Raw genomic sequence first — 61,874 nt, forward strand, 5'->3', positions numbered from 1 at the left:
AAGAATGGTATCTCAGCTCGATTTTCAAGTGCTGATTGAATGGATTACAATCCACCGTACTTCATTTGGACTACGATTGGGGGATTATGTATCTTTTGAACTTATGCGACTGAACTCAGAATGAAATTCTAAGCTGCCTACGTACCTTTGTGAAGAGGATCAAGTCATACCGTAGTTCAGAATGGGCGATTTTTTTTATGTCCTAACTTTTGCCTAGGCCGCCTCTTTTGAGGTTTTTAACCTAGCAGACTCTTTTTTTTTGTGGTGGGTCGTACACAATTTAGACTCATGCGAGCCAGGAGTGTAGGAACCTGCAGTTTAGGCTCAGGCATCAAGGAGTGTTACAATTTCAAGGATAATACTTCTTTAAAAACTTTCCATTTATAGGGCCGATTCTCATGCCATCTGTATCAACCAGCTTGTAATCCCCACTTGAATAAGCTTCTTGCACGACATATGGCCCATTCCATTTTGAAGTGAACTTCCCTACAAGTTTATGGGAAGTAATAATGGGTCTTCTTATGGCAAGGACTTGATCTCCTACTTGAAAGGATCTTAGGCGGACTCTTTTATTGAAGGTGCGAGACAATCGAGCTTGATAACATTCAAGGCTCTGTTGAGCTTACAACCTTTTCTCATCAAGAGCCTCGAACTCTGCTAATCAAAGTCAAGCATTTTCTTCAACCGTGATGCCTTCTTGAATAGCTAATCGTAATGAAGGTATTTAACGCTCGAGTGGCAAGATGGCTTCAACTCCATAAACGAGTGCATAAGGGGTTGCTTGTGTTGGCGTGCAGTGAGTTGTCCTATATGCCCATAAAGCTTCTTCCATACGGCCATTCCAATCTCGTTTGGATTTGGAGATGACTTTCTTTAACAAGTTGCATAGAGTTTTGTTGAATGCCTCAGCTAGACCATTGGCGACAGTATTGTACATCGAAGAGTTACGTTGCTTGAAGCCAAAGAGATCACAAATCTTGTTCATCAACCTATTATCGAATGGCTTTCCATTATCCGTTATTATGTAACGAGAAATGCCAAAGTGATAGATTATGTTTACTCGGATGAAACTTGCAACATTTTTCTTCTTTACCTCCTTAAGAGTAACAGCTTCAGCCCATTTTGAGTAGTCAGTTGCAGCCAAGATGTACAAGTGCCCACCAGAGGACTTTGGCAGTGGTCCAACAACATCCAATCCCCAAGCATCAAACTGTCAGGATGCCACAGTCGGGTGCAACACTTCAAGAGGTTGATGAATAAAATTTGCATGGAATTGACAAGCCTTGCATCTTCGAGCGTAGTCCAAGCAATCTTTTACCATCATTGGCCAATAATATCCCATCATTTTTATATGAAAGTGGAGCTTTGGTCCAGACTGGTGTGACCCACATACCCCACAATGTGCCTCTTGCAAAGCTTGGAGTGCTTCTTCTTCCCCTAAGCATCGCAAGAGTACTCCCTCGAATGACCTTCTGTATAGAGTATCTTTGTAGTAAAGGAAGCGAGGTGCACGACAACGAATTTCAGTCCTTCTCCTCGAATTTTCTGGAAGTATCCCATAGCACAAGTAGTCGATAATGGGTTGTCGCCATTCTTCTTTCTCAACTTCAGAAACAGTGACAAGATGCTTGAGTTCATTTTCTTCACCTTCAGCCTCATTTGGCGGCGGTGCTACCCATTTTTGGCAAACAGTAACTTGCGCTTGATTAGGCAGGGTTAACGACGAAGCTAGGGTAGCTAAAGCATCAGTCTTCTTATTTTCTTTCCTTGGCACATGCTGAATAGTCACATCACTTAGCCACCCCATTAATTTTTTAGCGTAATCATGATATGGGCGTAGTTCAGGCTTCTTGACCTCGTAACTACCTAGAAGCTGATTGACCACTAACTGAGAATCACCAAAGACTTACAATTGCAACCGCTTTATTTTGACAGCCATTTCAAGCCCAAGTATTAGTGCTTGATACTCAACAATGTTGTTAGAGCAGAGTTGCGTCAACGTAAAAGAGTAGGGCAGAACTTCACCTTGAGAAGTGACAAATACTACACCAGCACCAGCTCCTACACGATGCGCATCACCATCAAAGTACATCTTCCATGGAGGTTGAACTTCAACGACCATTGCGTCCTCATCAAGTAGTTCGTCAGTTAGCTCCCAGTCATCAGGTATCGGATGATCTGCCAAGAAGTTTGCCAATGCTTGTCCTTTTACAGCCTTTTGAGGGATGTACAAAATCTTGAATTGTTGAAATTGGAGGTACCATCTCGCTAGTCGATCACTAAGAACAAGTTTTGACATCACGAACTTGATGGGATTTGCTTTAGAAACAAGACGAACAACATGAGCTTAAAAGTAGTACTTCAACTTTTGAATTGAGAAGACTAGCGTCAAACATAACTTTTCAATTGGCGAATAATTTAGTTCGTTTAGTGTCATCATCCTGCTCAAGTAGTAAAGAGAGTTTTCTTTCCCCTCACTATTTTCTTGGGCCAACAATGCTCCAACAGACCTTTCTTGTGCTGAAATATATAGTATCAACGGCTTTCCAAGTATAGGGTCTGCTAAAATCGGAGGCTTCATCAAGTAGGATTTAATGCTCTCACAGGCATTGCTACACGCTTGGTCCCATTTGAAAGGGACACCTTTCTTTATAAGACGACTGAATGGTTGGCACCTCCCAGCTAGGTTTGAGATGAATCTCCTAAGGTACGCTAACTTTCCTTGTAGACTTTTCAATTCGTGAATATCCCGAGGCTCAGGCATTTTCAAGATTGCATCTACTTTGGCTTGATCAATTTTAATCCCTCGATGTCGGATAATGAAACCAAGGAACTTTTCGAAAGTAACCCCAAAGGCGCATTTCAATGGATTCATCCTAAGTTGGTACCTCCGGAGTAACTCAAACACCATTCTCAAGTCTTTCAAGTGGTCACCTCTCTTTCTTGATTTTACCACCAAGTCGTCCACATAGTATTCGACATTTTTGTGTTGAAGGTCGTCAAAAATATTCTGCATAGCCCTTTGATAAGTAGCACCAATATTCTTCAAGTCAAAAGGCATTACCCTGTAGCAATAAATACCTTTGGGGGTGCGGAATGCAGTAAGCTCTTCATCTTTTGGTGCCATGCAAATTTGGTTATAGCCTGATGAACCGTCCATGAAAGGCATTGCCTCGTAACCAGTAGTAGCATCGATCATCAGCTCTGGAATAGGGAGCGGGAATTCATCTTTGGGACATGCATTGTTGAGATCCCTGAAGTCAACGCATACTCGAATCTAGCCATTCTTTTTTTCCTTACAGGGACAATACTTGAAACCCATGTTGGGTATTTAACTTCCCGAATAAATCCAGCTTCAATGAGTTTGTTAACTTCGGTTTTGATAAGGGGAACCAAGTCCGGCCTAAAGCGCCTTTGAGCTTTCTTAACAGGACGAGCGCCATTCTTGACTGCAAGGTGATGGACTACTACTTTAGGGTCCAAGCCAGGCATTTCTTTGTAACTCCAAGCAAAGACATCCCTAAACTCCTTGAGTAACTCAATATAAGTGCTTTCTTCATCAACTTCTAGTAAAGCTCTTAGGTAGATGGGTCTTGGTTCTTTATCAGTGCCAGGGTTAACTTCTTTTAAGACATCAATCGTTGCCTTCACCCCTTCTTCAAGTTTCGAGGGAGCATTTTCCGCATTTTCATCTTCTTGAGGGTCCCCATCGTTGAAAGATATGTGATAAAACGGTGAAACATCGTCCAATTTCTCGTCATCCTCCATTAGAGATAAAACACCATGCTCGCCTTGTGCAGTAACATGATACGAAGAACCCACATTTTCTTCATCTTCATCACGTTCTTTAGTGTAGACCACAGTGTATGGCTTCACCTTCAATACCTCATCACACGAAACCATGACTTTTGTTTGTTGCTTCATTCTAGAAGGAACCAAACTTTGGAAATCTTTAGAGATCTTCTGAATTTTGGGCAAAGCGGCTGTTTTTGTATTTCAATAATTTCTATGGAACTTATTTCCCTTCTTTAATGGACACAATCTCTCAAATACAGAAGTTCTCACAGTTGATTTTCCAAGTCGATCAAAGACTGAAGGCCTGTTAGAAGCGACAGATTCGTCTTCTACAATGATATAATTGCTGCTCGCCCTTCTTATAGAGATGCGCACCGGTGATGGTTGCTTGTATCCCAAACCTTCACGTGGTTGCCTCTCGCATCTTCTGATAGGAGCTTCCCTAACTTTGACGGCTCATTGGGATTGTATCCAGCTTTTGCGAATAACCTGTAAACATTAAGATCAAAACATTTATCTGTTCGCTTTGTAGGGAGTGCTCACATTCTGCAAATGATTTTGGGCTACAAACCCTGCAAGCGGTATTGAGGACGACTTTACTGCCTCAATTCGTTTGACCGGAAGAGTTAACCCCTTTAGTATGTTAGTTTGGAGATTAGATGATTTACCTTCATCTTTCTTCTTTTTAGGGACGTATTGGAGCAGATGAGTTACTTTCTTGCCGTGAGACACAATGTTCCCTTTATGAGACTTATTTGGGTTGGGGTGTACCTTCTCGGCAACATCTTTGGTTTTGTCGGCAACCACCTCAAGTCTCTTAGTCATGGACTCGCCATCCTTGTCATTCATGACATCATCAGTTTTTAGCTCCTTTACAATGCGGTTCTTCAAGTAGAACTTTGCATCGGCGAAGTGTGACTCAACCTCTGTGAATGGCTCGTCATCAGCAATTATCTTCTTTTCGACTTCACCTTCGTAGTATTTCAAACATTGATGGTAGGTAGATGGAGCCACTTTATTCTCATGTATCCAAGGCCTTCCAAGCAAGATGTTGTATGAAGTCTTTGCATCGATCACATACAACCATGCACTTGATTGTATATCTTCAATGGTGATTCCCAGCCTGATCGCCCCTATGGCTCTTTACCCCCCTTGGTTGAATCCTTGGATCATCACACGACTTTTTGAGAGTTCGTTCATGGGAATACCAAGTTCTTTCACAGTGCGAATTGGCAAAATATTCACTGAGGATCCTCCATCAACCAAAATTCGATTTACCCTTTCATCACACATATAGACAACCAGGTACAATGGGCGGTTATGAAGAGTGTCACCTAGCAGAAGATCGTCATTTGTGAACGTGACTTTTTCCTCACAAGCATTAACTTCTTGAGGAGTGGACTCGATGAGCTTTTCCGAAGATGGTGCCAACGGTAAGTCATCACTCTTTTCTTTCCCTTTGTCAGCGTGGCAACAAGAGGCATCGATACCCCCATACGAAATCTTCATGCAGAACCAACTTGGTAAAAACTCCTCCAAGGTCACTGGATTTCGTGGCTTTTGAGAGTGGTACACCTCCACTTTTGCTTTCTTTAAGTGCTTAACCGGATTCCATCTCCTTGGTCTTTTTACCATCATTTTCCTTGTTGGTTATTCTACTGATTCTTTTCGTGGGCTCATTTTGTGGTGCCTACGACGAGTCACCAACGTCCAACCTTCATCATCATCAGGTTGATTGACTTCAGCTTTTTCGTTCTCCAGTAATTCCTTATCTTTACTTTCTTTAAAACAACATAATTCATCCGGACTGAATGAGCCAAAGGTGATAGAGACTTGGTTTGCGCTTGCTTTCTCATCTTCAAGCATGATCTTCTTTTCGCGAGCCAAGTCCATAACTTTGTCCTTGAAGACAAATCACTTCTCTAGAGGGTGGCTCACAAGTCGATGGTATTTGCAGTAATTTGGGTCATTTGTTTTCCCAGCTTCATTTGGTCGCTTCATCTCCGGAAGCTCAATGAGATTTAACTCGAGGAGTTCTTCAAAAATAGCTGGCATATCAGAATCCAGAAATGGGTACTCTTTCTCTTGCATTTCTTTTAGAGTCAACTTTCCACTTGGCTTATCTTTAAAAGAAGTGGATTTCATACTCTGCTTCTTGCTCACCTTCGTCGTGAACTTTACATGTGATGTGTTGACATTCATAGCTTCTTTGTTTTCAGGCTTAGGTACGAACTTGCCCCACTTCCTAACTTCTTGCTTGTCGTTCCCCTTGTGAGGTTCATAGATAAACAGCCTTTTATTTCCAGCAGAGGCCATGCTCAATTCCATGTCATGGGCACGAGTTGCAAGTTCTTCAAATGTGCTAGGCTTGATACCTTGCAAGATGTAGTGCAATCCCTAATGCATGCCTTGGATGCACATCTCTATGTCCGAAGCTTCACTAAGCTTGTCTTTGTAGTTGAGGCTTGCATTCCTCCAACGATTGATAAATTCGATAACTAGTTTACCCTTCCGTTGATGAGTATTTGTGAGTTCCACCATGCTCACAATGCGCCTTGTGCTATAAAAGCGATTGAGGAACTCTTGCTCTAGTTGATCCCAGCTATCAATAGATCTTGCCTTGAGGTCTGTATACCTATCAAAAGCATTTTCTTTTAGCGAGCGGACAAACTGTTTGACAAGATAATCTCCATAAGTCCCAGCATTGTTGCATGTCTCAACGAAGTGCGCCACATGTTGCTTTGGATTTCCTTTACCATCAAACTGTTGAAACTTATGGAGGTTGATAGCCAGCAAGCATCTTCAACATATCGATCCTTGCAGTGTACGGCTTTGCTTATGTAAGGGAGGACTTGGTAGCAACTTCATACTTGTTCTTAATGGTTCCTTCGATGAACTCCTTCAGTTGATCGATTGGAATCATCCCTTCAGATGAGACAGGGATAGCCTTAGTGGATGCTACTTGTCTTGGGGTGAATCACTCTCTGGAACTTCTGGGAGCTTGCCAGGTGCATGGGTAGATTCTTATTCCATCAAGATTCCCACCCTATCTGTTAGCTTGTCGATTCTAGCATCTTGATTTTGCATGCACTAGGTCAAGCCAACGATTGCTTCTGTCAAGTTTGCCAACTGCTCCTCCACAAATAAAGTGTTAGTCACCATGGCTTGCATGATTGTCGTGGACGATAGAGAGTAACATGGATTATCACACAGATTGATCCTCGATTGGCTCACGCTATGTGGAGTAAGTGGGGATGATCCATCACTTAAAGCATCATCACTTTCCTTCACAGCAGAGTGCTTGGATCCGGAGAGGTCAAGCAGAGCAAGAGTTTTCTTGATCTTTTCAGCAACATCGCTTCTTCCTTCGGGTACGTTTGTGGAAGATCTTGCTCCTTTTGAGGATGAAGATCCGAAAACAGGAGTTGATGCGGACGACACTTGGGGTGCTTGTTATCCTAACGAGCTTGCTTTGCTCCTCATAACTGGTCCAAAGCTTTCAAAGGTATCATCGAGGATGCTTTCCACATCAACATAGAATCTGGAATTAGCAGCCTTGGTAGAAGTTGAACTGGAGTTGATTTTCTTTGAAGCTATTTCAATGTTCTTGAACTTTGGTGATTGAAAAGTTGAGATGAGAGGTAGAGATTGTCCCACCGGGCGTGCCAGAATTTGTAGACAATAAATTGTGTGAAGAAAATAAAATCAAGACCGAAAAATATTGCAACAATCGTAGTATTTTATTTCAAATATTTGAGTGTTACAATCTCTATGTTTCCTCTGATTCTACTTTTCAACAGTAAATAAAAGAGCCTTCGAGCTCAATCTTGAATTTTATTTTATTTTAATCCAAGTGCTTGAGATATGATCTTGATCTTGATGTATTTTTTATCCAAGGGCTTGCAGCTTATTCTTGAATCTTCGTCTTGATCTTTTAATTCTTAGAACACTTGAATGCTTGTAACTTTTAGAGAAATCTGCAGCGTTTGATCCACGAGCTCCCTCTTGCTTCTTGTTATAACTTCTGGTCTTTTCTGAGTTATGAAAACCCCTATTTATAGTTGTGGGAGGGAAGAGTTATGATAAGAACAAACTCTTTCCGACCAATCAAATTGAAGTGTGACAAGGCCGTATTTGATTGGCCAGAACATGTCACTTGCACACGTGACGCGATTTCATTGGCCTTTTAATGTGATTTGGCATGCCTTGTCATTTTGACATATGGTATGATCCTATTGGTTGTTTCGTTTGATTTGGCGCGCCACGTTATTTGACACGTAGCACCAAACTGGGCCTCTAGGAGGATGTCATTTTGGGCTAAATGAAGTGGGCTCATCACTTTAGCCTAATTAAATGGGTTGACCCAATGGATTAAGACTTATTTATTCAATCCTTATATGTTGGACATATATAACTAATCCAATTATATTAGCCCAATGAATTTATTTGAACTAATATATCTTGAATTTAAAATATAGTCCAAATTATTTTACGGATTTAATTTCAATAAAATTTATATGCCTGCAATGCGACTCTTTACATTGTGAACATCTTGTTTCAATATACTAGATGTGTGAAAAAAGGATTTGGGTAAAAAATATCTCTGAACTTTAAACGTGTGACTCTGAAATTAATTTAAAGCGATTAAATTTGTACAAATTTTGAAACTTCATCTATGATTGCATGAGTGTGAAGTTAATTTAAAGCGATTAAATTTGTACAAATTCAAAAACTTCGGCTATGATAGCATGAGTCTGAAGTTAATTTTAAGTGGTTAAATTTTAAAAATTTAGAAACTTTGGTTATAATTTTAGTCCCCGTTTGACCATAGATTTTGCCAAGTTTTTTTAAATTTTTTTTGGCAAAATATGTTTGTTTATAAATTTTATCCATGTTTTGGTAGATTTTGAAAATAAAATTTTTAAATCCCAAAACTAGCTCTAGACCTATTTTTGGCCCAAAATATTATTGTTTGATTTTTTTAAAGAATTATAAAAATTACCCCAAACTTTTGTATTTTATAAAAAAACTCACAATCTATTATGACCCAACTAATCCACCAGCTAATTACTATCATTACTTTTGGACTGATGGATCTTGTAATATTATTGCAATTTGACGGATTATAGTGGCTAGTAATTATGTTATTAACAGTTGATATTAAAATATCAGGTTATGATTTTTAGGATAGTGTATTATGTAGTTAATTATAAAAATGATAAATTTGTGCCAAACTTATCTATGTTCAGGACTATGGTTATGGTTTAATGATAATGAATGGCATCAATAAAGGTTCTACATATACATGATTAACAAGTTTATTTGTTTGGTATTGTTGGATATTTTTGATAGTTTTTAGAAGTTAAGAAATCACATTTTATATATATTTTTTTAAAAAATATAAAATATATTTTAAAAAATTATGTTCAAATAGATTTTCATCTTCAAATCAAACTTTAATCAAATAAAATTTTTTAAAATAAATTTAGAATTATATGACCAAACGCTAGCTTAATATCATAAAATTGATATATGTGCACTTTGTTCTTGAAAGTGGCTAGGCCATACTATTTTTACCAAAGGTGCCCCAAGTATCTAAAACGGCCCAATTCTAACGGATCCCGAGTTATCCTAGAGAAAAGCGCGACATCTCTTCGCAGGCGTTCTCAGTTGAAAACTTCCGTCGTCGGTAGTGCAGAAGCAATAGAATCTGCCTCTCTAGTTATTGAAGAGCAACCATGGCAGGTAGGGTATAAAATGTGAAGCAGAAGCAATTTGAGTTCTCCTTGTGTTAATTCGTTTTATTTTTCTGTTGCTTGTTGGCAATTGCAAATTATACTCAGGTGGACAACCTGAGAGAGAAGACAAGGTCTCACTAGAGATCACTGAAGAAATCTTACAGAGCATGGAAGTCGGCATGACGTTTCGCGACTATGTACGTTTTCTATAACTCTTTGTTTAAGCATTTCATAAGCTACAGGAAACTGAAGTTCTTAAAAGCTGAAAATATGTCCTCGTTTTTTTGTACCTTCCTTTGTATTATTGTTCATACTGGTGCTTGTTAATTACTTAAAGTACAATATTAGGTTCAGAAAGAGTAGCAGTAGATTGTAATTGCACTCTGTGTTTATGTAACTTCCAAATCCAGTAGGACAACCTTAGCCGGACCGCTGCTTGACCTTTAAGTTGGGAAAATCTTGTTTCTCTAAGCTAAATTTAAATTTTAATTGGTTTAAAGCAGTTGTTTTATCATCATTTGTGATTTTTGATGAGTGCTAATACATAAGAGCATTATACACCTTCTTTTTAAAAGTTAAATTACATTAGTGGTTGTTAACGTAGTTGGAGAACTTGCTAGTGAAATAAACAGATCCATTGCTCAATTTTTTGGGAAAGAAATATACATAGGCACACAAAGGATTGGTTCTATTTGACAAGTATTAAGACCCGTTCAGCTCTTACATTAAGGGGTCGTTTGATTCATGGACGAGTTATGTATTGTAGGTGTTATGCTATAGGGGTTGTTTTGGTGTGATGAATAATAATACATGGATCGTTATGCAGAAATGACAAATTACCTAATCCTTGTATGGCTAATACACATATTCTTATTCCTCATTCTACCGGTACAAAATAATATATAGGTTACGATATAAGTTATGTAAATATTAGGTATATAGAGTTTTATTCAGAACCTTCTTTTTTTCTTAAGAAGCTAAACTCTGTATTACATAGTAATTTAGAGTTGTAAAAACTTTTACCTTATCAGGAAAAATTAGAGTTGTAGTAGTAGTTAGAGTTTTATACTGAAAACCAATCATTGTACTAATAGTATAGAAGTTTATACTGGGGATTTTTTTTTTTTTCTATACAACAAACAGAACAAGCCCTAGATATTGTAGTCACATGATCCTTATTTGTTAGTTAATGCATATTCTGGTCTTTCTTTGTGTTTAGAAAGATTGACTAATGGTAGTATAAACTAACTTTCAAGAGCTATGATTGATCACCGTGCAACTTTTCTAGTTAGAATCATATGATGTATTTAGAATTGCATACAATTTTTTTATCTCCTATCAGTTGGACTCGTCACTAAGAATATCCTATTTGGTGAAACATGCTGTTTTTCTTAACTAGAGTGTCTAGACTGTGAAATCATTTTAGAAATATTGACATAGATTTTGCCTACATGCAGAGTGGTAGGATCAGTTCAATGGATTTTCATAAAACATCAAATTATCTGGTGACGGCCAGTGATGATGAGTCCATTCGTCTATATGATGTTGCAAATGCAACGTAAGCATCTTTCTTTTACTTTATTGGCAATGTAATTATTTAAATAGTTCATACTTTATTTGTTGTTGTTTTTTGGTTCTCTTGGTAGGCTGTGGTTCAGATCTTTCAGTTTCTGAATAAGCGATGCATTAGAAAAGTTAAAGATGTTCTAATATTCCTTCTCTGCCCAAAAAGAGCAATGTTCAATAAAATGGCGTATTGGTTGCCAAAAAAGAAAAAAAGTGCTGCTGCACCCAGTAATTATTTAAATTCCTTTTGCAGCTATTAGTCATTTCCAGTTGGTATAATATTGGTTCTGGATGGAGTTAAATGGAGCAACATGGTAGTAAGAATTCATATAGCTGACTCGAACTTGCTTGGGAATAAGGCGTAGTTATTGTTATAGTTATTTCCAGTTGCGATTTGAAGTCACCCTTTTTTATTTAGCTTTTAAGACGAACTAAATTAGTGGATATATCAGTTTGGCCAAAAAAAGGTCATGTCAGAACGCCTGCATGGATAAACTATTATTTTTTAAATTAATAACATCGATGTTAATTAAGGTCCATGAAAAGAAGAGTTGATGGTGCAATATAATGTGCCTAAGTACTCGGAAAAATCTTTCAAGCGTTAAAACTTAAACTTTCCTATCAATAGTAACCACATTGGCTTCTCATAGGAACTCTTTTCTATCAAAAAGGTGGTTTCTCATAGGAACTTGGCAAAATGCTCTTCTTCTTCTCCCACATTTTGTATTATCATAAGATATGTATTCTTTTTCTGAAATGTCATCTTGCTGTTGCCTTCTTCCGATGTTATTGGAGGTGCTATGTGATTTATCTGTCACTGCAGATGTTTGAAGACTATTAACAGCAAAAAGTACGGGGTTGATCTGGTTAGCTTCACTTCCCATCCTACAACTGTTATATACTCCTCCAAGAATGGTTGGGATGGTATGGGCATACTTTAATATAAGTGCATAATCCTTGCAAAGCAGAACAAGTGAATTACTAATTTGTTTGATGGACTGTTTCAGAATCTCTACGGCTTCTTTCATTGCATGACAACAAGTACTTGCGGTATTTCAAGGGTCATCGTGACAGGCATAGTTCTCAGCAGTATCAACTTTTATATGATTTCCAATGAATATCAATCCTAAAGTGAGGTCTGTATTTGTCTTTTGCAGGGTTGTGTCTCTTAGCTTATGCTCTAGGAAGGAGTATTTTATCTCTGGCTCGCTTGATCGATCTGTTCTACTTTGGGATCAAAGAGCTGATAAATGCCAGGTAAAGACCTCACCTCATTGACATTATTTGTCCTTACCAAATGTTCTTTTCATTTATCTGATTAATTGCTAAGTTTACTGTTCTTAGGGCCTTCTTCGAGTGCAAGGAAGACCAGCTACTGCCATTGATGAGCAAGGACTTGTCTTTGCTATTGCTTTTGGAGGATATATAAGGATGTTTGATGCACGCAATTATGAAAAGGTTTTGCATCTGATACATGAAAATGAATTACTATTTGATATGCTCATATGCATAATATTTGTCAATTTCATCTTTTGCTTTCATTAATTTGTTAAAAGTTTACTCTTTTTTGAGAAAAAAAATGTTACTCTTTGAAGGGGCCTTTTGAAATTTTCTCTGTTGGAGGAGATTTGTCTGATGCTAACATCGTTAAGTTCAGTAATGATGGGAGACTTGTGCTTTTGACAACTACGGATGGGCATATTCATGTGCTTGATTCGTTTCGTGGCACACTTGTGAGTTGTTTCCACCCTTGAGTTCAGAGGAGCATTTGGATTTTTTCCATACTATTGTCACTAAATAGATTATGCTTTTACCCTGTTTCCTGCAGTTATCAACATATAATGTGCAGCCTGTTTCAAGTAGTTCAACATTGGAGGCATCTTTCAGCCCAGAAGGAATGTTTGTTATATCAGGTAACAGTTTCTTCATGATATTCATGCTGGGCTCCTGCTATTTATTACTCCTCTGGTTCTTCCATTTTGAAGTTATGATATTGCTACAGTTTTCTTTTTATGGTGCATCAAGTCCTCTGGATATCATGTCTCTCACTTTCCAAATCTTGGTGTATGGATCATTCTATTATGCGAATGCAATTTTGTGTACTACTGTTTGGTCCTGAGGATAAACTTCGCTTCTATAGGGCCTCCTTCTATTTGTAGGTGGTGGGTGTGCATTGCTGGGTTGCATAAATGGAGAAAAATTGCTTGAATTTGGTTGGTTGCTTAATTGATATCTGGAGAGCTCCTATAATTATAGTTAATTTTGTATGTTGTATAAGAGCATATAGAGGTTCTGGGTTCAAGTGTCATTGCCACCCATTAAGAATTTTTTTATCGTGTTACATAATTCAAAGAACATAAGTAGACCTAAAGTGACATAAAGGGAAACTGTCTCAAATTACCTGAAATCTTTAGAAATCAATGCAAACTTAACTAAAATGCAATAAAAGCAAAGGGATCCATATAGGAGATACAACTAGTTGGGATCAAAATCACCTATGTTGCTCGGACTCTCGGAAGATGCCGTCGGGTGCGTGTCGGATCCTCCAAAAGTAGTGTATTTTAGGAGGATCCGACACGGGTACGACAATATTTTTGGAAAGTCCGAGCAACTTAGAAAATCACGATTTGTGCAGGGGGGGTTAAGTGTGAGACTAAAGAACCTTTAAATACAACAAATTTGTGTTTGAGGCTAGCTTATTAATTGTCAAAATCGTGAATGTTATTGACTTGCATGGATTGAGTTCGTACTGGCAGAATATAGGCATTTGCTTAAAAAAATTTCCTCCTCTTTTCCTGCTTTAAATTAAGATCATATTTTTTATTTGAGATCTTATATTTTTTAGATTACACTAGTCCATTTGTGAAAGTCTTCACAGGTACAATCATAGAAGGTACTCATCATAGAAGTGGTGCAATAAAAATGACGAAAATTTTGTGCTTAGTACTAGTGGTGAAATGATCTCGAGCCTCCCCTAGAAATTAGTTAAATCTTTCTAGAAGAACTTCATTCAACTTAAGAGAGAAAGGAGGAGAAAGAAGGAAGCTTATTCATCTATTGCTTTAGTTAGCAGCTTGTCTTTTGGTAGGGAAAGTTGTCTCGCAGCAAGAATCACTTGACATTTTATAGCCCGTGAAGCTGCTTAATCAGAAACCGGTGTAGGGTTAGGACAGAATCAACTCCAGAAGGGTATATGAATATCGGATTCTTTTGTCTTATAGACAGTTAGGTTCATTTTCTTTTTTTCCTTAATCCTCAGATGCATATCCAAATGAAATAATTTTTTCCAGCAAATTTATTTGTTTATCCCATCCCCCCTCCCAAAAGAACGAGAAGGTAAAAAGAGAAAGATAACATGTTGCTTTGAACTACTTTGCAGGATCAGGTGATGGTAGTGTGTATGCTTGGAGTGTCCGGAGTGGCAAAGAGGTATGAACAAAACCATATATCTGCTACTATCAAACCCTTTATATTTGCTCATGATAAGAAGTGTATATATACTAGTATAATTTGATTATTTTTTGGGGAAGACTCACTAGCTGTAATCTTAGAGGAGGTTAATGCTGGTATTCTCTTTGCAGGAAACTTTATTTGTAAATGATTAAATGAGTCTGTTCAGAAGGAAATATAATGCTTTACGGACCAACTTTTTCTTTTTGCTAGTTTTAGGGATGAGTCAACCACTGTCTCCTTTGCTCACACCCCTCTATTTTTCTATTGCTTCTCTTGCCCTGCGAGTGTTTCTAGGGAGTTCACTTCTTTTGGTATCATGCCACATTTTGGTGTGTGCATGGGATGACAAAGAATGTCCTTTTGAAATATTTGTAAGTTGAATGACTTGTTAATTAACAATTGATGAATAGCTATAGAAAATGATGTGAAATGATGCAAGCGGAGAGTCATACTAGTAGTGTAAGGGAGAATGTGTCACTTGAAGATCGAATTGGAAAAAGAAAAGAATTCAAGCAGCTTCTTCCATACAGAAGTGGTGAAGCTTCTTAGTTACAATAGCTCTTTGCTTAATTGATTGTATTGACCAATCTTATTCTTCCATCTGCATCTCTTAGGTAGCCAGTTGGATGAGTACAGATACTGAGCCACCTATGATCAAGTGGGCTCCAGGAAGCTTAATGTTTGTGACTGGTTCTTCTGAGCTTTCATTTTGGATCCCAGACTTATCGAAATTGGGAGCTTATGTGGGAAGAAAATAGAGGAATTTCATGGTAAGTCCGTGTATTGGGAAGAGATAGAACAAATCTACCAAATCTTCTTGGCTTGTGCCTCCTGAGCATTGTCTGCATAACATTAGGGTTTGGCAGATCATAATGCGTGATCCTCAGAGTGCTTTCTGAACTAGAACACAGGAAGATCAGGTACTGAATTTTCATCATAATGTTGATGTATTTGCTGGGACCCCTCTCTCTCTTTCTCTGTCCCTCTCTTCCTCTGGAGCATACTATTGCAGCTCATATTGATTTGCTTGATAATATCCTTGGTCATTGAATGAAATGGTTGTATAATACGGGGCAAGAAAATGAAAGCTGTTAAGAACACCTGCCTCAGTCGAGTAGCCCGTCGGCGGCAAATGATAAACTTTTCAGGTGTTTCAGAACAGTTTTTGAGTTTTTGCAATAGTTTAGCCTAATCATGTCAACTTTATCTGGCCAAAGGGTAGAATCCCTGGCTCATTATAAACAAGGTACATATGCCTTTGGAATCTATAGTATATAGAGCAAATTGGGGAGTCTAGATTCAGTAGAAGGTAGGATAGCTTTGGTTAGTGTCTTCTTATACACTTAGCTCAAATATTTCTATGTGCTAACTAGTTCAGCAACTGGAAAGCTACCATATGTGCATATAACATTTAACAAGCTCAGCAGTCGTTCAAAGGCCAGAAAGCTAACCACTCTATCTTTCTTCCTTTATTCTGCTTACAAGTCTGCTTATGAATGCTGCATATTGTCCGGTTCTATTATAGTACCATAATGACGATAGCTTGTTGAAAGCTCATCCCTATTGTCTTCTCTCCCCGAGTCAGGCTCGTTAAAGATAGAATTACTTCCATTTTTTACTGAATGATGCAACTTAGAGGAAAAAAGTCCGCTTATGAATGCTGCATAATATCTTGGTCCGTCATTGTACTAAAGCTTGTCAAAAAATATATCCTGTTTGATATCATTGACTTCTGAGTTTTACTGATCTTCTGTCCTACATAATTGCAGTTTGGGCTACAAGAAAAATCCGTAGTTGGAAGGTCAAATGATTGATTGAGCTGAGAACTGTGGCGGTATAGTCCTCCTATTACTGGACTGATTTGTCATGAACCTTGTTTGATTGCTTGAAGATCACATTTTGTGATTTTTATGAGTGAAACATCTAAAACTTTTGAGGGCTCTAATGTGATTAATGAGATTGGACTTTTTGGTGCTCCATCTCCTACTAAGTCCAGATTCATCCTGCTGGGCCTGGAGATGCTGCATCAAGAGAGGCTTTCTGATACTGTACCACCAATGTTTTTAACTGTCTACCATTTCAAGATAAAAGGAAAAGAAGAGTAAATTGGTATTCTCGATTGCAAGTAAGTATAGTGCTGTAGATAAATTAGACAGTATTCCCTTATTTCCTTCTTGTAAATAACTTTATCTGACTCGATTTTGTTCTTGATGTATGTGCCTATAGTTCGGCGTTCTACTTCCCTGCTTTATTGTGAATTGCAGTAGCTTTGTTCACTTACATTTTAGTTGGCTACAATACAGGAGATTCTATCAAATTTTCATTGCCGCTCTGTATGTTTTGCTATGGAATGTGTTGTGTTATGTACCATAGTGATTTCTCACGATGAGCACTTTTTGTTACATCAATTTCCTAGTATAGAGAGTGATCGACCCATGGTAGTGAGTCTGAATTATTTCAAGATGGTTGTTGGATTGGCTTAGAGTTGAGTGCGGGGCTGTTTATCCTAACAAGGACAAGTAGTTCCGTACTAGTTGAAAGTATACAGAGGTGAAATTGAAACAATAAGTGAACGGAACTGAAATCTAGCCGAGTTATAAGTATGTTAGAAAGTGAAAATGGATGCTGGTTCTTGCCTCATCTTACTCATAAAGGACATTACGTACAAGTGGATTCAAAAAGTTACAAAGATCATCGTGGATCCACAACTAAATCTCCAAGTATCCATGAACTAAGAAGAGAAGCATTGTCCATAATTTTCTCATTGGCTCTGTTTTTCTTCGAACACATGCTCAGTAGAAATTCAAAAGGACAGTACTCCAAAGGGAATGAGGGTCATCAAAACCAGGAAAGCATGAAAAAATTGTCAAACCATATATGGTAAAGCATCCCACCCAAATCTTTGTGATTGGGACTGGCTTCATAATTATTGAGAGAAAAAAAAAGCTTTTGAAGGCAGTGGGGCCAAAGCAGATGGAAGAAAATCACTCTAATGTGAATGAAGTGTTATATGTGCCCATCACAATAACTGGCCTGGACCATCGACGTCAGTGGCCCACATGTCAGTTAGATAGCTTTGTCTGTTTTTCTTTCGAGTCTGGTCACTTGCTTCTTCATGAGTCCTTTTCTATGGCTGTCATAATTATCTCCATTTTTCGGGGTCGGACCAGGGGTGCTTGCGTCGGAATAAGTTTATGGGTAATATTAATGCTAAAAAGACAGAGAAAAAGCAAATTAAAGAAAAATACCATGGTTACAGTAGATAATAAGGAAAAAAAAGAGCGTGGGAGCCGGGAGGGATTTCTTTTTGCAACTGGAAGTATACTGTATATCAAATTGTAAAAGATTACCCAAAGATTTAAACTCAAATGAGTTTGGAAACATACAATTTAACAATTTATGACATATATACACATACACACACTATGATTTCTAATAATTTTTCAACACTTACATATGTTCGAATGTTGAACTTGATGGATTCAAGTGAGTTGTGCTCAAACTAGTCCTTCGGGAAGGCGTAGGCCACACCCACACAACTGGCTTCCAAAATTCAGTTTGTTGTTAAGAGATTAGAACTTTTGCCATTTTGCCATTTTTAGTGGTAACCTAAATTGCCTTATCTGATACATCGTGCAAGATCAATTTCTTTAATGTGGGGAGAATAAAGTTGTTATAAGTAGCCATTTCGCTTCTTTGATGAACCATTTGATGGGTAGAGTCGTAGAGATAAAAGGCCGAGCGGTTACTTATTACTTCTTCTATCTTAGCTTATGCGGCACAAGTTTCTTTTTAACTTAGTCCCAAAAAATGATACAATGTTATATTGAAAAATAATTTCAAATATTTTATCCTTAATAAAATGATTTATGTCCGCACAATTATTTATAATTTATTTAGTTCACTTGTTTTAAAATTTTTATTAACTCCATATCCAATCAAATAATGACACATAAAATGTGATGGAGGGAGTAGCACCTTAACGTTTCTAATTGCTGATTTCTTTTTGTGTGCTTCTATCTTCCTTCAGGTAGTGAAAACTAGACGTACCTAATCTATAATAGAACACTTGCATTACCCAACATGTTATTGTCTCAGTTGTCAAGTTGCAATATTTCGAATTTCAGTAGTCATAGTCCAAATGAATTTTCTTTTCCCGTAAACTACATGAAATAAAAGAATAATTGTGGAGGATGGTGGCATTGGAAAACACAAGTAATAAAGAAGAGAGAGAGAGAGAGAGAGTATGTATGAGGAGACATGCAAAGAATTGTCTGATGATATTTACGATGAAGGGGGGTAAGGTTCAAACCTCAAAAAATATACTCTTCTTTTTCCTTTCTGCCCCAAAATAACGGCCGCATTAGTATAGGGGCAGGAGGAACGCTTTTGCTCAAAATCATATATTCTTCAAACTCATCATTTTGCCATTGCTGTTCACGATGAAAAAAGGGGAGAAGGAGCAGTCTTCTTAAATCATGATCATTGGAAAATCTTTTCTTTAGTGTACTATTTGGATTGGGTTGGATGAGATTGGATATCAACAAGCCCTGACTAATTCACTCACTGTCACTGACTGCCTTTTCTCTAGAGCTATAGGACTTAGGATTTCAGAGTTAGGGCACCGCCCTACCCTACCCCTCCCCCCTCTTAGGGCTGGGTCCCCAATCCCCATTGGTATGTCTGTCGTCTGTCAATACCCTTGTTGATCACTACTTCCACGCGCCCTTTATATATTGTATGTGGCCGAACAAAACGGAATTTTTTTAATTTACTTATGGCATGCTTGACTGATAACAGAGTTATATAAAGAAAAGACACATCAATAATATTTCTATTGAACACAAAAGATCATTTGATTTAAGATATAAGAATTAATCTACAAGGAATAATCATGTAATGTATGATTATTGCGTGATTATTTCATAACAGCTATACTGGTTTTCATACATGCATGAAGTTAATGTTAAGCATAACTTATACGTATTTCCTTTTGTTCTCAAGGCATATTAAAAACATCAGCTACAAGAGTAAAAGATCAATCTATGTTACATTCAACTTATATCAGGTGATATCAAATTTTATAAACAGGGGTAGAATTTAAATACACCCTCTCAAAATTAGGAAGGAGACTTTTCTAGTGGGAGTAGGAAAAAACAAATTTCATAAATAGCATTCCATGCTGATTGTCTCCTTTCATTCCGGTGGCGAAGTCAGAAAATTCAATAAAGGTGTTTAAATTTTGAATAGCCTTTGCCAGTGGGTTATGCAAGAGTGCTCAAAGTCTATTTTTAATCAATAACAAGCAATATTTTACCTTATACGTAGTATAATTTTTCGGCGAAGGGCGGTCAGTTGACCACCCTTGGGCCAACATAGCTTCGCCGCTGTCTCCACCCCGAACACCGCTCCTACCTCCCCCCTCCACCGACCAACCACCCCTATCCTGGCCCCCTACCACTCGCTCTCACCGTCAGCTTACCCCGATCTTCACTTTTACTAAGAGGTGGCACTAAGAGGTGTCAATTGACACCTCTTCGCCTTACACTTGTTTACCTAATTCAAAAATTTATTTTTATGTATATATACTATTCCCTCTGTCCCAATTTATGTGGGGAAGTTCGGATTTTGAGAGTCAAACCTTTTAATTTTGACTGTGAATACAGATATAGAATCTCTAAGTTTTCTGAAATAAAATTTATATATTTGTAAACTAAATAAGAAGTAGTATACGCCACAATAATTAACAATTCAAAATAACTAAAATGCATATAAAATAATCACGATCAAAGAAAAATTTCTTTGACTCTTGAAGTCCAAACTCCGTCACATAAATTGAGACAGAGAGGATATATTTAGACTCCCTTAATTTTTTTGATTATTTACTTTTTTATATTTTGAAACACCTTAGTAAATTTCTGGTTCTGCCATTACTTTTGAAATAATATTTTTTGCGTATTTACCGAATACCAAAAAAATAGGTAAGAAAATCACTTAGATTTCTTTTGTACCAAAGACACCCTTGGGTTTGGTGTAGTGTTCCTTCTCACTTGTCTTCTACGCCATTTTGTTCCAACGCTTCTAAAGTGCGTTAGCACAGTAACGAAAAATGAATTTAAAATCCCTATGTGGCATTAAGAGAGTTGATCGCTTTAATCATCATGAACTACCCGGGAAGACGTCTAGAGTAAATTGTCGTAATTAACAAGAACGGAATTAATAAAGATGTTAATCAGTAGAGTAAAGCTATAATTATCAGATGTTTGTCTTGATTTTCTTATCATATATGAGTTTTTTTATCTCTCGAAGGAAATGACAACATATATCATCATAATTGATAATTCCTTTTAGGAAAAAAAATTTATAATTATTTCATATTTGGCTAGTCCTTTTTCTAAGAGGAAAATGTTTGGACTTCTATAAATTAAGGATCTTTCATTCTCACTCAGTAGCATCCACAATGTAGCCATATAGGGTTTGAGAGTCTTGTTTAGGGAGAACTTTTCGGGACAAGTGTTAGTGTGCTACTTGTATTTGCTTCTTTGTGAGGTTGTTCTCTTGATATTTTTTACTCTCTCTTATATAGTGGATTGCTCACTTCCGCCGTGGACGTAGGTCAATCGACCGAATCACGTTAAATATCTGTGTCTCTTTTAATATATTTTTCTTTTGTTGTCTGATTTATCGTCGTTCAAGTATTACTTTACTAGCTTCCGTATGGCACCTTATTTTTTTTTTGGTCGTAACATAAAGAGGGAATCCTTGTCATTCAGATCATATTTTTGTACTTAACAGGTGGTCTAATAAATGAGTTAAAGTTACCTAAGTGAAAATCAATTGTTGGAGACATATTACTAACATACATTTTAGGATTAACGTAATTCGTGCTTGTTTACTTTCTTTTTTTCCCGTCTCCTTATTACTTGTTGCCATTAGTTAGTACGGGTAGGAGTATGCACTTTAAAGTGCAAAGATCATCCATCCAAGGCCTTGATCAAACCCTAATATTAGTATTATTTAACTACTACTATATGATAATATTACTAAAGTTATTTCAGAAAAGAACACCACAATATGTTATTCCACGTGAGAGAGATGTAAAACAGACAAGTTCAAGACACGCATGAGATGATTACCTCAATGATATAGACACTTGTTGACCAAAATTCTAAGAGCAATAAAGACTTAATAAGACAATTCTATAAGTTATACTCTGTAACCAATACTCACATTACTTCTTAAGAGAAATGGATGACCAAACCCAATTAGAGGTAGAGTCAGTTCTTGATACTTACTGGTGATGCAAAATACTAGTGGTTAGTGTGTATACCTAGGCTAATATATATTAACAGTTCCCTAATTGAGCTACCAATAGTGACATCGGTATTTCTAACTTTAATCAAACAAAGCTAAATGTCTTCACTAATGATCTTGTATACGGTCAAAACCGGGCTTGCCCCTTGTGTGGTTAATCGAGACGGAAATATGATAGGTTAAGGTTCGGCCTCGTATTATATCGAACCATGATGCAAAATTAGATCGTCGAGCTCGTGACCCAAAGACCAATCAAGAACGAGATCGAGCAAGATCGAGACCAAGCAAAATCGAAACCGAGCAAGATCGAGGTAAAACTTACCGAGCCAAATAACAGACAGCCAAAATATCCGCGATCGGTCGAGGATCACGGCAGAAATCTCGGTACATATCAAGGAGAGGCCGAGTAATTAGAAAATCATAAGATTTTTTTACCTTGTATAGAATTGTACCAAGAGTAGGACACCCCTACTATATAAAGGGGGGTCTAATAATTTGTAATACACATCATATCAACACAACATAAAGCAATATACTGACACTTTCTAGCTTTTATTATCTTGTTACTCTATTAGCTCGTTCATACATAAGTTGAAGCATCTTTGGTTGGACGGTGGTCGAACTCGAAGGCCAAGGCAATTCGATACGTGTGGTTTACATTCATTCTTCTATTGTCAATTTCAATATTAATCCGTCTTCTTAATTTGTGCCAAGTTATATCACGTATCCTTAAAACCGCGTATAAATTTAATTGTTATTCGTTTTTCAGGGTAAATATTTTGACGCCCACCGTGGGGCTACGGATAATAATGATTATTTGGTGCAAACTTTCATAACACACACTATTTTACACTTGTTCTTTGGAGTATTTTTTATTCCAGGACCAAAATATCGAACTCACAATCGGCACCCCTTCTCATTGACAATGATTACGGCCACCACGACGAGAATGACAATATAGCACCAGGGAATGACGTACTTTCGGTCGATCTCGATGGAGTTCCGGCTGTAGATCCGGTTGACGTCAGTTCGCATGTAGCCATCAATACAAATTTGGCCGTCGATCCCGAGGGAAATGTCCATAGGGATGTTCGATCGGCCGCTCAAAGCACCCATGGCGGCGAAGAGGGTGGGATCAACCTGTGAGTAATCTTCAAAATGTTGCAGGCTCAACAGGTAGCGATAGCTCAGCTCCAAAATCAGAATCGCCCACCGGACAGGATCGAGATCGAGCCATCCCAGGAAGTTATCCAGAGGGTCAAATCAGCTTCAAAGAAATCGAACGAGAAAGAATCTGGGACCGACCCTGCAATCATGAAGATGCTCGAAGAATTGACAAAACAAATCGAGTCGAGGGAAAAGAAGATCGAGGCAAACGACAAGAAGGTGGCAACTTACAATTCTAGGGTTGATCATATCCCGGGGGTACCACCAATATTGAAGGGTCTAGACTCCAAAAAGTTCGTGCAAAAGCCTTTCCCCCCGAACGCGGCTCCCAAGACGATTCCCAAGAAATTCGGAATGCCCGAAATTCCTAAATATAATGGAACGATTGACCCGAACGAGCATGTCACCTCTTACACATGCGCTATCAAAGGGAATGATCTAGAGGATGACGAAATCGAATCAGTCTTGCTAAAGAAATTCAGAGAGACCCTGTCAAAGAGGGCTATGATATGGTACCATAATTTGCCACCTAATTCTATTGACTCATTTGTTATGCTTGCAGGTTCTTTCGTAAAGGCATATGCCGGAGCCATCAAGGTCGAAACCAGGAAATCAAACATTTTCAAGGTAAGGCAGAAGGAGAACGAAATGCTCGAGAATTCGTATCACGATTCCAAATGGAATGGATGGACATGCCACCAGTCGCCGACGATTAGGCAGTTCAAGCTTTCACCCCAAGGACTCAATGTTCGAAGCTCGGTGGCTTGGCAGCAGTTGAAGCAGAATTTGATAGAATACCCGGCTGTCACTTGGGCCGATGTACATAATCGGTATCAATCGAAGATCAGGGTCGAATATTTGATAGAATAATCGTTTATCCTCTCAGACCAGTCGACATAATTAAGAGGGATATCAACCTAGAACCGAGGTTGAACAGAGAACGATAACAACCATATAATGGAGATCGCAGGAGCATCGGACCTGGGCGGCGTCCTGTACGAAATGAAAGAAGAAGTGATCGAGGTCAGAGCTCTTTAGGGCTCATGAGTAAGAATGTCTTCGACAAGCTCATCGGACCCAAAGAAGCAGAGTACAACTTTAGTGTTGATGCAACCACCATCGTATCAGCTATCGGACGTATCAAAGATACAGATGGCCTCGACCTCTACAATCCGATCCAACACAAAGAGATCCCAATCAAATATGCAAATATCATGGCACACATGGCCACAAAATGGAGGATTGTCGACAATTGAGAGAAGAAGTAGCTCGGTTATTCAACAATGGGCACCTTCGAGAATTTCTGAGCGACCGAGCTAAGAATCATTTTAGAAACATGGATTCCAATAAACAGAATAAACTAGACGAGCCCCAACACGTTATTCATATGATCATCGGGGGGGGGGGGAGGGGGGTCGATGTTCCTCAAGGTCCAATGATAAAACGCACCAATGTATCAATCACAAGGGAAAAACGGACTCGAGATTACATACCAGAAGGAACTTTATCTTTCAACAATGAGGACACAGAAGGAATCATGCAGCCCCATAATGTTGCACTGGTAATTTCTGTACTCATGAATAAAACTTGAGTTAAATGTGTGTTAATTGATCCAGGTAATTCGGCATATATCATTCGATCGAGGGTCGTAGAACAACTCGGCCTACAGGACCAAATCGTGCCTACGACCCGAGTGTTAAACGGATTAAACATGGCTTGCGAAACTACTAAAGGAGAAATAACGTTACCGGTAAACGTAGTCGGTACCACCCATGAGACCAAGTTTTATGTGATCGAAGGGGACATGAGGTACAATGCCCTGTTCAGAAGGCCATGGATCAACAACATGAGGGTTGTGCCCTCGACCCTTCACCATGCATTAAAATTTCCAACACTAGAAGGGATAAAGACGCTTTACGGTGAGCAACCCGCCGCAAAGGAGATGTTTGCCGTCGATGAAGTAATTCGATATCAACACTCTCATCGACAAAGGATTCAGGTTCGAATGTGAAACATGAAGCCAAATAGAAATCATCGATGCCAGCCTCGACCCAATCGGACAAGCAAGGGATTGACGAAGACGACGATTACGGGGTTCCTCGATCCTTTATAGCTCCCGATGATTCTGATGCTACTAAAACGATGGTGGAAGAGCTGGAGCAAGTTATACTAATCAAACATCTGCCCGATCGAAAGGTATACCTGGGCACGGGATTAACTCCCGAGCTCAGGAAAAGACTCATTCAATTTCTTATTGCTAATATGGATTATTTTGCTTGGTCCCATGTTGATATGGTAGGGATTGCACCGGATATCACCACTCAAAAACTAAGCCTTGAACCGAAATTCCATCCGGTCAAGCAGAAAAGGAGACCGCAGTCCGAGATCAAGCATGCTTTCATCAAAGATGAGATAACTAAACTCCTTAAAATAGGGTCCATCCGGGAAGTCAAATACCCGGAATGGCTAGCAAACGTAGTGATAGTCCCTAAAAAAGGGAATAAACTGAGAATGTGTGTGGATTACAAGGATTTAAATAAGGCATGTCCCAAAGACTCTTTCTTGTTGCCTAACATCGATCGCATGATCGACGCCACGACCGACCATGAGATCCTCAGCTTTCTAGATGCCTATTCCGGGTATAACCAAATACGAATGAACCCGGATGATCAAGAAAAGACCTCTTTCATCACTAAGTACGGCACATATTGTTATAATGTAATGCCATTTGGGTTAAAAAATGCTGGTGCCACTTACCAACGCCTAGTAAACCAAATGTTCGAAGAATAAATAGGGAAATCTATGGAAGTTTACATTGATGATATATTAGTTAAGTCCCTGCGAGCAGAGGACCATTTAAAGCATATGCAGGAAACCTTCAGTATACTGAAAAAATACAACATGAAGCTGAATCCAGAAAAATGCGCGTTCAGTGTCAGATCAGGTAAATTTCTTGGGTTCATGGTATCCAACATGAATCGAGATCAACCCCGACAAGATCAAAGACCTCGAGGATATCATGGTAATGGACAATGTGAAGGCCGTACAAAGGCTGACCGGGTGCATAACTGCCCTGGGACGGTTCATCTCGAGGTCTTTCGACAAGAGTCATCGATTTTTCTCGTTGTTGAAGAAGAAAAACAACTTCACATGGACCCCGGAATGCCAACGGGCCTTGGAAGAACTTAAGCAATACCTATCGAGCCCGCCACTGCTTCACACACCAAAGGAGGACGAACATCCATACTTGTATTTGGCAGTATCGGAGATAGCGGTAAGTGGAGTCCTAGTTCGGGAAGAACAAGGTACGCAATTTCTGATTTATTATGTTAGCCGGGCCTTAGGTGAGGCCGAAACTAGATATCCTCACTTGGAAAAACTGGCACTCGCTTTGCTAAGCGCCTCCAAGAAACTAAAACCGTACTTTCAGTGCCACCCTATATGTGTTGTGACAACTTACCCATTGCGAAATATAATGCATAATCCCGAACTCTCGAGGAGACTGGCCAAATGGGCCGTAGTAATCAACGGATACGATATTGAATATCAACCCCGGACGACCATTAAGTCTCAAATTTTGGCAGATTTCGTGGCTGACTTCACACCGGCCCTAATACCCGAGGTTGAAAAAGAGTTACTGGTAAACTCGGGGACGTCTTCGGGAATCTGTACCCTCTTTACGGATGATGCATCAAACATAAAGGGGTCCGGACTTGTCATCGTACTGAAGCCACCCACATGCAACATAGTCAGGCAATCCATTAGAACTGTGAAATTGACTAACAATGCGGCCGAATATGAGGCCATGATTGTAGGTCTCGAACTGGCTAAGAGCTTAGGGGCAGAGGTGATCGAAGCTAAGTGCGACTCCCTCCTATTGGTAAATCAAGTTAACGGAACGTTCGAAGTCAAAGAAGAACATATGCAAATGTACCTGGATAAGCGACATGTAACATTACATCAATTCAAATAGTGGACCTTGCACCACGTACCTCGAGATCAGAATAGTGAGGCCGATGCACTTGTAAACTTAGGCTCTTCGATTGAGGACGATGAGCTTAAATCGGGGGAAGTCATACATCTCACGAGATCGGTAGTGGAGGAATAAACTCTACAAGCATAACTTTGAATTGGAGGAATAAATACATAGACTATTTGAGGATCAGCTCGATTCTGCTTGACCGAGGATGGAACCTTGTTCAGAAGAATGTTCGATGGCCCACTAGCTATATGTCTGGGATCGGGAGATACCGAGTATGTTCTGAGGGAAGTCTACAAAGACACCTGCGGGAACCACTCAGGCACCGAATCATTGGTTCGAAAGATAATCAGAGTCGGCTATTACTGGATCGATATAGAACAAGATGCGAAGGAGTTCGTACAAAAAATATGATAAATATCAAAGGCACGCTCTGATGATTCATCAACCCGGAGAACTTCTGCATTCGGTCTTGTCGCCATGGCCATTCATGAAGTGAGGAATGAACATTGTTGGCCCTCTTCCATGGGCACCAGGTAAAGCTCAATTTATCTTATTTATGACTGACTATTTTTCTAACTGGGTTGAAGCCCAGACGTACGAGAAAGTCAGGGAGAAGGAGGTCATTGACGTCATTTGGGACCCCATCATATGTTGGTTCGGGATGTCATATGAAATTGTGTATGATAATGGGAAATAATTTATCGGCAGCAAAGTGACCAAGTTTCTCGAAGATCATAAGATCAAAAGGATCTTGTTCACACCATACCACCCCAGTGGGAATGGACAAGCCGAATCGACCAACTAAACCATAATCCAAAACCTCAAGAAAAGGTTGACTGGCGCTAAGGGAAAATGGAAAGACATCCTGCCCGAAGTTCTTTGGGCATATCGCACGACTTCGAAGTCCAGTACCAGTGCTACCCCATTCTCATTGGTTTATGGCGTTGAAGCACTAATACCGGTCGAAGTCAGTGAGCCAAGTATCAAATTCCGATATTTAACAAAGGAATCAAATGACGAGGCCATGAGCACGAGCCGAGAGTTATTAGATAAAAGGCGTGAAGCTGCCCTTGTTTGATTGGCCACCCAAAAGCAGCGGATCGAGAGGTATTACAATCGAAGGGCCAACCTTCGATACTTCAATGCCGGGGACTTAGTACTAAGTAAGGTCACACTAAGCACCCGGAATTCGAACGAAGGGAAATTGGGTCCGAACTGGGAAGGACCATACCAGATTCTCGAGGTCACAGGGAAAGGGTCCTATAAGCTCGGAATGACAAACAGAGAATATCTACTGAACAATTGGAATGTAACTCGCCTAAAACAATATTACTGCTAAGGCACGACCCCATTTCATTTCTTTTTATTTTTAGACTAACACTTGCAGGTGGTCGACAAGGAGCGAGATGAAGCCTTTAGGTCTGAAAGCACGCGTTGAGCTCTTTTCCCCTTGAACCGTTTTTGTCCAAATCGGGTTTTTCAGAAAGGTTTTTAACGAGTCAACAATGGATCGTGCTAACTTAGAATCAAAGGCCAATCAAGAATCGGTGTCGAAGATAGCACTAACAGTATCCGAGGTTCCTCTACAATCAACCTCAAATACTTGGGGGCATTACCATTAGATATCGACTTTTGCGAGGAAGTTACTTCGTAATAGAAGTGTCTCGATAGGTAGGATTCGTTGTAAGGGCCAAACGATCAAATAAACCATGCCCACATAGGTTGCTCGAGCCCTGGCATAAAACATGTACGCATGTATAACTATTTTTCACAAAAATAAAGAGAAGTACTTTCCTTGCAATTATCTTATGTCTTAGAAAATTTTCCACTATACAATTTCGTACTTTCGATCTCTTAAGGAAACGAGCTCAAGAGACGATTATAACCAGAGTTCGGATGATCACTCCCTCACTCGTGGACTGCCGTCCAAAAAATAAACTCGAACAGATCAAACTATTAAACATCGGGGGAATAAGACCTCGAAGGCAACCCTCGAAATTTAAAGGCCACGACCATACCCACTCGGGGACTGTTATCTTAGGCAAGCTTCGATAACTCAGGAAAGCAAGCTCACTGGGCTACACCCGAATTAAAAGGCTACAACCATATTAACACGGCTCAGAGACGTCCGAGAATCATAACATAAAATAGGCCTTCGAAATTTTCATAACCGGTTTTAAAGTGTACCCTCGACTAACAATAATCTCAGTTACTTACTTTGGAGAAGGTTCCCGGTAACACCGAACCTTCAAGATGACTCAAAAATAAAAAGGCAGGGTTTGTTCGAACTTACACAACCTAAGCTATTTTATGCTAAGGCATTCCGACCTTTGTGAATACAAATAATAAAGTGGAGGAAAACTTTGAAAGCCAAAAGGGAAAAGAATGCCTTGTATATATTTACCCAATAATCTTTTTATAGAGGCCAGAATGCCATAATTCAAAAATTTACAATGGCAAAAACGGCCTCAAAAAGATGCAAAACAAAGCAAACAATATAAAGGCCTAAGTGGCCTGGTCTTCATCGGAGGCAGCATCTCCGCCCTCAGGATCTTCCCCGCCTTCAGACTCGCTTAAACTCTCGGAATTTTCCTAAGGAAAGGCCAGCTTCCGGGACCTGGCATCTTCTGCTTTGGCGTTCTCGACCTCAACTAGCATATCGAAGTCCTGAGCATGGACTCCCTCGAGGGCTTCCCTTCGAGCTTGCCACCTCGTATGATCCACCATGCTCTTGGCCTGCGCCTCGATGGCCTCGATGTTGACCTTGAACTGGGACACTTTAGCATCGGCTTTTGTATTGGACACGACCACCTCATATTTGGACGCCTCGAGTTCATTGGCCAAGTCTTCTTTATCATAAATATCCATGTCCAATTGGGATTGAAGCTCCTCGATTTTCTTGACCTGCACCGAGGCCCTCTCTTTTGCAGCTCGGAGATGGGTCTCGTTCGACTCCAGTTGTGCTTGGGCAGCTTCCCTTTTCGAGGCTAAGATGTCCATATTTTTCTTGAACTCCTCAACCTCAACTTGAATTGCATCTACCTGTGCCTGAAGCTCCCCGATCTGTTCAAGCCTTTGCCGGACCTGCAGGATCGGATCGATAGTCACTATCTTTAATTCATCTTCACTATCATGAAGCACTCGAAATACTTGCTCGGTCATCTCGACATGCTCATTCCAAACCGTTACTAAATCAGCCTGAAGCTTCTCAGTCACTCTTCTCAGTGAGGTCCCGAACCTCGGCCTCGTGGTGAGCTAATTCCTCCCGGTATCGGAGTAAAGTCTCATGATGCAGCATCGAATCCTGCAAGCATAAAGGAAGGTGTTATGGTTATTTACAACTTTAAATTTAGTATATATGAGAAGAAAGGTACACAAAGTTACCCGATTTAATGCTTGTTGGGCTTCATTGAATAGGCAGGGGGTTTCCACCTTGTCCATCACTACCTGATCTTCTTCAGTCACCAAGCACCGAAGGTAGCTAGCGACCCCCACAGGGGCAGAGAAAACCCGGGCATCCTCTGGGATAGAGAAAGCTATTGACCGTCTTCGGTCGGGATCGACGCTCGGGGCCGGGAACAGGTTCACCAATTTTGGGCTCGAGGAAGACCCACTGGGTCCTGGCGATGGTACCTGCTTTGGCATCGGTAAGTCTCCGAGCCCATCGACATCCTCGAAGGCAGTGGACTCGAATCCGTCCAAGAAGTGGTGGATCTCAGTCACCCCCTGAGACCCCTCATAAGAATGACTTTCTAACATATCGACCTCGCAAATCATGGCGTCTAAAATATGAAGGGACCCAGTAATGTCGATCGCCCCTAGCTCGTCTCTCGGGATACCTTCCTCTCCTCGAGAAGCGTCGCCCCCAGTCTCTCTCTCAACCCCCTTAGCTGGGGGCGGAGTGGCCTCAACCCTTTATGGTTCGTGAGCCTCGGTTAAGACTCTCTCATCGACCCCCTCATGTCAGGACTACCTGATTTTGGCATCTGCCGGTTCAGAAGACCCTTGCATCATAACACCTGCCCGCACACGGGCCACCAACTGAGATTTATCCCTTTCTTCTTCTTCTTCGAACTTGTCCCTTAATCGGCGGATTGAGTCTGAGGATAGAGCGTTGGTGCTTCCCTTGGTATTGCACGACCTCTTTTTCGGTTTTTTTGTTTCCGAGTTCAGAGAACTCGGGACCCTTTTCCTCTTCATTTTATCACCCTGCTACGGAGCATGGGACTTGAGAGGCACATCCTCCTCACTGGATGGAGGCCTCATGGCAACATCTTTTGGGAGACATACAAAAGAAAATAACAATAAGAATTTGACCGTACGAGGAGGGAATTAAACATTATTACATCAAAAGAGAAAACTTTCCATGATTAGGTGCCTCCCATCGCCCCTTTGATCATTCCATCCAAGACCGCTCGGAATACGGCCTCTGTGACACAAGGCCCTCAACCCATTCATTAAGCTCAGGAACTGCGTCCGGCATCTGGGACATAACTGCGACTCCAAAAACATCAATGAAGAAAGAGATAAGAGGGAAAATAACAAGATTGAACCTTCAAAGCAAAGAACTACTTACATTTCATGTTTCATTTCTCGGGAAATGTCATGTCTTTAGCGGGGATCAGGTCCAAAGTCTTTACTCGAACAAATCGGCCCATCCAACCTCAGTCCCGAGCTTCGTCTATGCTCAAGAATGGTCCTCTACTGGCCCGATGAGCAAGCTTTATCAGCCCCTTCGATAGAGTCGGGTACTGTAGAGGCGCATAAGGTGGTCGAGGGTAAAGGGACATCCCTCGATTTTGCTTACAAAAAATCGGAGGAGAATCACTATTCTCTAAAAGGAGGGGTGGATCTGGCCAAGAATCACATCATACCTCTTACAAAAGGCAATGACGATAGGGTCTAAGGTACCCAACGTGAAGGGATAAGTGTAAATACTTAGAAAACCCTCCACGTGGGTAGGGATCGATTCCTCGGGCGAAGGAACCACCACATGCTTATTGACCCAGTTGCATTCCTCTTTAACCTTGGTGAGAAGACCTTCGGTGATTGTGCATATGTACCTCGAGACCGGCTCACATCGGCCCGGTACTGTCACACCCCTTTTTACCCCCCAAAAGATGTGTATTATATTTGTTGGGTAAAAGAGTTTTTCCACTTAAAGTGACAATTTTTAAATAGGGATTATTTTATTATTCAAAGTCGCCACTTTGAATTTGATATTTGGGTGTTCCAAGTCATCTTTTATTTGAATCCCTATTCAAAGAAAGATTTGACTCTTTTATTATTGGTCTGCGAAAACAAAGTCCGGGTAAGGAATTCTGTTGACCGGGGAAAATGTGTAAGGCATTTTCCGAGTCCCGTGGTTCTAGCACGATTGCTTTATTGACTACATTTGGCTTATATTATTTTTGAATAGCATGTGTTTTATTGGTTCTCATGTTTTGCCTATGTCAGTTTTTATTGCTTTGATTAGATTTATGAAAATTATCTTGAAATAAATCACGCGTACGTGTACTCACTTTTGTTTGGCGTCAAGCATCATGTCACGCGTACGTGTACATAATCAATAACACATTTATTATTATTCGAAGTTGATTGGTCAAGTCACGTGAACACGCACTTGAGTTGGGATTTACGTATTAGGACCATGCCACGGGAATCGTACCCATAGTCACGATGATTTATTAATCGCACCTAAATCAAGCTACGATGTTCATGAGTTTAAATATTTTTCTATTATAATTGAGGTTATTTTGGCATAGAGTTTATGGAAAAGAAATGGGTCAACTTCGATTGTTATGAGAATGAGTCAGACTATTGCTTCACTATTTGGCTAAACTTAAATTACTTACTTTATTTACGAGATGAATTAAGCTTAAAAGTTTTCTCTTCCTTAGTCTGACAGAAGGCAACATGGACAAATATTACTCCCATGCAAGCCCGAAGTTCTTACAAAAAAAAACACTCAAGCCAAGATCACATGCAATCCATTGGCCCTTCAATCATTGATCTACGATTATCATATTAAACAAATAATTAGACCAAACACTGCATATAAAATCAACCAAAAGCACTTACTAGTAAGCAATCTTAACACTAACTTACTAAAATATCAGTAAACAAATTCAGAGTAATAAAGAACACAACGACGAATCCAGCTTGAAATACTTAAACATCAAAATAAAACCAAGCACATAACAATATTGAAATGACCTTTTAATATCAACTCTTTAGATTAAATAAGAATAACCTCCTTTGAAGGATGATACAGTAAATCCGATCGGAATCCACGACGGAGCTCGAACGCGACCTCGACGGTGATGGATTTTGATGACATTTTTGGTGGCTGTTCAAAGACTGTTTTTCAACTAATTTTGCAGCTTATTTGTAGTAGTTTTGGAGCTAGTTCGACAGAAAAGATGATGGTAAAGAGCTGGTTGTTTTTGGTGGGTTATGGCGTCAATTGAGGCATTTATATGGTGTTTTTTGGTGCTTTAATGGCTGATTTGAAGTAGCTGGTTCCTTGGTGTTTATAGGTGGTCACGTAGCTATTGAGGGGTGATTTTTGGAGCTGCTACATGGCTGTGAGGATGGGGTATTCAAGCGGCTCTAATGGAGAAAATAAAGATGATTTTGTGTGAGAGAAAATCAAGATAAGCGATTGCGATAGTCTTTTTATTTTTTAGAGCTTTAGGGTTCCTCTAAGGGGATGTTTTGTCCATTTTTTTTAAAGAGAAAGGAGTTAGGGGTTGTTTTAATGGGTAGGGAGAGTGGTATGGAGTTTGTGAGTGGGGGACAAGCATGGGGGACAAGGAGTGGGGGACAAGAAAAAGTGGGGACAAAGTGTAGGGGGACAAAGAGTGGGGGGAAAGTAAAGTGGAGTGGGGATACGCGTGGAAAGATGGGAGCGGAAAAGATGGAGTGAGAAGTGACGTATTGGTGAGATGAGTGGGAAAAACATTTAAGCATGGTCAAAAATTAGGTGCTCACAGCATGCCCCTCTTTGCTTGGAAACATGAAGAGTTTTTCAAGCAAAGAAAAGATGAGCGATATAACTAATATTTTGCCATACCATTATTCAAAAGGGAAAATAAATAAAGGAAATGGTGCAACCGAGTCCTAGTTTTGGACAACCTACATATCCCGGTTCATAAGGGAATCAGGTCACGTGTAGTTCAAGGAGAGTGGTGGAATGATGAGTTTCAGAGTCGAGTGAGGTTCCGTCGAGGCTCCGGTCTGTGGTCCTATTATTATATCAAAAATCAAAATCTAAAGGAACTAAACAATCCTATCTACTATGAGTTACAAGATCCCTATCTATAAGTCTTCTAAAGTTTGATCTTGAGTCTTGAATGGTTCTACATGCAGACTTTTGATTTGAACCTTGATGTTTGTTAGCTGAAGGTGCTAGTTCATTCTTCTACGACTTCTTCTGATAAAAAAAAAGGGAATGCAGTACTCGTGACTTCATTCATGTCTTGAGCAGTTCACATCTTTCATCTGCTTCTGCATTTTGAATTCACTTCTTATTTTTCCTTTTCTTTTACTCTAGATTGAGACTTCTTCTTTTGGTCATCTCGAACCTTGTGCCTCGAAGTAAAACTTGCTCAAACACCAAAACAAACAAACGAATGAATTTTTTTTGCCCCAGTTTTCACTAGAATAATTTCGTGAGTTATTGTAACAAAGTTCTAAACTACTTCTTTATTGAAAGCAATAAAAGGTTGAGAATGGTGTACCCCGAAAAGATCATGATGATGTTTTTTTGGATGGTATTTATGTTGGAAAAATGTAGCAAAGGAATGGTATACCCTATATTGGAAATGATATCAGGGAGTGGTGTACCCTGCATTTAAGATCAAATCAACTGGGGAGTGGATACCCTACGTTAGAAAGGAGACTAGGGAGTGGAGACCCTATGTCTAAAATAAAATCAACTAAAGAGTGGAGACCCTATGTTAGAACTTATGACTAGGGAATTGTGTACCCTATATTACTGATATGAAATGTAATCAGAGGTTGGCGCCCTGTATTACTGAAAAGGAAATATAACTAGGGGTTGGTACCCTGTATTACTGAAAAGGAAATGTAACCAGGGGTTGGTGTCATGCATTACTGAAAAAGGAAATGTAACCAGGGGTTGGCGTCCTATACTACTGAAAAGGAAATGTAACTAGGGGTTAGCGCCCTGTATTACTGAAAAGGAAATGTTATCAGGGGTTGGTGCCTTGTATTACTGAAAAGGAAATGTAACCAGGGGTTGGAGCTCTGTATTACTGGAAAGGAAATGTAACCAGGGGTTGGCGCCCTGTATTACTGAAAAGGAAATGTAACCAGGGGTTGACGCCCTGTATTACTGAAAAAGAAATGTAATCAGGGTATGACGCCCTGTATAACTAACAAGGAAATATAACCAGGGGTTGGCGCCTTGTATTACTGAAAAGGAAATGTAACCAGGGGTTGGCGCCCTGTATTACTGAAAAGGAAATGTAACCAGGGGTTGGCGCCTTGTATTACTGAAAAGAAAATATAACCAAGGGTTGGTGCCCTGTATTATTGAAAAGGAAATATAATCAGGGGTAGGTGCCCTGTATTACTAAATAGGAAATGTAACCAGGGGTTAGCGCTCTGTATTACAGAAAAGGAAATGTAACCAGAGGTTGGCGCCCTTTATTACTGCAAAAAAAAAAGGAAATGTAACTAGGGGTTGGCGCCCTGTATTACTGAAAAGGAAATATAACCAGGGGTTGGCGCCCTGTATTACTGAAAAGGAAATGTAACCAGGGGTTGGCGCCCTATATTACTGAAAAGGAAATGTAACCAGGGGTTGGCGCCCTGTATTACTGAAAAGGAAATGTAACCAAGGGTTGGTACCCTGTATTACTGAAAAGGAAATATAATCAGGGGTGGGTGCCCTGTATTACTGAAAAGAAAATGTAACCAGGGGTTGGCGCTTTGTATTACAGAAAAGGAAATGTAACCAGAGGTTGGCGCCCTCTATTACTGAAAAAAAAAAAGGAAATGTAACCAGATGTAACTAGGGGTTGGTGCCCTGTATTACTGAAAGGGAAATGTAACCAGGGGCTGGTGCCCTGTATTACTGAAAAGAAAATGCTGAATCTCCTTGGCGAAAAGGTTCTACCTGGGTTAAACTATGAAAAGCAAGCCTGTACAAAGAGTACTTCTACCCGAATTAAGCTACAAAAAGCAAACCTGGGCGAAGAGTACTTCTACCCGGAAATATGAGTTGGATCCCCTAGGTGAAAAGGTTCTACCTGAGTTAAGATACGAAAAGCAAGTCTGGGCGAAGAGTACTTCTACCCGAAAATTATGAGTTGGATCCCCATAGGCGAAAAGGTTATACCTGGGTTAAGCTCCAAAAAACAGCATGGGCGAAGAGTACTTCTACCCGAAAACTATGGGCTGGATCCCCCTAGGCGAAAAGGTTCTACCTGGGTTAAACTACAAAAAACAGCCTAAGCGAAGAGTACTTCTACCCGGAACTATGAGCTGGATCCCCCTAGGCAAAAAGGTTCTACTTGGGTTAAGCTACGTAAAACAACCTGAGCAAAAAGTACTTCTTCCCGGAAACTATGAGCTTGATCCCCCTTGGCGAAAAGGTTCTACCTGGGTTAAGCTACAAAAAATAACCTGGGCGAAGAGCAGTTCTACCCGGAAACTCTAAGCTGGATCCCCCTAGGTGAAAAGGTTCTACCTGAGTTAAGCTACGAAAAATAGCCTGGGCAAAGAGTACCTCTACCTGGAAACTATGAGCTGGATCCCTCTAGGCGAAAAGGTTCTACTTGGGTTAAGCTACATAAAATAACTTGAGCGAAGAGTACTTCTACCCGGAAACTATGAGCTGGATCCACCTAGGCGAAAAGGTTCTACCTGGGTTAAGCTACGAAAAACAACTTGGGCGAAGAGTATATCTACCCGGAAACTATGAGCTGGATCCCCCTAGGAGAAAAGGTTCTACCTGAGTTAAGCAACGAAAAATAGCCTGGGCGAAGAGTACTTCTACCCGGAACTATGAGCTGAATCGCTCTAGGTGAAAATGTTCTACCTGGGTTAAGCTACGAAAAATAGCCTGGGCGAAGAGTACTTCTACCCGGAACTATGAGCTGAATCCCTCTAGGCGAAAAGGTTCTACCTGGGTTAAGCTACAAAAATAATCTATAATAGTGATGCATGCTGAAAATAAAAGAAAATAGAGATTTTGTGAAACTCACCTTTTGTGACATTTGTTCTTTAGGAAGCGCCATTCTGCACTGCTTTGTTCCTGCTACAAACAAAGAAAAATTGTGAGTTTTAAAAAGTGGTGGTCGGTTTGTGGCCTTGATGCCTTTGGTAGCTTGGCTTTGTGCCCATCTTCTTTTGATGATGATTTCAACCTGCCACTAGATGTTTCGTGAATACCACTTGCATTTCTGGCCCCGGAGAGCCTTTGACTTTTCAAACTTTTACATGACGGTTGGTCGCGTGGGACTTAACCTTTTCAACTTTATTTTGCCTTTGTGGCATCCACTTTCGACTTCTTTCCTCCACAACTTTCAATTTCAGAGCATTGGGGAACCTTTGGCTTTTCTAACTTTGCCAATATGGTTAGCCACTTGGGACTTAACCTATTCAACTTCATTTTGCCTTGTAGGCACTTTTAATTTGAATTTATCCTTTCAAAGCATCAGCCACCATTGCCAGTCGGGGTTGACTTGATGCCCCTCCCAAGGCTGGGTGCCTCTTGAATATTAGCTTGTATCAAACGAAAGCCCTATAAATCAGTCTTGCTATCCCTCATTTGCCTTAGTTTTGGAACAGAGTTAGACCGAAAGGGATTCAAAGAACACTATAAAAACAATAGCATTTAGCGACGGCTTCACATTTCGTCGCTACAGTTGTTTAGCGACGGATTCAAATTTGTCCCTAAAATGCTCGTAGCTAGGCTTATAGCGACGAAAAATACCGAATCGTCGCAGAATTAGCGACGACATATATCTATAGCAAAGTTTAGCGAGGGAAATAACCGTCACTATATTGCTTGTTTCTGTCGCTATTTTGACGCCTTTCGTCGCTGCAATACATAACAAAATACGTCGTTTGTTCTTATAGCGACGAAATCGTCCGTCGCTAAACGTGTTATAGCTAATTCTCCATGCTTTTTGCAATAAAAACCTTTTGTCGCCGATTCGTCGCAAGATTTAATTTTACGCGATAATTTTAGCTACGGAAAGTATCTGTCGCTAATTTATTTTTAATATATCGTTGATTTTTTAAAATTCTTTTTATTTATTATTTTAAATGTACTATGTTCAAGCATATTACATAAAAGCTATTAAATACACTTAATAAAAACTCACTGATATTAATATAAATTAACAATATATTCAACAAGGTCCAAAATATATAGCATAATGCATATAACAGTATCGTTAAGTACAAAAAATCCACAAGGACTAACAATAAAGTCCAAACAAAGTAGGCTAACTATGCAAGGCTGGAGAGTTACGGTCATCATCAGAACCCAATGCATGAACCTCATCAGTGTTAGCAACAGTAGAAGATGTAGGAACTGTAGGTGCCACATCTAATGGGTGGTTGGTAAGATCAGTATTTGGCTGATGCGAGGGTAAGGAAACTAATTCGCGTACCCGCTCAACGATTACAGGAATTATATGATCTGTTAGTACAGGAATCAATCGCATCACTAAACCATCCAGATTCCCTGTCGGTGTTGATTGAGCATTTGGAGGTGTTGCTGACGATGTAGCATCAGATCCAAAAGAGCCATGAAGATTTGGCCCGTTGTAGCATTTTGATTGAGATCCAAGACCATATACTCTTCTTTTCTTTTCTCATCCCGCGGCTTGATAATATGTTTTACACTGATATTTTCTGATATTTTGTTGTACTATCTTCTGATATTTTTCCTATAGAAGAGTTAATAATTAGTGAAATAAAAAGACTAAATAATATTGAGCATTCAATTTACAAAATGAAAAAATATATGAAAGTAAAGTCAATAAAATTATTGAAAAAGTTATCTTACATGTACGATTCGGGATTTCTCAGCAACAAAAGATTTTCCATCATTACCATGTGTATGGACGTGCAAATGCAACTCACATGGTGTTGGATCTCGACCCTTTTTAACAGCCTATACAAAAGTTATTCAATTAAGAAGATAGAGCAACAAAAACAAATGCTCAAAACTGATATGCATATTGTTGAAACACCAAGAAAACCAGCCCCTTTAAAACCCACAGCTCATGCTGGTCTACAGAGCTAGATTCTGATTCATCAGAATCAAATTGTGACTAGTTAGAGTAGTATTCTGATTTATTAGTTCAATTTTGCAGCTAGATTTAGAAGATGAAGTAGATGTGAATCAAGGGGAGTTCAAACTAGATTGCCTCAAACACATTCCAGTAGAACAACATATTCAAAAAGGTAAAGATTCAAAAATAACAATACAGTATACCATCCCAGCACTTTCAGCAGTATACTGCTGAAAGAAAAAAGCTAGTAAGTATTACCTTTGAACCTCAATAAAGGGAACCTTAATGATTATTTCAGACAATACAAATCCAGAGAACAACATATTCAAAAAGGTAAAGATTATGTGAAGACTGAACAATATATTCACCTAGCATTGCATCCCATAGACTTATAAAAATAATAAGTTCCAATGTTGCATACTTACTATAAAGGGTAGCCTAGCACATGAAGCTAAACAAGTGTAAAACATTTGCCTGAAACTTATATATGGGCAGAAGCAGATTTCAGAATGTATAAAGAGGAAGAGTATAGGATTTCCATTTGAAAAACGGTTACATAAATGTAACTCGCCGTGACTACAGTAATCCCACTTCAGAAAGTCCTATGCATCCCACTAATAATTCCATCCCAGTTTTTTCTAACAATAACAAGCACCAAACAGTATACCATCCCAACACTTTCAGCAGTACACCGTCAATCTAATACTGAAGCACAAGTCCTATGCATCACACTAATACACTCTTTGCAGTCTTTAATACCATATGTATTATCTAGCTACTCGTGGCCTAAGTTGTTCATCCAAGCATGTGCTAAGTTACAAATAACTTAATTACTAACTCTCAAGGACATGAATCCTAAAAGAGAATGTAAGAAGGACAGCATGCAACTGGAGCATCAGTTTAAGCAAAACCAATACAGACTAATTTCTCCAACTCCAAAGGAACTTAGGCTACCTAAATCATGAATCATTATAATCCATAACTAGCATCTCAACAGAATCCACGGTTTTGCAAGGAATCAAGTCACAATACAATCATTCAACAATTTACAAAAACGTCAGTTAACAAGTTCCACAACAAGAAGATCATCCCAATTCTTAACCACCATAACCCGACAACACAAATGAAATGAAGTGTGCATTACTAACAAGAACAAATGCTCTAGTCACCAAGAAACTAGTACAAAATTATCAGCAAAAGTTTCCTACGACAGAGTGGTGCAGGTGAGCTTATGTCATGAATTCTTAGGTGAGCCTTCACTACTCTATCTAACTTAATTACGGCTCAGTTTCAGAAAATATAGAATGACTACGCTTTTGTTAGATACTAATATTAAACAAGAGTTTACCATGAAAGTTTATGTAAAAGTGAAAAGGTGACAAAGTAAGAAATATAGTTTCTGCTTTTGGAAAGAAGTGCAAGTGATCTGGATAGATGAAAAAGAAAAATAGAATATAGGTCAAGTAAGTAGACATGGACGGCGTAAAAAAGATCATAAGATATTATCATCCAAGAAAATAGATTAGCCTATAGCTAGGTCACCAAGAAAGATGGCACTCTTGTAAATAGAAAGCTCAACAGCTAGCAAGAAAGAAATCAACACCTAAAATCCATTTATCCAACCGCTAACTACAATTTAGGCACACATTGACAACCCAAATTTTTCGAAAAGAAATTCTCAAACAATAATTTCAAGCACAGTATATTAAAAACAGAACAATAGACAATCCACAACTCATAACTTACCGAACTTAAATAAGATTTTCAGATTCGAATTAGTGCAAACTTAAATGAGATTTTCAGATATTTTATATCCACTTACAAGTCTCTTGCGATGCTCTCCAACACTGATAGAGCCACCTGTGTGAGTCCCAGTGGCAACTCTGCTCCCAGCACAACGATTGTTTTGCATTTATTTCTGACTTTTTAACACACTTAGGATCTTTCTAAAGTCTAAACCAACTTTCCCACACATTATTTGGAATAGTGTCCGGCTGCACATAAAATATTCTGCTAAAGACAATATCAGAAAGACACTATTAAATTGATACAAAGAGACATAACACAATATAAAAAATACCTGATCTATCCAATGCTTGAACTACTCACTGAATTGTTGAATTTGATAACCTTTTTAGACCAAAATACAACGATCTTGGCTCCAATTAATTCTGAATTTAGACAGATTAATCAGGTAACACTATTAAGTTGATAATAAATATTATTCTACTGCTACAAAAAAAGAGTCAGACTAATGTAAAAAGAGGCACAACACAACGTAAGCTAGAAGAGTATTATACCATTTAAATTACTACAAACGTGGTATTCGATTTGATTCTCTATAAATTATACTACAAAATAGATATATGACTTATAACATACCACACAGATTAATAGAAAAACAAAACTCCATAAAAATATAGTAATGCATTTTTATCAACACACTAGCCATCATCTGTTTCTTCTTCAAACTCTTCCTCATCATCCTCCTCATTTTCATCCTCCGTTTCATACTCGTCTTCTGAAGATTGTTCTTCAAACCCTTGATGCTCTATCAATAGTCTATCATCAATGGGTTTAACCATTTTAATTACATTCCCATTTGGATCATGTAAGATTATATTCTCATCAATGGTGAAATTCATATCTATCAAATGGACTTTAACATCTTCAACTTGGAATGGAAGATTCGATTCTAGAGTTGATGTTATTGCCTCATCAGGAAGTTCAATAAAATCCCGAGGTTTAACTTTCAAAACAGCTATCCAATCATCATTGTCCTTTTTTGTGCTAGGATAAGGCACATAACACACTTGAGTTGCTTGCATCGCAAGAATAAAAGGTTCGTACTTTCTAAAACGACGGCGATGGTTCACATCGACTAATTTGTATTGGTTATGATCCTTGACACCAACATTCACAGTTGGATCAAACCATTCACACTTGAATAACACAGTTTGATTTAAAGGTTTTTTGCGGTATTCCAATTGTATAATCTCTTGTATCCGTCCATAATAGTCACCAACATTTGGATCCGAGATAAAAACTCTACATTGTTGATGTTTCACTACCATGACATTCCGTGTGAAATTTGTATCCGTTAACAAAATACACCGGATAACATTTTGCGCTTATTAATGGTCCATGAGCAAGACTACGCAAGAATTGGTTCTCAATGTGATTGCATCGAACCTATTTCATAAAAATTATAAGACTTAGTTAAATATAACAAGCCAATTCAAGTATATAATTGCTTAAAAGATAATGATTTTTATAGTCTAACATATTCCTTGAACCATATGACAAAATACGTTTCGAGACTCTGATTTATTTGATCTTGAGATAAATTGGGAAATTCTTCTTGCAACCGTTGTATGTACATACTTCATTGCAACAAAATAAGTTAAATACAGACTCAAAATATATGGATATATTTATTATTATTAAAAATGATGCCTTACAAACGGCTCAACCTCTACACAATTTAGTAGAATATAAGTTTGGACTGCCTTGATTTCTTCGAGGGACAAAGTTCTCTCTTTTCCTTCTCCCCATAGTCGGCCTGGACGGGTGAATACTGATAAATTTCCTTCAATATCTTCCATAACACCACCATCATCATTACGGGCCACATTATGATTACGTGTCATGATATGAGGTTCAAAATAATAAGAAAATAATTGTGTTGATTCCATCTTCAAGTATGCTTCACAAATTGAACCCTCGACACTAGCTTTATTCCTTATTATTTTTTTAAGAGTTCGAAGGTGCCTATAAAAGTAAATGAATAGACCATTAAATCCATAAAGTCATGTTTAGCATACTTGTCATAATAAGAGCATAAAAAGTTCATAACTTCTCAAAAGGATACATCCATCTATATTGTACAGGTCCAACAATCCTTGCTTCATATGGCAGGTGTACATACACATGTTCCATTGAGTTAAAGAATCCAGGAGAAAATATAAGCTCTAACTTACACAAGATCTGTGGGATGTCTGCCTCTAATCTCTCCATGTTCACCACTCGAAGAACAGTTGAGGTGAGATTCTTAAAAAATAAGCTCAATTCCGTAAGTGTTTGCCACACTTTACTAGGAAGTAGCTCACGAAAGGCAATAGGCATTAATCATTGCATGAACACATGGCAATCATGACTTTTCATACCAAATAATTTATACTTGTCTGTGTCTAGACATCGACTCAAATTCGAAACATACACATCTGGAAACTTCACATTTTCCAACCAATTGAACAAGGCAATTTTTTGATTCTTCTTTATTGTATATGCAGCTTTGGGATAGCTTCCATCAATAGGATTCTTTGCCAATTGTCGTCGATCGCAATAATTTACCATATCTTTATGTGCCTTTGGATTGTCTTTTATTTTTTCATCAACATTAAGAACTGTGTTAAATACATTATCAAAGACATTCTTCTCAATATGCATGGCATCGAGATTATGTCGGATCATGTTAGAGCTCCAATAAGGCAAATCCCAAAAGATGCTTCTCTTTTTCCATCCACAACACCTAGAAATTCTCCCATTAACTTCTTCTGCATCTAGCTCAGTAACTTTTCTCAGTCCCAACTCTCAAATTTGGTTCAAGATTTCCTCTCCTGTTCTAAGGGGTGGTGGTAGCCTTCTGACAGTCTGACCTTTATGAAAGTTTTTACGATCTCTCCTAAACAGATGATTTTGGTCAAGAAACATTCTATGACTGTCAAACCAAGTTGTTTTCCCACCATGACGTAATCTAAAGGATTGTGCTTCCTCCATACAATAAGGACATGCTAAGTTACTGGCAGTACTCCATCCAGATAGCATAGAATATGCTGGAAAGTCATTGATTGTCCACATCAATGCGGCCCTTAATTGAAAATTTTATTTTTTTGAGATGTCAAATGCATCTACACCTGTATCCCACAACAAGGTCAATTCCTTTATTAAAGGTTGTATATAAACATCAATTTTTTGTTTAGGGTTGTTTGGCTCTGGAACAATGATAGTTAAGAATATGTACGCCTCTTTCATACACATTCCTGGAGGTAAATTGTATGGAGTGACAATCACTAGCCATGAAGAGTATTTCCTCCCTAAATGACCAAAGGGCTGAAAAACATCAGTACATAATCCCAAAATCACATTTCTTTCTTCAGCAGCAAAAAAGGGATGCGTTTCGTTGAAGTGCTTCCAAGCCTTAGAGTCGGATGGATGACACATTACGCCCTCCTCTTATATGTGCTCATGATGCCATCTCATATCAGCGGTTGTAGCATGAGATGCATATAATCTCCGCAATCTAGGAATCAAAGGAAAATAATATATTTTTTTTATAAGGGATTAATTTCCTCTTACGAGAACCGACACGGTGTTTGTACCTCTGGTGGCCACAAAACTTGCAAGATGTGAGGTCCTCATCTTCACCCCAATACAACATACATCCAGAATTACAACAATCAATCTTTTCAACTGGCAAACCCAAGATACGCACTAGGTTCTTGGTCTCGTAATAGTTATCAAGCATTGTGTTATCTTCTGGTAAAGCCTCTTTCAACAATTGCATCATTTGGTTATAACCTCTTGTGATAAAATATTTTTCATTTTAATATTTAGCATCCTGGAAACTACTGTGAGTTGAGAGAGCGAAGAACCAGGGTATAATTTTGCATCAGTGGCCCATAGCAAATCATAAAACCTTTGGCACTCAAGATTTGGCTCATCATCCATTGAAGGATTAGGCTCCACCTCCATTGAAGGATTAGGCTCTGCCTCCATTGAAGGTTCATAAGAATGAGATGACTCAGGTTTAGTATTATTATAAGACTTCCAGCTCAAACCATGGCCAAAATTGGGTCCAGCTGCATCCAAGACCATTTGTCGATATGGATTCTCATATCCCGATTCAGGTTGAGCGCCACCATGCAAATCACCACTAGAAGACATCTCACCGATCACATCTTTTTCTCCTTGATACTTCCAAAGAAAATAGTTCTTAACAAATCCATATCGATAAAGGTGCAATTTAATAGTTTCAACATCCATGTATTTAATGTTGTGATATTTTTTACATGGACATCTAACATTGTCACCACTCATGTGATTGCGCTGAGAACAAGCAAACTGGAGAAACTTGTTCACACCAGTTATGAAACTTGAATTAATACACCTCGGCCATCCAACCTTTTGTACATCCAATCACGCTCTAGATTGTCCATGTTGATATTTAATATTATAATAAACAAGACCTTAGAGTTCTTTATTTAATAAGACTCAATTAACACTTTGGCTACAACAACAACAATAACGACCCAGTAAAATCCCACAAAGTGGGGTTTGGGGAGGGTAGTGTGTACGCAGACCTTATCCCTACCCCGATAGGATAGAGAGGCTGTTTCGGATAGACCCTCGGCAAATTTATAAAGCTTTTATAACAAGAAAATTGAATATAAGCCAGAAGTAATCCCAAAGATATCCATATGGTATACTCACTCTCTCTGTATTCCCTGTCACCAATAAATCCTGGATTTATGGCACTGCCATCATCCTTGTTCAACTGCGAAAGAAGGTGGTCAAGTAAGATATTAAAAATTAGCAACACTACAGCTTGTAGGAATTTAGATGACAAGCTAACATAACGTTATGAATCCGGTAGATGTCAAGAAAACATTAAACAATACAGTCAACATGTACAGGACTTTTGTGAAAGCCCTCAACTCTTGTTTTTCCAGAATAAGATCAATAAGGGAGTCACAACAGCTGAACTCTGCTATAAGATGCAATTTTCTTTTCTTTTTTATCAAGTAAAAGTGCACTACAAGAAGATGTGGTAACAATGTATCACTTATGGAAGGTCAGCACAAACTTCTGGGAGAATTTTCTAACTTCAACCGCATTTCTATTAAGGAAATGAGACAAAGACCAAATGTTGTACACTACCAACTCTTAAAAATATTACTTTTTAGATACCAAACTGAACAAATTTCTATAAAGGAATTGATCGCATTGGCACGTCCCATGTTGGAAATTGATGTTCCAAAGTCAAAAGAGCTCAAAAGCAGTTCTCCTAAGAAAGGGGAATACATTTTGAGGAGGGAAATCTAACAATAGTTGGTCTCACATGGGCAAGACAGTCAAGTCAGAAATTTTATCCTTCTTAACTATCTCAAATTAAAAAAATGATCTTGTTCTTTACTAAGTTTGCAGTGAACTCAGGCATCCAGCACTACAGATTTGCAGAAATCATTGCTACATGGGAGAAGATTGTGAGGTCCTACATCCTAGTCAGATGGCAATGTAGACCAAAGGAAGTACTAATAATCCAGAGAAGCTTGAACATTCTAGAGAACAGTGTGATGACTCGCCATGTCATCATGCCACATAAGCGCCATTTGGCATATATTAATGCCATGTGGAAGCTTACATAGGAGGAATGCTTGCATTTGTGAGAAGATTCTAGAGAAGTATGGACATTTCTTTTGGAAGATCCTAGATGTTTATGGATTTGCTAGGAAAGTCCTTGGAATCTTCTAGGCTTGTAGAGAATTCTAGAGAAAGCCCTTATCTTGTAAATATTAAGGACTTGTGTAACAATTAATATTTGCACACTAGCCCCTAGGAGACTAGTATATAAAGGAGGCCATTCATTTGTAATTCATCAAGCAAACAATTCAAGTTCTCTCTAATATAAAGCTTCCATTAACAATTCTCTTGTATTTCTTTCTACCATTCTCTTAGCGATCTTGAGTGTAGTAAGGCTAACTTGGCATAACAAGAACGTGAGCAAATTGTCAAGTGCCGCACGTGTACTTAGTTAATTACTAAGGACGTGACAACGTGGTATCAGAGCAAAGGTTGCGACTAAGGGAATGGCGAACGACGGAGAAATTAACGCTGCCAACACTCAAGCCAACGTCATCCAGGATGCTGCTGGTAAGAGCAACCGTAACAAAAATAGAAATGCCACCAACAAGGGCTATGAGGTGCCACCTGAGGTTGTGTCAAACGAAGGGCTTACATCCCAAGAACCATCTGCCACTGAGGCGAGTGAGGATAAAGTGGAGGTCCTGCCTGAGGACGTCTCGCTCGATAAAGAGTGGGTGATGAAGATGAACGCGGGGATGGACGCCGTGGAGATCTTTGGCCAATGCTTGGGGAAGGTGGAAGGCACCCTTAGTGTTCTTGAGGGGCACACTCTTGAAGAGATTGAGAGCATCCGAAATGACTTGGAGGGACGTACACAGACCGAGATGGAACTAAGGCAAACTATCACTGCCTTAGAGTGCAGACTCATGGAGGCTTTGAGTACTATCGATGCTATGAAGGCAAAGATAGAGTCACTCGAGGAGCATGTTAGTGCTGGCATGACCGAGGCAGCTAGCAATGTTGTGGTGACGAGAGAGGCCAAGATCGAGGCTCCCAAATCCCCGGAATTCAGAGGTGTTCGTGATGCGCAAGAAGTGGAAAACTTCCTTTGGCACTTGGAGAACTACTTCAAGCACGGCAAAGTGAAGGACGACGAGGCCATGATCAACACTGCGGTGTTGTACCTCTCAGAGACTGCCATGCTATGGTGGAGAAGGAAGATGGCCGACGTGGATAAAGGTATGTGTACTATTAGCACGTGGGATCAGTTCAAAGCCGAGTTCAAGCGACAGTTCTTTCCAAACAATGTCTTGTACGAGGCAAGGCGCAAACTTAGGGAGTTGAAGCAAACAGGGAGCATACGTGTCTATGTCAAGGAATTCACTACCCTTATGCTTCAAATCCCCAACTTGACCAATGATGACTTGTTGTTCCACTTGTTGGACGGGTTGCAAAATTGGGCTAAGCAGGAGTTACAACGCCGGCAAGTCGCAAATATAGACCAAGCCATAGTGGAGGCCGAATCATTGATGGATTTCAGGCATGACAAACACGACAAAGGGAAAGTCAAAGAATCAAAGTTTAACAATGTCAAAAGTGGGGGAGACTGTGGCAAAGGCAAGGAGATACAACAACAATACTACAAGACTCAAGATTCCAAAAAGCTGAGTGGCCGTCAGGGGTACGCCGAGAAGAAAGCGCAGGCCGAGAAAAAGGGATGTTACATATGCGGAGGGTCTCACAGCTTCAGGAATTGTCCCGACCTAAAGAGCCTTAGCGCCATGGTCCGTGAACGGAAGGAGCAGCCGCAAGGAGAGAGTTCGGGAACCGCACAGTTAGGTATGATCGGATTATGCGGTGCTGTCACAAAGCAATCTATCCAACCTACCGAGAATGGAAACCAGTACGTGGATCTCACCATCAACAACAAGCCTGCTCGTGCAATGGTGGATACTGGAGCAACTCATAATTTCGTGACTGAGGCTGCCGCAAAAAGACTAGAATTGAAGCTTGCTCCAACCAACTCCTGCGTCAAGACCGTGAATGCCGAGGTACAAAATGCTCGTGGGGTAGCTAATGGAGTTGGTGTCAAATTGGGAACTTGGAAAGGTATGACAAACTTTACCGTAACCGCTATGGATATCTTTGACATCATATTGGGACAAGAGTTCTTTAGACATTGTCATACTTTGATCGATCCCTACCTCCAACATCTCTTGGTTATGGAGCGAAAGGGAGCTTGCATGGTACCTACAGTGTCTATGCCACACGGACAGAGCCAAGAACAACTCTCAGCTATGCAGGTTATAAAGGGGATCAAGAAGGGGGAGCCGACGTTCGTGGCAACCATCGCAAGTCTGGAGGAAGACAAGAGTTTTCAAGAGACACTACCACCTTGCATAGAGAAGTTGCTTGAGGAAAATAAAGATGTCATGCCCGAGGAGTTGCCTAAGCACTTGCCGCCTAGGCGAGAGGTGGATCACAAGATTGAGTTGGAGCTAGGGGCTAAGCCACCCGCATTTGCCCCATATTGTATGGCACCGCCCGAGCTAGAGGAGCTTAGGAAACAATTGAAAGAGTTGCTAGATGCTGGTCACATTCACCCATCAAAGGCACCTTTCGGCGCACCAGTATTGTTCCAGAAGAAGAAGGATGGATCACTACGCTTGTGCATAGACTACCGAGCACTTAATAAGGTCACGGTGAAGAATAAGTACCCAATCCCGCTCATTGCTGACTTATTCGATAGACTTGGGCAAGCCAAGTATTTTACCAAGGTGGATCTTCGCAAGGGCTACTACCAGGTTCGCATTGCATAGGGGGATGAGCCAAAGACACATGTGTGATGAGATATGGAGCCTTTGAGTGGTTGGTGATGCCTTTCGGCTTAACCAATGCACCTGCCACATTTTGCACCCTTATGAATAAGATTTTCCATCCCTACCTTGATCAGTTCGTGGTAGTCTACCTAGACAACATAGTCATCTACAGCAAAACCTTGGAAGAGCACATGAAGCACTTAAGGAAGGTTTTCCAAGTCTTGCGGGAGAACGGGCTATACATCAAGAGGGAGAAATGCGAGTTTGCACAATCAAAGGTGCACTTCTTAGGCCATGTTATTAGCAATGGCGAGCTACGCTTGGACGAGGCTAAGGTACGTGCTATCGAGGAGTGGGAGGCACCTATAAAGGTAACTGAGTTGAGATCCTTCCTTGGCCTTGTTAACTACTATCGTCGGTTCATCTGTGGCTACTCAGCAAAGGCCGCACCATTGACTGAGTTGCTAAAGAAGAACAAGCCATGGGTTTGGACGGAGCATTGTCAAAGGGCGTTTGAAGACCTCAAGGCAGCTGTAACAGAGGAGCCAGTCTTGGCATTACCTGACTTTGCCAAGACATTTGAGGTGCATACAGATGCCTCAGATTTTGCCATTGGGGGTGTCTTGATGCAGGATAAGCATCCCATAGCATTTGAGAGTCGCAAGTTAAATGAGACGGAGCGGCGTTACACAGTGCAAGAGAAGGAGATGACTGCTATTGTGCATTGCCTTCGTACATGGCGACATTATTTGCTTGGGTCGAGGTTCGTGGTCAAGACCGATAATGTAGCTACTAGCTACTTTCAGACGCAGAAGAAGCTCACCCCAAAACAGGCTCGGTGGCAGGATTTCTTGGCCGAATTTGATTATGTACTAGAGTATAAGCCGGGCAAAGGTAACGTTGTAGTCGATGCCTTGAGCCGGAAAGCCGAGCTTGCTGCAATCACTTCAACAAGATGGGACATTCGTGAGGCTATAAAAGAAGGCATGCAACACGATCCAGCAGCCAAACAACTTATCGAGTTAGCCAGCCAGGGCAGTACGAGACGTTTTTGGGTCGAAGACGGCCTACTACTTACCACAGGTCGGCGGGTCTACGTGCCTAAGTTTGGAGACATTAGATGGCGGATTACAAGGGAGAGTCATGACACAATGTGGGCTGGTCATCCAGGCCAACGTCGCACTAGGGCCTTGGTTGAGTCAGTCTACTATTGGCCACGCATGCGAGATGACATAGAGTGTTATGTGCAGACTTGTCTTGTCTGTCAACAGGACAAGGTTGAGCAACAAAAACCCGGAGGACTTTTGGAGCCACTACCAGTTGCAGAGCGTCCATGGGAGAGCGTGACTATGGACTTTATCACTTGCCTACCAAAGTCTGACGGTTATGGTACTATTATGGTGGTCGTGGATAGATTTTCCAAATATGCCACCTTCATGCCCGCCACACCAGGTTGCACGGCCAAGGAATCTGCCAAGCTATTCTTTAAGAATGTGGTGAAGTATTGGCGCTTACCAAGGCATATTATCAGTGATCGAGACCCCCGTTTTACTGGGAACTTTTGGAAAGACTTATTCAATATACTTGGCACGGAACTGCACTTTTCCACTAGTTTCCACCCACAGACAGATGGACAAACGGAACGGGTCAATGCCTTACTAGAATGCTACTTGAGGCATTATGTAAGCGCGCATCAGAAAGATTGGTCAAGGCTCTTAGACATCACCCAATTCTCTTATAACTTGCAGCGGAGTGAGTCCACAGGACGGACACCATTTGAGCTAGCCACAGGCCAACAACCACAAACTCCACATTCATTACCAGCCGCGTTCGAGGGAAAGAGTTTGGGGGCTTATCATATGGCTAAAGGATGGGAGGAGTAGCTTGACACTGCTAAGTCCTACTTGGATAAGGCAGCTAAGAAGATGAAGAAGTTTGCAGATCGTAAGCGGCGTCCCACGGACTATAGAGTTGGGGACATGGTCATGGTGAAGTTTAATCCAAGACAGTTTAAGGCACTACGGGGCATGCATCAGAATCTGATTCGCAAGTATGAGGGGCCATTTAAGATAGTCGCCAAGGTAGGCAAGATCTCATACAAGCTTGACATGCCATCATATCTTAAGATCTACCCTGTCTTCCATGCCAGCATGTTTAAGCCCTATCATGAAGACAATGATGATCCAAGTAGGGGCCAATCAAGTCGAGCGCCTATTACTATCACCGCCTCGCACGACCGGGAGATTGAGGCTATTATTGATTACCAGGCCAGGCGAAAACAAGGGCAAAAAGCCACCGCAATGTTCCTCGTCCATTGGAAGGGGCAATCACCGGAGGAGGCCATATGGGAACGTTATGAAGATTTATGGCAATTCAAAGATAAGATCCGAGAGTTTATGCAGCAACATTGTGCCGCGGTCATCGCAACATTAGGTGGGGGAGATTGTGATGACTCGCCATGTCATCATGCCATATAAGCGCCATTTGGCATATATTAATGCCATGTGGAAGCTTACATAGGAAGAATGCTTGCATTTGTGAGAAGATTCTAGAGAAGTATGGACATTTCCTTTGGAAGATCCTAGATGTTTATGGATTTGCTAGAAAAGTCCTTGGAATCTTCTAGGCTTGGAGAGAATTCTAGAGAAAGCCCTTATCTTGTAAATATTAAGGACTTGTGTAACAATTAATATTTGCACACTAGCCCCTAGGAGACTAGTATATAAAGGAGGCCATTCATTTATAATTCATCAAGCAAACAATTCAAGTTCTCTCTAATATAAAGCTTCCATTAACAATTCTCTTGTGTTCTTTCTACCATTCTCTTAGCGATCTTGAGTGTAGTAAGGCTAACTTGGCATAACAAGAACGTGAGCAAATTGTCAAGTGCCGCACGTGTACTTAGTTAATTACTAAGGACGTGACAACAGGGTCCAAAAATTAGAGAGGAATTGTGGACCTCTAGTTCACAAATTTTGAGCTTGGAACAATCATGGAAACAATCAATTAACACTTTGGCTAGTTGACAAAATTCTACTAATTCTAACATGGTTTATTCTTGGAAATATTGAGAGTTATGGACTAAAAAGGCCATCAATTGGACCATTAACACTCAATAATACACAAGGAAAAACCCCTATACTTGACATTGGTGCACAAAAATTTTCCAGCGCAACAAATTTTTCCAACGCACAAAATTACAGGCAGACATGGCTATTTCTGCAGAATTTTAAGCTCATTGAAAGCAAATAAAATTACCAACAGTTCTCTTAAATAAGAAAAACAGTATTCCGAGGGAAAAAATAATAACAAAGAGTAGAGAAAATCTGGAATAAAGCTGAAAAAACTTTGAAAAGAAAACACTAAAATAAAGCACAAGACATGATGAAATCACAAAGAAGCTTACCTTATCAAGGACATACAATACCTAAAATCAACGCACGACTTCAAATTTCAGAATTCTGCAAACACACGAATTCAAATTTCAGATTTTCGCAGCAAAAAAATTGCAATTTCAAAGGTTTTCTTCTATTTTACAGATAGGTAAGTAATAACCTCCTACCACTGTAAGATAGGTATAAAAAATTACTTTTTAACACAGGAAAAGTAATAAAATTCTCAAAGATTTGACACTTAATGTAAACACTTAATTAGTCAAAGATCATAAGATAGCAAGCCCAAACCTATGAGAACAAAATCCCTTTGCAAAAATGGGAAAACAGCCCGCCACTAGATAAAAATAATGGTGACCTACGTTGCTGAGGTCTCAGCGTTTGTTGAGGACCATCAAGGCGTCGACTGAAAAATATTAAGGACCAAGTATTTCTGCCTTCGAAGAAGAGGAAGAGAAGAAAGAGGAAGAAAAGACGGAAGAAATTGGGGTGTTTGTGCCCTAATGGTTGGAATGTCTTTTACCTAGGGTAATTTCATTTTTGGGACGAAAATTTAGCAACGGAATAGTGACGGACCGAAATTCTGTCGCTAATAATAATTAATAAAATTTTATTTTAGGAAATTAGCGACGGAATATTTTGTCACGGATAACTTTCGAATGCCTTGATAAGTAAAATGAATTCTGTGACGGATATTTTGACGATAAATTCGTCGCTAAGTTTTAATAATTTTTGTCGCCCAACTTTCGTCGCTAATTTTGTAGGTAAAATAAAGGCGCTAATATTTAGCGCCAATTTTAGCGACGAATATAAGTTTTTGTCGCTAATTCGCCGCTATATTTGATACGAATTATCTTGTAGCTTATTTGGCAACAAACTACAAATTTCGTCGCTAATCCGTCGTTATTTAGCTACGGAATAACTCTTGTCACGAAATTTCGTCGCTAAACGCTATTTTTTTACTAGTGAAAAAATAAACAATGAATTTGGACTGGATGCCTAATCTGTGTAAACCGTCTGACTCTCAGAAACTCATCACAACTCTTGCCTCTAAATCGAGAAACCTTGCCCAGGTATGTGTCGATGCCAATGGCTGTGAGGATCTTCTTTTCAATCAGTGGCACCCTTTGTGGATTTTCACTAGTTGACCTCTCTCTTCTCACCATCGCCTTATAGTGCTCCTTGTGAGTTTTCACTAAAAAGACTCTCTCATTTTAGTTTCTTTACTCACCATTGCCTTACGGTACCCATGAGGGTTTTTACCAATAAGACTCTCTCATTTTATTTCTCTCATTTGGTTGCATAATTTCCAAGTGACTGTATCCTCCAACCTTGAACATTCTGGTTGATTGATCGAAAGGACTTGGAAAGCATTTGGGTAAAAAAGATTTGGATTGAATTACAACTTTGGAACCTTTCAGACGAAATCATCGCCGAACCATTATACCATCTGCCCCAGTTTCAACTTTTGGGGGAATGTGAATTTTTGTTTTGGTGTGACTGAACCCTAGAGAGAGGCTGCCTATGTGAATTTTTCTTTTTTGTTTTGTTTTGTTTTTTATTCTGTTTTATTTTGTTTTCTCTTTTTTTTTTTTTTTTTTACATTTTCATTCATTATTATTATAATAACTTCCAAGTTCCAAAGAGGGTAATCAAAGAAAAGGGAACCGGTTCAAAGGGTTTGCAAAAGGTTGATAGTACTTGCATAGTGAGAAAGAAAGCATTCTTCATCCCAACCGAAGAATATTAATGCTATATAGAGGATCAAACATAGTACATTTTGACTGCACCTGCGTTATGTTTTCCAAGTACAACACTCTCTTTTGGCAGTACTCTCGTTACAATGTATGAACCTTTTGACATTTCCGATTCTTTATTTTATTTCCTTAAAGCTATCATCATTGCATTCTGATTTTTGATTCATTATCTCAAAGTCTGACAGCGTTTTAGGATCTGGGCCTGAAGTTCGCATGCATGTCATGTCATTAAAATCTGCATTTAACAGAACTGAAAAGAGAATAAGAAAAGTGACAAGATTAAGAAAAAAGACATTCCTAAACAATAAAATATTAATTTCATTTGACTTTATGTTTTTTTTTAAAAAAAAATTAAAGATAGAAGGGTTTATATTGGCAAGTAAGACAACAAAGTTAAATATCCGAATCACACCCTGAAATAATCCGAAAGCGAAAAGGATAGCAAGACCGGCTACTGAGACTCTCGTCTGATATGGAACTTTCAGGTTTGGCGACCGTTTTTTGGCTTTTCTTCTGTCTCGTCAATGGCTGCAATAGCCTTCAGTGCCGGATCAAATTCCTCATCTTCACAAATCATTCAGACTACTGGCCTAGTGTTGTGATCAGGCAAGGGATTGTTTGTCACATCATGAGCCTCCTCGTCCTGAAGAACTATTGCCTTGACTTCGATGAGGTCTTCCACTGCTCTTTTGAGAGTCCAACAATCTTAAGTATCATGTCCCACCACTCCGGAGTGGTATTCACATCTAACATCAGCTCGGTATTAGGGGGACTCAGGGTTTAGCCGGTTTGGGGCCACTGACTGTAGCAGACCTAGCTTTTGGAACAAGCTAGAGTATGATTCACCAATAGGGGTGAACTGATTCCTTCTGAGGGGCTCTCTTGGGCTAGGATTGTATTGGGGAACATTTTGTTGGGGATTATATGGAGCTTGGCAGGGACGGACATTTCTGGGAGGTGGAGCTCAGTTTTGTGTATAATGTTGTGGCCGCGTGTAAGATTGTGCGTTCATCACCGCATAGGGAGGCGGTGCCATGACATAAGGAGCATCGTGATGGGGATAATAGTGTTGTGGGACTTCAGGAAGCATATATGATTGGTTGAATGTCCTGCGGGGCCCCCTCGGGCTGGAAGCCATCATGGCTCTCTCTTCTCTCTTTTTTCTATTCATCAAACCCCCCGAACTATTTTGAACGGCATGCGATGCGGCCTTAAAAGCAGCTCGACTCAAGTTTCGGCCCGTTTTCAAATCATTTTCGGCCATCTCCCCAATTTTGATAGCCTCAGCGAATGGTTTACCCATAACAGACATCATGTTCTAGAAATAATCAGGCTCTTGAGCTTCTAGAAAAATAGTGATCAACTCATGATTGTCCATGGGTGGCTTAACTCTAGCCGCTTGCTCCCTCCACTTGATGGCACACTCTCTAAAGCTTTCCGTTGGATTTTTCTTCATATTGGACAGGGAATTGCGATATGATGCAATATCAATATTGTACTGGAATTGTTTGATGAAGGCCTGGACCATGTCGTCCCAGACATACCAGTGAGAGATATCTTGGTCAATGAACCATTCAGAGGCTACCCCCACAAGACTTTCCCCAAAATAAGCCATCAACAATTCTTCTTTTCTACTTGCACCCCTCAGCTGGTTGCAATACCTTTTCAAGTGGCCGATTGTGTCGCCGTGTCCATTATACTTCTCAAGTTTTGGGGTCTTGAACCCTAGTGGCAAATGGATGTGAGGGAACATCCATAGATCACTGAACGAAACACTTTTGTGACCACCTAGTCCTTGTATATTCTTTATGTTTTGTTCAAGACTTTTCATTTTCCTGGCCATCTCATCTCGCTCAACTGTCTTGGCAGGCTTTTCATTTTCCACTGCTGACTCGTACTGAGGAATCTGATTGTATGGAGCCGAGACCCTGAAATCCATATTTGGAGAGTTGTATTGGCCATCATAAGCCTGAGGTGGTGGCTCGTTGTTTGGCCTCGTCACAGGAGGTGGTGGCGGGATTGTATATACCTGTACGCTAGACACGACGAGAGGGGTGTTCCTGACCGGTGCGAGTGGAGGTCGCATATTAGAGGTACCAGGGGAAGCATGGAGGCTGTAGTTTGGTACATACCCTGGTGGTAGAATGTGATCGCTCACTGCATGAAGCGATGGTTGAGTAGCCCGGGGTACAGTGGAAGTTCCCTCTGAGGGACCCTGGGATGGAGGCTGACCGGAAACCCAAGCTTGATATACATCAGGCAGTTGTTGTCTCAATTTTCTTATTTCCTCCGACTCTTGCTCAACTGACGGACCTTGGGGATTGTCACTGACCAACTTGATTTCATCATTGTTATCCATTACTACCGTTTTCTTTGATCTAGTGAAGTAATAATATGTTGCCAGTTTCACCACAAACCAACCACCTTAATCTTACTATATAAGAGACAACAAATGTGTTAGGTTAGACATTTTATAGATATGAATCACACATAATATGCCACACTCCTAACATTATCACCATTTGTTTTTTTACTCACGCCTCATTTTGATCCCTCATCTTAGAATCATTGAAACATATTTTGATCGAACCTTTTGTGAGTTGCCTACGTATCATGTCGCCGCATGAATCCGATCATTACGTAGTTCAGGGAAAGATCAGGAATAAAGTAAATAAACTAACTCTTTTTTTCTTTATTATTTTTTTAATTTTTTTTTCATATACAAAACAGACCACAAAAGCTCCTAATAAGAAAAATATTTTTGAATTTTGATTTTTTTTTTTGGGAATTTTTGAAAGGAAAATTCTTTATGAATAAAGAAAATATTTTTGGATTTTGATTTTTATATATTATTTTATGTTTTGTTTTGTTTTTTTGGAATTTTCGAAAGAAAGACGTCTAAAGAAAAAAATATATTTTTGATTTGATTTTTTTGTTTGGATGAAAGACTTCGGAAAAGAAGAAAATATATTTTTGGATTTGATTTTATTTTTGAATTTTCTAAGGAAAGAATTCTAAGAAGGAATTAAGGAAAGGGAAAATATTTTTGGATTTTTTTTTGAAAATTGGGGGCCGGAACCAATGAGGTTTGCCTACGTATCTCACATCCGGTGAGAATTAGACTCGCGTACTTCGGACAAATCAGGAATAAAGTAAATAAACAAACTCTTTTTTTACTCATATACAGATAATCCCATAAAAGCTCCTAACAAGGAAAATATTTTGGATTATTTTTTTTTTGAAAGAAAACTTCTAAACAAAGATTGTTTTTTTTTGGAATCATCGAAAGAAAGACTTGTAAAAAAGAAAAAAAAAATTGGATTTTGATTTTTTTTTTGAATTTTGGGAGAAAGACATTTTTTTTAAAAAAGGAAGAAAATATTTTTAAAATTTTGGATTTGACGTCTCAAAGAAAGACTTCTAAAGAAGGAATTAAAGACAAATATTTTTTTGAATTTTTAAAAATTAGGGGCCGGAACCGATGAGGTTTGCCTACGTATCTCACATCCGGTGAGAATGAGACTTGCGTAGTTCGGTCAGTTTTGACTATTTCTCTTTTTTGATTTTTATGAAAATTAATCTTTATACCACACGCCAGACTACTACAAAATCTTAGTAAAAAATATTTTTGTACAAAATTGAACATGATGGTCTCAAAAAGGATACTTGTCTTATACGGACCCGGCCCTGTGCCGAGTTTCACTAAGTCAAATGCACATGATGTAACAAAATGATCCTACTAGGGATAACCAAGCAAGTGGCTTGTTCTTCTAGGTTCTAAAACTCCTAGGGGATGAGGTGTATCTAGACTGGCCATAAAATGAGCGAACAACTCGAGTTGGGAAGGGGTAGCGTACCGGGAGCTATATTTCTCCGGTTTAACTACTGGACCCTCCCCGTTCTTAAATATGGGTGACTAATAATCCTTCACTGGGAGCCCAGGCCCACCGACTTTATCTCAAAAAGAATGGGGCGCATATTCGCGATTCCCGAGGTTGTATTCAGAAGACTCAGAGGGGGTGCGCAAGAAGACAATTTATAATACAGTTCAACAATATCAAAGCGGTAAAGAACACACAAGTAGCACATTAGGCCCAAATAGATCACAGTTATATACAAAAATTAATAAAGCCAAATAAAGTTAATGTACAGGCTCGAATTCTTGAATAGTCCCCAGCAGAGTCGCCAGAGCTGTCACACCCCTTTTTACCCCCCCAAAAGATGTGTATTATATTTGTTGGGTAAAAAAATTTTTCCAGTTAAAGTAACAATTTTTAAATATGGATTATTTTATTATTCAGAGTCGCCACTTTAAATTTGATATTTGGGTGTTCTAAGTCACCTTTTATTTGAATCCCCATTCAAAGGAAGATTTGACTCTTTTATTATTGGTCTGCGAAAATAAAGTCCGGGTAAGAAATTCTATTGACCGGGGAGAAGGTGTAAAGCATTCCCCGAGTCCCGTGGTTCTAGCACAGTTGCTTTATTGACTGTATTTGGCTTATATTATTTTTGGATAACCTGTGTTTTATTGGTTCTCATATTTTACCTATGTCCACTTTTATTGCTTTGATTAGATTTATGAAAATTATCTTGAAATAAGTCACGCGTACGTGTACTCATTTTTGTTTGGCGTCAAGAATCATGTCACGCGTACGTGTACACAATCAATAACACATTTATTATTATTCGAAGTTGATTGGTCAAGTCACATGAACGCGCACTTGAGTTGGGATTTACGTATCATGACTATGCCACGGGAATCATACCCATAGTTACGATGATTTATTAATCGTGCCTAAAGCAAGCTATGATGTTCATGAGTTTAAATATTTTCCTATTAGAATTGAGGTTATTTTGGCATAGAGTTTATGGAAAAGAAATGGGTCAACTTCGATTGTCATGAGAATGAGTGAGACTATTGCTTCACTATTTGGCTAAACTTAAATTAGTTACTTTATTAAAGAGATGGATTAAGCTTAAAATTTTTCTCTTCCTTAGTCTGACAGAAGGCAACTTGGACAAATATTATTCCCATGCAAGCCCAAACTTCTTACAAAAAAATAAAATACTAACCCCATCAAGCCAAGATCACATGCAATCTATTGGCCCTTCAATTATTGATCCACGATTATCATATTAAACAAATAATTAGACCAAACACTGCATATAAAATCAACCAAAAGCACTTACTAGTAAGCAATCTTAACACTAACCTACTAAAATATCAGTAAATAAATTCAGAGTAATAAAGAACACAACGACGAATCCAACTTGAAATACTTAAACATCAAAATAAAACCAAGCATGTAACAATATTGAAATGACCTTTTAATAATAACTCTTTAGATTAAATAAGAAGAACCTCCTTTGAAGGAACGTACAGTAAATCCGACCATAATCCACGACGGAGCTCGAACGCGACCTCGACGGCGATGGCTTTTGACGACATTTTTGGTGGTTTTTCAAAGACTATTTTTCAACTGATTTCGTAGGTGATTTGTAGTAGTTTTGGAGCTAGTTTGACGTAAAAGATGGTGGTAAAGAGCTGGTTATTTTTGGTGGATTATGGCATCAATGAAGGCATTTATATGGTGTTTTGTGGTACTTTAATGGCTGATTTGAAGTAGCTGGTTCCTTGGTGTTTGTAGGTGGTCACGTAGCTATTGAGGGGTGGTTTTTGGAGCTGCTACATAGTTTTGAAGATGGGGTATTCGAGCGGCTCTAATGGAGGAAATAGAGAAGATTTTGTGTGAGAGAAAACGAAGATAAGCGGTTGCGATAGTCTTTTTGCTTTTTAGAGCTTTAGGGTTCCTCTAAGGGGATGTTCTGTCCATTTTTGCTTAAGAAGAAAGGAGTTACGGGTTATTTTAATGGGTAGGGAGAGTGGTATGGAGTTTGTGAGTGGGGGCCAAGCATGGGGGACAAGGGAAAGTGGGGACAAAGTGTGGGGGACAAAGAGTTGGGGTAAGGAAAAGTGGAGTGGGGATACGCGTGGGAAGATGGGAGCGGGAAAGATAGTGTGAGAAGTGACGTATTGGTGAGATGAGTGGGGAAAAAATTCAAGCATAGTCAAAAATTAGGCGTTCACAGGTACCGGGGAGGTCTTTTCAACCTTAAAATCGGCAACAGTAGGGCACCCGGCCGGAACGAATTCCTCAGGGTGAGGTTCCGTCGCAGCCCCGTCGCCGGCGGGTCGTGATAAAAAAAGTGGCCTCCTTTTGTAGTACGGTCTTAGAAGTTTTCGCCATTGAAGAAAAGAAGAAAAGAGAGTTAAGATGGTATGCAATTTGATGAAAGTTAAAGAAATTTGAGTGCAAGAGTTGCAAAGCAAAGGGATTCTTGAAGAAAAAACAAGAATATGAGGAGCTTTGAATGTAAAGTTTGAATGACGAAAAGCTAAGGTACTTATAGCTTGCTGGTGACGGTTCAGAACCGGTAGTGGCCGACCAGCGACTGACAAGCATTTAATGCCTTGATAACTGGACCGACGTGATATTTCGATATCCATTTGTCGCTTATGTCATAGTCGGGTTCGTTGCTTACATCACGGCCCATCGAGACGGGATTCGGAAGTTCATATCGTTTCTCGTCATTTTCTCTCTGAGAAACGAGGGGACTATCTGTTTACGGTCAAAACCGGGCTCGCCCCTTGTGTGATTAATCGAGACTGGAATATGATAGGTTAAGGTTCGACCTCGTATTATATCGAACCATGATGCAAAATTAGATCGCCGAGCTCGTGACCCAAAGACCGATCAAGATCGAGATCGAGCAAGATCGAGGGCAAGCAAGATCAAAACCGAGCAAGATCGAGGGAAATGTACTGAGCCAAATAACGGACAACCGAAATATCCGCGATCGGTCGAGGATCACGGCGGAAATCTCAGCACATATCAAGGAGAGGATGAGTAATTAGCAAATCATAAGATTTTTTACCCTGTATAGAATTGTACCAAGAGTAGGACACCCCTACTATATAAAAGGTGGTCTGATCATTTGTAATACACATCATATCAACGCAACATAAAGCAATATACTGACACTTTCTAACTTTTATTATCTTGTTACTCTATTAGTCGTTCATACATCAGTTGAAACATCTTTGGTTGGAAGGTGATCGAACTCGAAGGCCAAGGCAATTCGATACGTGTGGCTTACATTCATTCTTCTATTGTCAATTTCAATATTAATCGGTCTTCTTAATTTGTGCCAAATTATATAACGTATCCTTAAAATCGCTTATAA

At 39.6% G+C, this 61,874-nt stretch overlaps 1 protein-coding gene and 1 pseudogene across 4 annotated transcripts; one reads left to right on the plus strand and one right to left on the minus strand.

Annotated features, from left to right (window-relative positions):
• The first annotated feature begins 9,354 nt into the window (after positions 1-9,354).
• Positions 9,355-16,790, plus strand: LOC107800485 (protein ANTHESIS POMOTING FACTOR 1). Of its 4 annotated transcripts, XR_001651425.2 has the most exons (13): positions 9,398-9,540; positions 9,639-9,730; positions 10,991-11,091; positions 11,923-12,023; positions 12,107-12,173; positions 12,257-12,356; positions 12,444-12,557; positions 12,695-12,832; positions 12,928-13,012; positions 14,479-14,528; positions 15,167-15,322; positions 15,409-15,472; positions 16,322-16,459. XR_001651425.2 is itself a non-coding variant. In XM_016623662.2 (12 exons), exons 1-11 carry the CDS (start codon positions 9,534-9,536, stop codon positions 15,308-15,310), a joined length of 999 nt encoding a protein of 332 aa, XP_016479148.1. In that variant the 5' UTR covers positions 9,398-9,533; the 3' UTR covers positions 15,311-15,322; positions 16,322-16,460. The 4 variants fall into 4 exon arrangements, 2 of the variants coding, with proteins under 2 accessions (XP_016479147.1, XP_016479148.1); XR_001651424.2 differs by having other exon boundaries at positions 15,167-15,472; positions 16,322-16,790; XM_016623662.2 differs by lacking the exon at positions 15,409-15,472 and having other exon boundaries at positions 16,322-16,460.
• Positions 16,791-38,384: 21,594 nt separating this feature from the next.
• Positions 38,385-42,367, minus strand: LOC142172148 (uncharacterized; annotated as a pseudogene).
• Positions 42,368-61,874: the final 19,507 nt, after the last annotated feature.

Source organism: Nicotiana tabacum, chromosome 17 (assembly GCF_000715075.1).
Source record: "Nicotiana tabacum cultivar K326 chromosome 17, ASM71507v2, whole genome shotgun sequence".
NCBI classification, from domain to species: domain Eukaryota; kingdom Viridiplantae; phylum Streptophyta; class Magnoliopsida; order Solanales; family Solanaceae; genus Nicotiana; species Nicotiana tabacum.

What these genes read in the sequence shown, in the direction of transcription:
- LOC107800485 (XM_016623661.2), top strand. An exon ending in TATGATGTTGCAAATGCAAC is followed by an intron (nt 11,092 to 11,922) that starts GTAAGCATCTTT and finishes CTGTCACTGCAG; the next exon opens with ATGTTTGAAGACTATTAACA. An exon ending in ATTCGTTTCGTGGCACACTT is followed by an intron (nt 12,833 to 12,927) that starts GTGAGTTGTTTC and finishes TGTTTCCTGCAG; the next exon opens with TTATCAACATATAATGTGCA.